The sequence below is a fragment of the Pinus tabuliformis genome, chromosome 9, assembly GCF_031772625.1.
Source record: "Pinus tabuliformis cultivar Carrire ecotype Pingquan chromosome 9, CPIR1, whole genome shotgun sequence".
In the NCBI taxonomy this organism is placed as follows: Eukaryota; Viridiplantae; Streptophyta; class Pinopsida; order Pinales; family Pinaceae; genus Pinus; species Pinus tabuliformis.
In genome coordinates, this window is record NC_142307.1 from 554877647 (window position 1) to 554949735 (window position 72089).

Below are 72089 nucleotides of genomic sequence, written 5' to 3' on the forward strand. Positions count from 1 at the left end.
TTCAAGGTCTCCGCGTACTCAATTGTGGATCTTTCTTCTAAACCCCCAAATAAGAACTAAAGACAGAAGATATCAATGATTCATCTATGAAATTTTTTCCTCTACTATATTACTTTCGACAAGGAACTATATGTCCGTATATACATTTCATTACTACAAGACCATGGTCCACATACCATGGATCCAAAAAAATAATGAAATAACACCCAATACTTGTTACAAAATCAGGGGCTTTGATCCGACCTAAATCCCATAAACATCACGTGCTAAATATAACTTTGTGAACTCCGCGTGCTTCACTCCTCAAAATGCGGAGCCTTTGAGAAAAAATACACAAAGTTGGGTTACACCCAAGAGGACCCAAACACTCACATGTGATTCATCCCAAGTCACTCAGCTATGACACCCTTGATCTTCACTGCAATACCATTGTAGACTGCGTTGTACTGTTGGACTGTTTCTGCTACTTGTTTCTCCTCTTGGCGCACCTCCTCTAGCAATGCCTCTGTAGTTGGACCAATAGTCTTCCACAGTATTTCTTTCTCTCTTTCCTTTAACTAGTTGAGCCTTGCATCCACTGCTTACGAAAGTACGAGGGCCTCATCCTACCATGACTGAGTCCTTTCTTATAAGATCTGCTCCTTCCGTTGAAGATCTTCTATCCATTTCTGGAGGTTCTTTCCTTCAGTAATACTGGCAAGCCTCTTGTTAGCTGAAGGGAACCATTTGTTGGCTCAAGGGGCTTGGTCCCAAGTTCGAAGTGTCCTGCGCACCAACAAAACCCTCAACCACCAACCCTTTCGGGAATAGCATGCAAGAATATCGTAGTCTCACCTAAAGCGGTTATGAGAGGTTGTAGAACCAAGTTTCTGTAGCCAGAGGGATATGTACGTTGTGGCGCCTGTGTGTTTACTTATGTCTTAGACCTATCTACAACTTCACATGCATAAATAACATCGCGTTGATGAGTTACTTCACAGCTTTACACTTATCGCATAAACATATCAGAAAATAGTATAACATGTAGTCTTTCGCATAATTCAGTAAAAAGCATGCATAACAATATGTATAAATACAAATATATAAACTTTTTCCTAAACTTCCTCTTCTTTTATTAAGATAGATCTTCAATACATACAACTTCTTCGACCTGCACACCCAGCTACAAGTGTTCTGCGCACTCAGCTACAGACTCTTCAAGGCCTCCGTGCACTCAGCTGCGGAGCCTTCTCCCAAAGCCCAGAATACAGACTAAAGACAAAAGATATCAATGATTCATCTATTATTTTTTTCCTCTATTGTGTTACTTTTCAGAAGGCACATTATGTCCTTATATACATTTCATTACTACAAGAACATGGTCCACATACAATGGATCCAACAAAACAATGAACTAACACCCCATACCCATTACAAAATGAGGGGCTTTGACCTACCACAAAGCCCCTAAACATCACGTGGTAAATATAACTTCGCAGACTCCGAGCACTTTGCTCCTCAAAATGCGGAACCTTTGACAAAACTAGACCAAGTTTGGTTGCGCCCAAAAAATCACATCGTCATTTCTAAAAGCTCTAAAGAAAAATATTGATCCAAAAAGATTTATATATCCTCATAGGGGGCCATACACATTCAACATAGTAACTGGTTGTCCCATGCTTTTACTAAATAAGACTGTGCATAACCCTACAATCACAGGAAATGAATTAGTTAGGACCATACTTGACTTCCAACCATTAATGATACCACCTAACAGTCCAAAGGAATCAATTGCATAGAAGTTCCATTCCTTTCAATTCTTACTTCATTCACTATTGAAGGACCCCGTGAGAATTATATTAGAAACTAATCCATTGGTTTTGCAACAGTTCTAGAAGTAGACTGTCTCTTTTTTCGTGATGTCTCACTATTGGTTTATTAGGCCGTCTAGACCAAATTGAGTTTTAGATGACCCACTTACAAAGGAATGACTCTTAGGGGAACATGTTACTATTTGTCCTGAAAGATCCACATCATCTCGCCCCATATAGTCTCCACCACCATGTGCTTCTCATCACCTACTTGCACTGTTGACTCGTTGGGCTACTATTTACATTCAATGTCATGGAAACGTTCTCTACAACATTTTGGTATTTCTCAAAGCCTGTAATCTCGCATTTAAGTACATGACACACATCCCAGAGCTTTGAGCTCTCATCCATGTATTCATCAAGCCATCTATCCCTAACTAGACGATGCATTTTCTACACCAGTTGGATGATTTCCCCATGCGGGGACCTTAACAGGGTAACAATCCGTTGAAGCCAATTCATTGACGTAAAATTAGGACCAAGAAAGCTAATACTATTTGCAAGAGTCTATTTCAAAGTCTTTGACTTACTAATCCCTACTACTTGATTTAAAGGCCTTTTAACATTTCTATTCTTTCTATAAATAAAGAGAATTCCTATTCTAATCACGACAAAAGAGAGCAACCTAAGTCTTATTGCTTCTACGCGCTCGCAAGGCCTCGAGACATTTGGCAAGTAAAGATAGAAACACAATGATCAAACCATTATTAATATTCCAATTACATTGTTTTCACCACAACGTGGACTAAGAAAATCTTGAACAAATTCAATTTATGAAAATAATGATGCTATCAATGCTTTCAACTGTTGTGGAAGTCCAACGAAGGATGTTTCTATCAACTCTTTCAACTATTGTGGAAGTCCAAGGAAGGCCTTAGGAGCTAAATAATGAAGTTATCCACTCTTCAACTGTTGCAGAAAGTCAAAGAAGGCGGTACCAACTTTTTAGAATTAAATATTTTATTCTGGAGTACAAGCAAAGCAATCTCACTTCATTTAATAATCTGTAGGATCGCGGTCTACAATTTCATTTCCTGTCATCCTCTTATTGAGGCTAGCCCGTTGCATCATACGAACCAATGCTTGCACCACTTCAGCCATTGGAGGACAAAATTCCGGTTCAGGCTACCACGCCAAGCAACGAATTTTCAGAACTTATGTTTGCTATGCCTATACTGTTCATTTTCTCCTTTTCTCTTGTAACTTACAAATACAAATTAGTATCTCCGACCTTTGTATGTAGTTTATAATTTATGCTTGAATTTAGATATTTTAGACAATACCTGAATGCAGAGGGCAATAATATCAGCAAAGCGCGAGAGAGATTTAGAAGGATAACTTCCTTCAAAGCTGGATCAACCATCTTTTCCAATGCATCAATATCATGAAGCTAAGGGGTGGCTCATCTTACTAATGATTGTTCTGACCTTGCTCTTGAACTGCAGAAGGAGAAACTTAATTAGAAGGGTATCTATTTTGGTACAACCCACAAGTTTCTCTCAAAATAAGAGAGTTACCTATCCAAGGGATACCGACTTGTCAAAAGCTCGAGCATTACCACTCCAAAACTATACACATCATTCTTCATTGTATAGATTCCTGGCATGACATATTTAGGAGCACCGTACCCAAATGAACCCAGCACCTGAGCCTGAAAACAAAACATCATTATAATTTTAGTCCTCTAGCTTTCAGTGTCCTCTCCGGTAAGGCTGACCCTCATGAAAAGGTTGAGAAGGGAAATTTTCATTTTATACCATCATGAATCACACCTGATGCTCAAAATTTGGATTGGGGCTAGCAATTCCACAGTCGGATAGACGAGGGTTGAAATCATCATTAAGCAAAATATTAGAGGACTTGAATTTTTTATGCACAATAGATGGAGAGTGGGAGTTGGAATTTAAGAGAGAGTTGAGCAATATATCAATAAATTATATTGGTTTTTTAATATATATATATATATATATAATTTTTAAAAATAATATTTATATTTTTTACACAATTTTTAAGAAAAATATTTATATATATATATGATGACCTCATGGTGTGGGAGAAGGAGAAGAATAATGGTGTGGGAGAAGGAGAAGAATAATGGTGTGTGAGAATAGAAGTTTTTTTTTCTCTTTTGATATTCCTTGCGATGTTCCTTCCTGTAGCGTGTTGTTTTGATTTCGATTTTGAATGAGGTGTCTCTATATAACTTTGCTTGAATAGCTAATCCCTGGAATCGCCCTGTTGAATGTGTTGACTTCTGTTTATTTGGATTGAAGCACTGGTTTGATTCGATGAAGCGTTAATCCCCAGAACACTTAGATTGGTGAGCAATCGCTGTTATACATTTTATATAATTTAATTGAACATGGAACGGAGCAACGTTTGCCACTGAAATACATTGATTAAACTAAAAGAAAAGATATTCGCGAATCTGCAAGTCGGGGCAAAGAATTGAGTGGCAGGCAAGGATCTGAACCCGAATAACATCTGAAATCCAACTTCGGACTTGAGTATGTGCATTCGTCGCCCAGCCGGGCCCAAAGAACCGGTGTGCGCATTTGGTAAGCACAAATCAACGGGATCCTCGACTTCTGGAGTAAGCGTGGAACCGACGCAATAATTAAATAAATTCTAATTATAAAAGGATTCTATAAAGAAGAAAGGGACCTCTACGCCAAACGAGAAAAAGGGATTTGTTAGTGGCTAGAAGAAAGGGTTCTATAAAGAAGAAAGGGACCTCTACGCCAAACGAGAAAAAGGGATTTGTTAGTGGCTAGAAGATGAATGGACAAAAAAATTGGACTTTTATTATTATATGGGATATATATATATATATATATATATTTTTGTGTATTAATTGGTATTGATAAAAATTATGTTGTTTATCTAAAATTTAATATTTAAAATTTAATTTTTTTTTGGTAAATTAATTGGTTGATTTGGCTATGGGAAATAGCCATGATGCTTACAAACGGATCGGTTTTGTTGGGGCCTCTCCAACTGATGGAAATTTTGATCATACAATAGATCAGCGAACTGATTTTTCAGAACTTGATATGGCTACAGGAGATCTCTCTCTCGCAAAATCTCAGCAACTCTTTGATCACAAATCATACAGCGACTTGAATGCTCACAGCATATACTATGTAACTTTTTGTTTTGCAATAGAAAGTTCCATTTTTCTTTGGGAAAAAAGAAAAAAAGAAAAAGAAAAATTATTTGGGTGAGATCTTATTATAAATTATTTAGTAATTTTCATTTTAGTTCTAATTTTTTGTTTTTCATTTTTCATTTTATTTCCTTTTCATTTAATCTTTTTATTATTTTCATTTTCATGAATTATAGTTTTTTTTGTTCATATTTTAAATTTAAGACTATTTATTATTATATTAAAAACATATTTTAATAAATTTAACGATATATATAAAACACACATATATATATTAAAATGTATGTATGTTAATATAAATAATACTAGTTAATTGAATTTCTTAATTTTTTGTGATGACATTCAACAATACAAAATTTTATTAATTGTTTTATTTTTGTGATGAAATCTTTATGTTTTTATTGTTTTTTTAGTTTAATTAAGCTATATTTAAGCTAAGTTGCAAGTATTAGCTACCATGTAACCCTTATTACATATTCGTTTAAAAAAAAACCCATAAATAAGGAAAATGGGTGGGGAGGACATTTAGCATAATTACATGTCTCTTAAACATTTCTTTTAGTTTTGAAATATATTTTCCTTGTTATAATTACTATATTCTTCAAACATGCAATTCCTCATGTTTTCATTCATGGACATATATATATATATATATATATATATATATATATATATGGGGTTTTACTCAATCAACCTTTGAGTAAAAAATACTAAAAAAATACCCTTAATTTGACTACATATTAGAAAATAACTCTAAAAATTTCATATTTAATCCCCTACCAATATGAACCTTATACACCTTCCTTATTTAAAAAACTTATATTTTCACTAGATGTTGTAAGTATCTATCTTTTCATTAATATTTTTTATACCCCTTTATATTTTTTCATTGACTTTGAGTTCCATTTTTTTATACTTATCAATATAAAAACCCTTTCCCCTATTATATGTTCAACATATGATATTGCTCCTGTAATATTTTCCTTAAATATTTTTTTCCATTTTAAAATATTTTTTTTTTCAGAAAGAAAAGCATTATATTTATATTAAGGCAATATATACATCATAATTCTGATGGGTCTCATGAAACAAGACCGCCACTGAGAGGTCATATATTTTAGGAGAAAACAACATTAGCATCTAGAAAAGGAAGAGCTGTCGCATCACATAGGAACATTTTGAAAACTTGAGGAAAAAGTCATCACCACCATTGACTCACTGTACTTCAAGAATGGGAAAAGAAACCCACAGCATTTCTGATTACAACCTTCAGGATCAAAAATATAAACTCAATACCCTCCAAGACATGCTGCAGTCATGAGATAGGAGGAAAGAGTGCTGAGACAGAAGACAGCACATATTTGAAGGAAATGTTTGAATCCTCAAAAAATTTTAAATCCCTCCATTTCCAAAGGCACCAGATTGTTGTGGGAAAGATTGGGCATTTGATAGCATCTTGTCTTCCCCACCAGGCAAAAGCTACATCAACAGAAGTGAAGTTAGGGTGCTTAAAAAAATCATACCAGATTTGTTGGGAAGCCATGCAATTGAAGAACATATGAAAGTTGTTTTTTAATTTAATTAAGAAAATGTTGTCAAATTTAATTTCCATTTAATTTGTATTTATAATATTGAACACTTATTTTTTTTTAATTGCGAAAACATTATGTTTTTCATATATATATATATATATCAAAGATTTCATCTCATACTATTCCGTCCAGCCAGTCTATCAGTGGGATGAATATGAATTTGAATAGATTAAGTTGGGCAGTTGAAGTTAAAATAAGTGTGGTGGGAATAGTGGCATACGGGCATCATTCTCTTACTATGCAGCCTCTTTGTTGGATCAAGAAATTACGAGCGCAACAACTGCAAGCCGTTGCTTTCAAATGGTGACGCTGATGATCATGTCTCTCGTTGTCGTTTTTTACTCTGTCTTAAGTCACGTGATTTGACTTCTTCCGTTGTTTTAGTTAGACCTATATATCTCAATAAATGCTACATCCGTTTTTAGCCATAGCTCTGTATTACCCTTTTCGCAGGTGCTTCTTAATTGCATATTATTATATTTATGAAAGTGTCACGAGTACGTTGCACACTGTAAATCCACATGCCGTTGTCTTTATTTCAAGATGTCGCTTATAATCTATCTTAATCACCAAGTTACATAAATTAAATCTCTAAAGAAAAAATTATAACATAATTTTTTTTTTAAATTTATACATGATCATATTGTTTTTAGTAAATTAGTTTAGGTTCATTTTAATTTGCAATTTTCTCAATTAATAATTTTGTTAAGGAAAAATTTCAATTTTACAATTTTGGCAAATAATATGTATTTTTAGATAAATAAAATTATGAAAAATAAGTTGTGCATGTACTAAATAAATTTTGGAGAAAAGAAAATCGTTGAGAATTAGAAAAGGGAAAAAAAATAAAGTGAACATAAATTGTTATGGAGGTTATAGAAAAGGAAATTGAACCACGAGAAGAATCAAACCATGGTATCAAAATATAGTGTGAGAGAAATCAAACTATGGTATAAGGAAGGGAAAACAACAATAAAAGGAAGGCTAGAACCTCATTTTGATCATTCTAATTTTGGGATTTCATTTCTAATTTGAAGAGTTTGCTTGCGCTCCTTAGCCAAGTCAACTAGTGTTGTTTAACACAAGGAATTTCCAAGCGAAAATTTTGTCCACCTCTACCTTCAGTGAATTGAGTCTCACCCTAGGAGAGAATTTGAGAGTTTATTGCATAATATTTACTTAGAAATTCATTATTTATGGGTGTAGAAGACAAACTTTAGAGGTTATTTGGAGCATCATCATTCTATTGCTAAACTCTCAAATTCTCTCCTAGGGTGTAGAAGACAAACTTTAGAGGTTATTTGGAGCATCATCGTTCTATTGCAGGTTTCTTATATTTGTAGGGGATTTTCTATTGGTTAGAGGAGGAGTTTGGCACCATTTTTCATAAATGTTCATGTACCTTTTAGTTGGGCCGAATTTTCTCTTATAGAGCATGTGCAAGGGTTGGATAACATAGTTTTTTTAATCATTTTTCAGCAATTTCTATTTGATTTGGTGTAAAATTATGTAGCTAGGAGATTTGCTCTATTTTGGGCATTATGGGCCACTTGGAATTAGCCCAAACGATTTATGGGTTTTGTTGGTTTTGGTGTCAGGAACATATATCTAATTTTATAGAATTTTCCAGGTAGTATTCGGGCCAAAATCATACATTCTTATAGTAGGGGTATTGTTAGTTAGGGGGTAGTTTCCAGCTTATTGTGGGTTTGACTTTGTCTTGGAGTTAAGCCAAACCTTTTCTGGTTTTTACTTGTTTATAAGAGAGGAGTCTATGGCTACAATCTCAGGTTTATCTCAGGTCTATCCAGGCATTATTGGGGTCAGAATTTCAATAGGTCTATCTAGGCATTATTGGGGTCAGAATTTCAATTTATTCTCTAGCAGTAGTAGGAGCAATATTATTTTCTCTATAATTTACACATTTTTGGGCTTTCTAGATCAGCTAGACCAAGTTGATATTGACATAAATTAGTTAAACATAGATCTTCAAATAGTTTATTTAAATCTTGTGTTGATTTTTTTTAAGTATAAGGTTTAAACATCTTACTCACACTATTTTTTAACTGTAATTAATTTATCTCTTTTTAAATTTTTTATGAAATTATACCACATCTTGTCAACATCAAAATATTTTATTTATTACTAAGAGTCTGTGAGTGAAATATTTTTACCCCATTGGATTGTAATATCAACAACAAATTGGGTGACCATAGTGAGATTATTGATGTTTTATAATACTTTTAATTGCATATTCATTTTTATTTTTGACTATAGCCAATATTACATTTTATTTAGAAAATATTTTATTTTTATTTTAAGAGGAACATGTGTCAACTCCACATTGAACACATATGGAATCATGCATCACCCCTATGCTGGATTGTAGAATACACCTTTAGACTCAATTTTTATTACTAAAACATATATGAAAAAAAGTCTCTTACACAGTTGGAGTTGGTAGTAATGTTAAAAAATATATACATATTATTATTATTATAATGCCAAAAAGACATAAGAAAAATAGAAACACAATATGATATTGGAACATATATTTGTGCATCTCATGTTTTATAATATTGTGTGTGTGTGTGTGTGTGTGTGTGTGTATATATATATATATATATATATATGATGTAATAAGATGCAAGTGATGTAGCTAGAATGCAAAGTTCACATAAGTGGAAAAATGGAAATTACATTTGCAACTATTTTTGCGTTTTGCATTGTTCAATTGTTTTGCATTCTCCAATTTTGCAAAAATGAAACAAACGCCAAAGATATTTTTCAAATGCTAAGAAAACATTACAAAAATTGAGTTTTGCAACAAATTTATAACGCAAAGTGGAAAAAATGAGACAAAAGAAACAACTATTTATCAAATGCTAAGAAAAATGCATAAGTTGAGATTTATAATGCATTTATAACACAAATTTATGATGTAAAAACACTATATTGTAAGTTGATATTTATAATGCATTTATAACCCAAAGTTATGATGTAAAAACACTATAGTGTAATAGTGTTATACTCCACCAACATTACAAAAATACAACCATCAAGAAATTTATCCCTTAGAAAACACTAATTACTTATTGAACCAATTTGAGCAGAGAAGATACTTCACAAAGTTGGACCACCAATCTAGTTATGACCAAATGTGAAATAAAAAGGGAAACCATGGAAGAGAACATTGAAAACATGATAGGTTTCATATGAACACACAATTTACCCTTTGGGATTATGTAATGCACTTGAACTTTTATATCTTTGATAAATTTTGTGTTGTATTCATTTTTAAACTATTGGAATTCTATGTGGAAGACATATTGATATTCAAGTCTACTTAGGAAGAGTCTCTCTCACATCTATGATAGATTCTACGAACACTCAAAATGAATACAATTGGATAATATTAAGAGGTGTGGGTTTTATAAGTAGTCCTTGGTTTAACTCAAACATATCATCAATGGAGGACAATTAAAGATAGAGTGAGTGAATATTGAATCCATGCATATGTGGTTGACTCTTGCTAGCAAAAGATAGGCAAGAAACATGGAAGTAACCAAATATTTCAAAGGGTTTCTTGTCTTGATTTTAATAATATATACACCACTTCATATCACAATTGTGGGAGGGGTAAGGGGGGAGTGCAAGAGATAATAGCAACGGTATTTTAAAGATTTGAAGGCAATAATAAATGAAACACTAATTTTATCCATGTTCAATTTATAACTTGGAGAGTCTAATTCCTTCTCTTGTTTCTTTATAGAAAACGGAGTTTATAGTAGTTACTCAAGGTGTGTTGCAATGGTAGAAGCCATGTCCTTGAGCCAGAGAATGAGATGCAAGAGGGGCAGAGGTGGCAATACTACTCACAGTTAGCAAGGATCTAGACTCTTTTCCCATCACTCGTTTTCCATCGGTTTCAATGCAGTTCTTCTAGAGACCAATAAAGAAATATGCAAGTTGGAGACTTAGAAAGGGATTGAACATCAATCTCATTCAGGTTTAGAGATTATGGAATATATGTCGACATGGGTTCCTATCCTTGGTCATACTAGGGGCAGGAAGAAGCAATAGTTAATTTGGTGGATCTATACTTTATGATGAAGACCCTCTTGGGCCTCGTTTTGAAAGTTAAGCAAGTAGAAAGATATCATGTCTTCTCCTCCCTGGAAGACATCAAAAGGATGATCAAGAATTGAAGGTTTTGTCTAGATAGGTTTGATTCTCAACTAAAACACATAAAAAATCATATCATTTTCAACTTGAACAATGGATAATTGATGGACCCCCCTGGTTCTAGTGCAAGGGTACCTCCAAATTTCTCCTTTGAAAATAACCAGTGAGAATGCAGGATGGTTTCAATGGCTAATTTTTTGGTTAATGTCTTTAGGCACGACAGTAAGAACTACGATGTTTTACCTTTGGCTTGTCGATGTTTGTTCATGGCATGTGACTATGAATATTGTGGCCTTTTCCTTGACTAGTTTTGGCAGAATTCTAATGTCTATTTACTTTGGGTAGTATTTTTTTTTAACATTATAGTTAATTTGTGGTTTATCATAGGCCTTCCTTCGCATATTTTTGGTAACCCATAAGGCATCGTTTGGATAGAAAGCCAAGGGCCCTTTTTCATTGTGGCATTTGTATTTGATGTATTAATAGTGGCATCATGGTGTTTGTATCTTGTGTTTTTGTAATGTATTGACTTTGATTTCATATAAGATATTTTCATGTCTGGTTAGGCTAAGAACACAATGGAATTGAGTGAACATATTGGTGTTGGCTTGGGCACATACTTTAGTTCATTTTTTATCTTCTGGTTTTTTCATTTTCGTCTTAGAATCTTGTCCCTCATTTGTAAAAGTTGGAGAAGAAATATCAAACCCATGAGCGCGCCTTTTGGAATATCTATATAAACATGTTTTCTTAGTAATATAAATGCTTTAATTAAAAAAAACGGTAACTTTAGTTGTGTATTTCACTTGAAAGGATAACTTAATTGTTAAGAGAAACCAATATTGTAAAACTTTTTAAAATTAATATTATTAATACTATAATAAATATTTATAAATATATATATTGGTATAATAAAAATTTCCAAATTTATTTAGAGATATGATTTTTGTGACATTAATAATAAGATATTTGTACATGCCATTATAGCTTCCCAACATACTATGTAAATGTTTAACCTTTATGCCTCTTAAAACTAACTTTCTCAAACCAAAGTATATTAAAAAAACTATGAAATGAAAGAGTTATTAACCAAAATTTTGTGAAACAGTCAAGAATCTATAACAAAAAATATCCAATAATGCGGATGAGTAATTTATAAGTATAAAAAAGAAGTAAAATATAAATAATGTTAAATATTGTGACACGACAAATGAATAATTTTTTAGCCTTTTCAAGGCATACTAAAACATCCAATAACTTGGTTGGTTGAATCTCTAGAAATTTGATAGAAATTGTAAATGCTCAATATTTTGAACTAAAAAAAAAGAGACACAATTCTACTCTACTAATCTGTAGAATAGAAATCACAATTCATAAAAACATGCATAGACATGAAAAAATAAAAACCACAAGTACACAGTGATTTCTAGGGGAACAAAAATGGGAAAAACCCCTCAAGCCTCTTTGCATTAATCAGTTGAATAGAGAAACTATTACAATTATTTGCTCCATCTCTGAGCACAACCTACAAAAGAATAATTGTTCTCTCTACTGAATGAGAGCCTCTAGCCGACACTTAGCCAATTTTCTGCTCCACCGACCTCTTATTTCCTTGCACAAAAATGAGCAAATTCGAGCTGCTAAACAATAAGGAAGACCCTATTTCCTAGTAAAATTCCCAAGGAATTGATCTCCTGACTACATGCAGCTATCGTACACTCAACTAGTATACAACTCATGTTACACTAGCCTTGTCTTCTCCACCTCAGCTGAGCAATTCAAATTCCATGCATGTATGAGCTAGTTTGTGCTAATTGATTAGTTAACTGGCATATCTCTAAGTTAGAATATTGTCCCACTGCACAACTGACCTTCAACTGACTCTATCAATAGTTAGAGTTGAGTTAACTAAATACAACTGAAAATTACTGAACTAGATTGCTAAAATTAGAAATCAACACATGCATGACTGAACTCCAAACCCCTAACTCAAAATTACTAAGCTAATTGAGTTATAAGAGTCATGTCACACTAGTTAACTTCCTCCAAGATGTCTTGTTGAAGTAGAAATTTGATTTACTCAATTTGACTAAGGCTAAAGTTAAATTGAGCCTTTCTTGCTACATTTTCTAACACTCCCCCTTAGTAAAAACGGATTTTTCACCACCCCTATCCTCCACCTGTGGAATTCGAATTTACCTCTTCACAATGCCTTTTTCAAGATGTCATAATCTTTCTCCTCAGTTGGAATGTACTGTAGCAACATAATTATCCTCTGTACATGGTCTCGCAAATGATGATATCTGATATCAATGTGCTTGGACCTGACATGAAATACCGAATTCTCTGAGAGCTTAATGCAACTCTGATTATCACAATATATCATTGTCGGATCCATCTCCTGACTGAAAATACCCACAAGCATTATCCTCATTTATATGGCCTCACATGTTGCTTGACTTGCATCCATGTATTCAACCTCTATTAAGCTAAGTGCCACAAACCTCTACTTCTTCTTGTACTAGGAAACAGCTGCAGACCCACCACTTAAGGTAACACCTCAAATACTTTTCCTGTCTAATGGAATCCCTACCTAATATGTATCGGTGAAGCCTTGAAGCTTCACTCCCTTTGTCCTCCTATACTGTAATCCATACTCTGTAGTGCCTCTAAGGTACCGTAAAACATTCTTTTATGCCTTCCAATACAGCTTGGTAGGCCTCACCATAGTTTGATTAGCCTTGTTTACTGCATAGTACATGTCGGGTCTTATGTTCACAAGATACATCAAAGACCCCACAAGTTGTTTATAAATGGTAGCATCGACCTCTTCAACTGAAGTAGTATTCTTCATCCTCCAATTTGTAGCTACAGGTGTGTCCATTGGCTTATGTTGTAGCGACTGCAGCACCCTCAAAAATTTTGGCCTGCATCCAAATTTTAGAGCCTTCCTTTGTTTTTCCCCTTGATGATTGCAAACAGTCGAGCTCATCCCGTGAGCTCTTGTCGATTTTTTACACCCTTTTTTCTTAATCGACCCCCATTCGTCTTTTGGCATTTTGATTGATATTTCATGCTTGCGATCTTGTTCTGGTGATTTTGAAGGTTTGTCTTTGTGTGCATGAGTTTTTTTTGCTTTGTGAACATCAGTTGTACTCACACACAAAGTTTCATGACTTTCGCGCAAGTGTCATCACGGTCATTCGAAGATCTATCTCAAGTGTCACACTTGTCACTCTTAACCATCGAGTCAGTCTCACTAAGCACATGCTTGTATTGTTGGTTTGAGGTGTCTTGTTGTAGAGTCATGCTAAGTGTGTAATCACAATGTCATGAATGCACAAGTTCACATGTTTTCACACTTAGTCAATTTTCCTGAAAATTTGTCAACTAGACAACCCTCCTTCAACTGGACGTCGATCTTAGTGACCTTGCTCTGCTACCCAGAACTGTGCAGAGCTTGAGTTCGTCCTCTAGGGCAACCTGCACTATGCAATCCTAGAAGTGATCCAACCGATTGTCTCCCAAAACTGCATAGAAGTTGTCCCAAAACCCGTTCTAATCTGCGCTTCCTGCAAGATCACCCATCAAACCTCCCTCTGATCAACTGGAAAAATTGACTTGAGTTGTGACCCAGGGCTGCACTGATCTCAAAAACTACGCAGAAATTTTCCAGCTTGCCTGCCTTGTACTGCCTGCAAAAATTGCACAAACATGTGGGACAAGCCTTTGTTACATGTTACTGTACTATCCCAGGAAATTGCACAGATCTAACAAGCAGGCCCCCTACTGGTGTGCTTTTCTCTCCCTCATAAAATTATGTAGTTTTGACTGTCACCTTCCCTGCTTCCCCCCTCTACACTCAGCCCAGAAACTGCTTGTTTATGTCCAAGAGCCCTCGCTGCCTGTCCCAGACTATCTCCTAGAATTGTGCAGTTTTGACTAGTAACTCCTATAGCCTAATCTTAACCTCCTCAAGAAAATTGCGCAGAAATATCTTCCAGTGCCTCCTACTACTCGCTTTTTCCTCCTCGGAGAAACTCTGTAGATCCCTAGATGGACCCCCGGATGACCTGCATAGTCTTCCCCTTGAAAAATGTGTAGAATTACCTAGCAGTTCCCCGACACCCTGCCTAGCCCTCCTCCCGGAAATGGCGCAATTTTCCTGTCAGTTGGGTCCTGCCATTTAGATGTCACTATTGTCTCGGATTGCACAAATATTCCTCCCAGTGACATCTACACAGTTTTTCCTGACAGTGCTCCAGAGCCTCGCATCCCGACTTGAGTTATGCTCTGCGCAGTTTCAGTACCTTGTCCCTCTCCCTATCACCTGCACTGAAACGAAAAACAATGCATCATGTTAGACTAGAATATTTTTGGATTTGATGTTGTCTCTTCATGAGTGATTGAAAGAAGAGGTACATTGATGAAACATGGCACAATGACGAACATGATGAAGAAGGAGTGCATGCTAGAAGACTTGCTCACAGTTGAACAAACACATGAAGCACATCAAGCTGCGAGCGAAAGGGACACATACACATGCACCATCAAGAAAATACCAATACCATAGAAGACCCTGCACAATTTTCCATGCGGAGGTGAAGACATTTACAAAGAGAGCATACCATCACTCAACAACATACCATCTCTACACAGACACCGCAGTCAGCTAGTACATGTCAACAGTGTCATGTCAGGTTGTGTCATGACTTGTCTCGACCACATCACTACTATGGGTCATACTTGTTGTAATCAAATGTAATGTAATGTGAAAGTCCAAGAGACGCACATATGAAGTTAAATATTCATGTAAGTTGAAAAGTCATAAGAAGTCAAACAGGCATGAGGGAAGTCGAAGAGTCACAAGGGTTAGTTATCCCCCCTTGGCTATATATACGCCCTCATTGTATGAACAAAGGATTTTTCACCTTGGCTCCTCCCACATAGCCTTGAGAGTCTGAATTCTGTTCTTTGAGGAGCAAGGAGTGGCTCCAATGTCCCACTACTGGGACTAGTGATGTATGGTGTACATATGTGTCTTGGAACTTTTACTTAATTCAGAAGCCTGTCTCAAGCGAGCACATTTTCTCGCATGTTTGTTATCCATTTGTAAGACTATTCTTTAAATGTGTGTAATGCATGTTTTCTTAATGTGTACTAAGATAGTTGAACTACTTCGGTTATTTTAGTTATTACATTGTTGAATATTTGCTTTATTGTTTATCATTATTGTCTCGTCTGTGTGGACTACTCCGCCAGACATTAGACAGAACATCTTTGTGTTTTCTTGGTTTTAACGACCGTCACACCCATGTGGACTACTCTGTTGGATGGTGTACGTGTTTTCCCTTGAACTTTGGTTTTCACTACTATCACATCCATTGTGGACTATTCGGCTAGGTGCTGAACAAACCCTTGTTGTTGTTCGCATGTGTTTCTTCCTGGGTTGGGACTATTCCCTCTCATCAAGAGGCTCACTTCACTTCCCCCTTTTGACAGTAAGAGAACCTAGACACAGAGTTACATCACGCACTCACCGTGCACACTCACCTCACTTTGTTGAAGTTACAAGCATAACACTCTCATGTGTTGAACAACAAGAGCTAAGGAAAATTTCTAAGATAATGGCAACCAGGCCATCGTACCAAATGGGACTTCTACACCAAACAGTTTGAGGTCGTACCAGGGAGATCCCTTAAATATTGGTGGGTCTAGCACCGTCAACATTTCTGGTGCTAGAAGGAGGTCCACCAGTAGTTTATGGTTGAATTTCTTCTCAACCCCATGTATCCATCATTTGGTCAAGGCAGTAACACAAACTCCCTCTCTCCCATGCGCAACTATGAATTTGGATACTCCTCAACTCCCAGACCCAAACAAGAAACTTCATATCATCACCTTCGCATTGTTCATCCCATCACTCGTCAATTTTCCAAAGTCGTTGGACTGATTCCAAGAGTACACATTCTTCCCTCTTCGCAGAGGAAGTAAAAGAATACACCCAGAGGAGTGGTAGTCTCATTTGTTGAAGAATTAATCCTCACGACTCTTGAAGAGATGGCAGAAGTTGTCGAGAATGAAGAGGAACCTCATGTGTTCTTGGAAGGAGAAGAATTTAACAACGTACTTTTTGGCTCAGGTTTCGGCGGAGGTGGAGACGAACCAACAAATTCGGAGGTTGAACTGTCTGATTCAAAGGAAGAGGAGGAGTATGAAGAAGAGGACAATATGGCTAATTAAAATCTGGAATGGATGACACAGGGCCCATTGGCACTCCTAGGTGTCTTGTACAAGATGCTAAGATACGCAGAGAAGATTTTAACGAAGTATGGCCCTGACAAAGCAGTGAAGGCAGAAGACCATCTAGGCACACTCTACCTAGATCTGTAGACATGTTAGGATATTCCGACACATAGGATATAGTTAAGTTCAACTTGGTCTAGTATAGAGTTAGGTTAGAGTTAGGTAAAGTGTGTTTCTTTACCGTTGTACATTTTGTAACTTACAATCCGACGGTCACGATATGTAGTGATCCGACGGTTCACTCTCACCTCGGTATTACCGACACTTGATCCGTGGCTTGACACCCGATTGGTCCATGAGTTCTATTTAAAGCGCATGGAGGGTCATTGTTCGGGTAATCCGTGCATGAGAGAAGCTTATGTAAATTTTCATTCTTTGATTAATAAATTGTCTGTACCCACGTTGGGACAGGCCGTGGACTGTTTCCCTCCTTGCACTCTGAGGGTTTTAACCACGTCAAAAATACTGGTGTATTGATTTGAGATCTGGTTGTGAGCGGTGTCCTCTTGGTATTCTTTCTGAGGAACTTACCCTGTAAATTCCTACATGGTATCGGAGCTATTTGAGGGCCGCGTCCGTTGGTGATCCAAATCTGAAGCCGGTAGAACTGCATGCGGCTGTCGTTTCCTAGATCTGTTGTTTCTGACTGCTTTCGGGCCGAGAGGACTGCTCTGTTGCGTTCGGAGCATCTGTTTCAGTGAGGAACCCCTTTCGTTTCACGCGAAAAGGTTTCCGGTAGCCCTAGCTACGTCATTTTTCAGATCGGGAGGTATACAGTGTTTTTTTTGCAGTTTACTGTCATTTTCTCTCTGCTTATTTCGGTTCCGGTTTATTTAGCCTTTTTTTTTTTTCCGGATCTATACCTTTCATTTCTGCGTATGCTCTTTGCCCTGCGACTCTGTGCGATCTGGGCAAATCAGAAACAGAAAGAAAGGATTTTTCTCATGCGTATGCTCTTTTCCCTGCACCTTAGTGTGATCTCGGAAAATCAGAAACATTGAGAAAAATATTTAGTTTTTCGGCTAAAAGCTAACTTTGAGATTTTTTTTAAAAATTTCTAGTTTTTTGGCTAAAGCTAACTTCGAGCCGTAAGGTTCGTTTTTCTTTGGATATTCGTGTTGGGTTTTGTGTTTTGTGTTTTGTAGGGGAAAAGAGTCTTCCCAAGGCAAGCACGCAAATCGAGGCCCCCCCCCCCCCCCCCCCTCTCTCTCTCTCTCTCTCTCTCTCTCTCTCTCTCTCAAATATTTTGTATAGATCAATTGGTTCAAAGACCTTTTAAGAGAGTAGAGGTCTTGGGTTCAAGTCTCCATTTTGTGGGGGCGGATTTTTTCATTCCCGCACATTCGCGCACTTTGCCGGCAACGTCAACAATTTTTTTTCAAAAAGCCATAACTTCTTCATCCGGAAGCCTTTTTCAGAGCCGTTTTTTTTAAAACCGCCTATTTTTTCGAGATCTATCCATTGGACCACTTACTTTCAGCATCTTCAGCTTCAGTTGTTTTTCAAAAAAATGGAAAGTCCATGCCAAGTCATTCTTGACAGCACTAACTACTTCCAATGGGTAGCCTACATGGGAGATTTACTTAGAAGTAAAGGTCTCTTCAGAATAGCCACAGACCAAGAGAAGAAACCCAAAGATGAAGACAAGGCCGAAAAATGGGAAAATCGACAAGATCAAGCACGTGGTTTGATAGGAATGTCTGTTTCTCCTGATCTTAGATTCCACATTGCAGAAATTGAAACTCCTCATGAAGCATTAGAAAAACTTGCTAAAGTTTTTGGGATTAAAAATGAAATTAGAGCCCATCAACTTGAGAATGAGTTGCTTACTTTGGATCCTAATAATTTTTCTTGCATTGAAGATTTCTTGTCCAAATTCAAGACCCTTAGATATCTCTTGGAAGGTGTTAAAGTTAAGAAAGAAGATGGTAACCTTATTTATTCCATCCTTACTAAGTTGGGACCAGCCTACTCTGTATTTGTTTCCACTTTCCATTCTACCAGGGAAGCTTTCATTTGTCAAGGCAAAGACTACAAGCCCCCTTCCTTTGACTCCTTTTGTGATTCCTTAATAAGAGAACAAGAAAAACTCTTACACCTTGGTCTTCTTAATCTTGGAAACTCTTCCTCGAAAGCGTTAGCCGCCCAGCAGCAACCAAATTCAAAGAATCCTAAGAAATCTTATCCTCAAAGGAATGGTCCTAAACCAACTCAGCCTCAAGATGAAAGATCATTTCAGCAATATGACAAGACCAATAAAAACAAATGGAAGAAGACTGACAGACATTGTAACTTTTGTAATCGAGATGGCCACTTAGAATCTAAATGCTTTAAGAAGATGGAAGCCTTGGAAGCCGCAATGAAGAAACATAACATCCATCTGGAGCCTACTTCAACTTCAACTTCCGGAACGGCACTTTCTGCATGTCATCGTCAATCATCTCAGTCTGGTTATGCATTAAATGTATCTTCTTCTTCTTCTCATTCTCATGAGTGGCTCATTGATTCTGGAGCCTCTTGTCACATGGCCAAAAACCAAGCCATGTTTTCTTCTTTAAATGATTGTAACACCAAAAATATATATGTTGGTGATGATAGATCTCTTAATGTTGTAGGGACTGGAACTGTTCATCTAGACAATGGTCAGTTCAATGATGTATTATGTGTTCCCAACTTATCCTGCAACCTTCTATCTGTCTATCAGATAACTCATTCAGGTGAAGGTAAAATTGTTGAATTTTCACCTCATGATGTTGTAATCAAGGATCTAAAAGATCCTAAACAGATTCTAGCTACTGGTCTTGCTGATGATTCCAAAAGGTTGTATAAGTTTCACAACTTTGGGTCATCCCATCTTCCCTCAGTGTTTGTTGCTCATAATGATGAAGTGAGCAAACTTTGGCATGAGCGGTTTGGTCACTTAAACTATCGCTCCCTTCAGCATCTATGTAAAGAAAATATGGTGACAGGTCTTCCTATGGTATCTTGCAAAGATGGTGTTTGTTCCGGATGTGTACTCGGAAAACATCATCGGGACAGTTTTGACAAACGTGCCTCTTGGCACGCCTCAGCCCCTTTACAGCTTGTGCACAGTGATTTATGTGGTCCTCTTCCTGTTGCTTCATTCTCTGGCTGCAAGTACTTCTTAACTTTCATTGATGATTTCTCTAGACGCACTTGGGTATACTTCTTAAAACTCAAGAGCGAAGTATTTAGCACTTTTTTGGCCTTCAAAGCATTTGTTGAAAAACAATCTGGACATCAAATTCTTAAGCTAAGAACTGATAATGGTGGAGAATATGTTAAAAACGCATTCATCAACTTTTGCACCGAAAATGGAATTCAAATGCAACATACTGTTCCATACACTCCACAACAAAATGGTGTAGCTGAAAGGAAAAATCGCACCTTAAAGGAAATGGCTAATTGTATGCTGCAATCTAAAGGACTCAGTCTTAGTTTTTGGGCCGAAGCAATTAATTGTGCAAATTATATAATCAATCGCACTCCTACTAAGGTTCTAGAGAATATCACTCCAGAAGAAGCTTGGAGTTCCATTAAACCAGATGTAAGTCACTTTCGTGTGTTTGGAAGTGAAGCATGGGCCCATATTCCAGATGAAAAGCATAAAGCTTTAGAACCTAAGAGTGAGAAATGTACTTTTGTTGGATATTCTGAAGATGTAAAAGGTTATAGACTTATTCCATTTAAGTCCAAAAATGTTATCATTAGAAGAGATGTAAAATTTGATGAAAATAAATCGGCCTGCGAGCCTAGTCCGGCGGATGTGCCACCTCTTCCTATCTCTTCTATCTTTGAAAACATTTCTTCTTCTGATGATGAAAGCGAGGATGATAATCCTCCCCCACCTTCTCAGGATCCTCAACTTCCAAGATGGGTCCGTGCTACTCGGGATGCAGCAGGTGATCTTGCCGGTGATCCTACAGATCAGCGACGTACACGTTCTCAGTTTGAAAGAGCCTCTTCTTTACTGGCTCAAGCTCCAGTAAATCATGATCCTGACACTTTTGCAGAAGCTTCAGGCCATCCACATTGGGAAGCAGCTATGAATGAAGAATATCATTCATTGATGACAAATGATACATGGGATCTTGTTCCTCTACCAAAGGGACGCAAACTTGTTAGATGCAAATGGGTTTACAGAACCAAGTATGGACCAGATGGGAAAGTTGATAAACATAAAGCTCGTCTAGTTGCTAAGGGCTTTTCACAGGTTGAAGGCATTGACTACACTGAAACCTTCTCTCCAGTTGCCAAAATGAACTCTATCCGCCTTGTTCTTTCCCTTGCTGCCTCTTTAAAATGGGAAGTACATCAAATGGATGTTAAATCTGCCTTCTTGCATGGGGACTTGCAGGAAGAAATCTATATGGAACAACCCATTGGCTTCATACAAACAGACTCCAGCCTCGTTTGTCGCCTTAAGAAATCCCTTTATGGCCTCAAACAAGCTCCTCGAGCTTGGTATGCCAAAATGGATAGCTTTCTTTTAGAATCTGGCTTTTCTAGGTGTCATTCTGACAATACTGTCTACACCAAGAAAGTGGGCAACTCTCTCATCATCCTTGTTCTTTATGTTGATGATCTTATTCTTACTGGTAGTGATCCCAACCTTATAAACCATGTGAAGTCCAGCCTTAAAAAGAAATTTGAAATGACAGGCTTAGGACACTTACACTATTTTCTCGGTCTTCAAGTCTTGCAATCCCAAGAGGGTATTGTCCTTTCCCAGTCCAAGTATGCTTGTGATATTCTTCGTCATTTTCACATGGAAGACTGTAAGCCAGCCCCTTCTCCCTTTCAGTCTGGAGTCAAACTTTCAGTCTCTTGTACTTCTCCTGAAGTTGATGCTACCTTATACCGTCAACTTGTCGGAAAACTCTTGTATTTAACCCATACTCGTCCTGATCTTTCCTTTGCTGTTGGCCTTGTTGCTCGTTTTATGCAAAACCCCCGTGAAAGTCATTGGAAAGCAGCTAAAAGAATACTTCGTTATGTTCGAGGTACAATACAGTTTGGGATTCATTACAGTGCCAAAGCAGCTCCTCTGTTAATTGGTTTCACTGATTCTGATTGGGCTGGTGACCTTGATGATCGGAAGTCTACTGCCGGTTATGTCTTCACTCTTGGTTCAGGACCTATTACATGGGCTTGTAAGAAACAGGCTGCCATTTCTCTTTCGTCAGCAGAAGCAGAGTATCGTGGTGCCGTGGAAGCTAGTAAGGAAGCCTTGTGGCTTCGTCAGATCCTATCAGAGTTTGGCTTTGAGCAGCAGCATCCAACCACACTTTGGTGTGATAATCAAAGTGCCATTCAGCTATGCAAAGATCCAGTCCAGCATCAGCGCAGCAAACACATTGAACTACACATGCACTTCATCAGAAAGCTCATTCATGACCATGTTCTTGAAGTGCAATATTGTCCAACGGATGATCAGGTTGCAGACATCTTCACAAAGGCTCTCACAGAGGCGAAGTTCACTAAACTTCGATATATGCTTGGAGTTCAGGAAGTTGTCACTAAGGGGGGATAGGCTCTAGTGCCTCCTTCCTTCTCCTATTGTGTCATATTTGTAAATCCTTCAATCCTATCCCAAGTTGTTCTTAAGGGGGGATGTTAGGATATTCCGACACATAGGATATAGTTAAGTTCAACTTGGTCTAGTATAGAGTTAGGTTAGAGTTAGGTAAAGTGTGTTTCTTTACCGTTGTACATTTTGTAACTTACAATCCGACGGTCACGATATGTAGTGATCCGACGGTTCACTCTCACCTCGGTATTACCGACACTTGATCCGTGGCTTGACACCCGATTGGTCCATGAGTTCTATTTAAAGCGCATGGAGGGTCATTGTTCGGGTAATCCGTGCATGAGAGAAGCTTATGTAAATTTTCATTCTTTGATTAATAAATTGTCTGTACCCACGTTGGGACAGGCCGTGGACTGTTTCCCTCCTTGCACTCTGAGGGTTTTAACCACGTCAAAAATACTGGTGTATTGATTTGAGATCTGGTTGTGAGCGGTGTCCTCTTGGTATTCTTTCTGAGGAACTTACCCTGTAAATTCCTACAAGACACTCGAGGTACGTTATGAAAATGCTTTATGTAGACTGTTTCCATGTACCTTAGATGGCATAGCAGTTGTATGGTACCACAACCTTCCTTTCAACTCCCTTCAGAACTCGCGGATGTTCAAGAGAATTTTCCTTGAGAAATTTGCTGATGACAAAACCCCCGCCATGTTGTTGAAATAATTAGGTAGTCTTAAGATGGAGCAGAAAGAAAAAGTGAAGGATTTTAACCAGAGGTTTAACCGTATTTTGAACAAGTTCACTGTAGACACTAAACCTCATGACTCCATCACAGTCAACTACTACACATCTGCACTGTCGACCAACATTGCGCAGTTCATCAAGCAAGCTACGAAACCAACACTTTTAGAAAATTGCCAAGAAGAAATTGATGTGGAGAAAGACCTGCACGTGATTGGAGTCATTGTAGATTATGAACCAACTAAGGACTCCAAAGACACGAGCAGGAGGTCTTAAACTGCTGTGAGTAAGGTAAAGAAAAAGAAACAAGTGAAATTGAGACCCTTACTCATCTCCTCAAGTCCTTGACAACTGAAGTAGCAGAACTCAAGCAACGGAGAACCGAGACAGCAGTGAACAACAGGCCTCCCAGAATTGTGCATAAGAAGAATGTGACATCAGGTAGCAGTAGTAGGTAGCTAGTTAAATCTATGCAGAGTTCTAATGTTGTGTTCCAAACAGACCAAATTGTGAAGGATAACTTTAGTAAGTTCCACGAAGCACGACATTTAGAGAATTCTTGTCTAGAATGGAACCGATTTGTGGACACCATGGCTTCTAGGATGAATGATCATTTTAAAGCCAATGAGCAGGTTCAGTCAAAATATGAAGATTATATTGTAAACATACAACAATATAATATTTTATTAATTATTTTATTTTTGTTATAAAATATTATATCTTTATTGTTTTTTAGTTTAATTAAATTATATTTAATCTAAATTGTAATCTTTTTTACATATTTAAAATAAAAAACCATAATTAGAGAAAATAGTTAACCAAAAAATTATACCGAATATTAACATATTACATATCTCTTCAACATTTTTTAGTTTTGAAATATTTTATCCCTGTTATAATTATTACTTTTAGTTCAAACATGTGATTAATAATGTTTTCATTCAGGGGCATATATGTTTTTTTAATTAATATTTGTTGAAGATACTAGATCTTAAGTTCATTAATATTTTTTGAAATAATATTTTTTAATTTTAAAATATTAGGTTGTTTTTAAAATTTGGTTTCCAAAGTTCTAATTTAAATATTACTAATTAAATTATTAAGTGGATAATAATAGTAATGATTTTCTTTTCAATTTAATTAAGAAAATATTATTAAATTTGATTTCCATTTAATTTTTATTTTTTATAAAAAATTTATTTTTTTTAATTGTGAATATATAACTTTTTAATAATTAATAATAATTATTTAAAATAAAGTTTTCCCCGTATATAATAGATGGAGATGGGTTGTATTGTTAAGGTATTTTATGATGTGAAGGTCTTCTGTTCTAAATTAGATTTACTAGAAAAAATCCAACCATGTTAAGTGTTGGTGTGGCCGAGGGGAGATGAGATCCTAGAGCTATGACTTAAATGCCTCTGAGTTGAGATTTATGAAGCCAAATTTTAAACATGTAATCATCTCAAGACTCACACAATTTAATAAACAAACAAAAAATCAAAATTAAAATAAAATTATAATTTAGTAAAAATTTATGATTATTTTTAATATTTTTGACAATATATAATGTATCATTGAAATTAGGTTAGTGTCTTAATGTTTATTAGAACAAAGTATTTAGATAAACTATGAGATTCTTTATGTAATTATGTTAACATTTTGAGAGTAATATATATATCTGTGTGTGAGAGAGAGATTATTTTCATTTTGGGACACTACATTGTTGTATGAGACTCTATATTGGTGATTTGACTACTAAATTACTAAGACATAAATACTATACACTTTGATTTTAACTCTATAACTTCTTAAAAAGAAATACATACTTTTAACCATTAACCCTCCTGAAACCGTATATATATATTTTTATAAATAAAAATATTAACATACTTCATCTATATATATAATCAATATTTTTAAATATAACATATTAACTTTATTAATATTTCTCTTTTTCATTTTCAAATATTTATACTAATCTTCAATATCATTTGGAAGAGACGGTGAGGTGAGCCATTTTCAAGCTTTGCGAGTAAAATATACGTCACATATACTTTTGACATAGTTAGCGACTAGCATTAATTGAATCCTTTTAGTGCAATGTTATCTTAATCGTATCACTAGGAAATAATAACCATAGAGAAAAATATTGTGAACTCTATTCATACGACGATTCCCTCCACAAGCTTTAAAATAAGCACAAACTCATACCATCTTTTAAACTAAATAAATGTGGCCGACAGGCCGTGTGCTTGTTTTTCAAACTTCTTATATAATCACAACCACAGCTTACGTGATCGCAAAGCAAATATTAAAGATAACTAAATATAAGTTTCTTAATTAACCAACTTATACCAAGAAAGCAAAGTGAACGAAATGTAGGTTTCTTTATTAGCATAGTTAAGTCAACTAGTACAAGGAATTTTTATGCGGAAATTTTACTTTTACTTTTGGTGAAATTCGAGTGTCACTTTAGGAGAGGATTTGAAAGTTTATTGTAAAATATTTATTTAGAACTTCATTATTTCTGAGCGTAGAAGACAAATTCTAGAAGTTATTTAAAGCATCATCGTTTTAATTCAAGTTTCAGGTATTTGTAGGAGATTTTCTACTGGTTAAAGAAGTTAGGCACCATTTTTCAGAAGTGTTCATGTATCTTTTTAGTTGAGCTGCAATTTCTCTTATAGAGCATGTGCAGGGGTTGGAAAACAAAGTTTTTCGTTAGTGTTTGGGGTTGATATTTGTTGGGAATTTTTAGTTGGGAGTAATAACTATTTGTTAGAGGATATTTGTGCACAATTTCCCAACGATTTGTAGGAGAGTTTTATCATTTCTCAGCAGTTTCTTTTTAGTTTGGTGCATAAATGTGTATTTGGGAGATTTTATCTATTCTGGGCATTATGGGTCACTTGGAATTAGCCAAAAAAATCTAGATTTTGTTCGTTGGGGTGTGAGGAGTCTATAGATAATTTTATAAAATTTTCCAAGTAGTATTGGGGCCAGAATCATACATTCTTATAGTAGGGTGTATTACTTGTTAGTGGGCAGTTTGCATCATATTGTGGGTTTGATTTTGGCTTGGAATTAGGCCAAACTTCTTCTGGATTTTTCTTGATTTTTCTAGCAACAATATTTTTTCTCGGTAATTTGCACATTTTGGGGCTTTTTGAGGCACCCAGAATTAGCCCAAGATTTTTCTGGGTTTGGTAGATTTGGGTGAGAGAAGCTTCTAGTTAGTTTTGCAAAATTTTTGGAACAAATTTGATGGTATAAATCACAGTTCATCTCCAGTAGCAACAACAACAATAGAATTTTTATGGGCAATGCATTGTGACTAATTGAGCCATTTCAATTAGAGTTTGCTTAGATCTTCCCCTAGGTATTGCATGCTTGCTTTAGCAACCCTGGGTTCTATCATTCCTTGTCATTTATGTACTTAGTTTTATGTATTAATAAAATGGCCGAGTGGTTTGGCTCAATTTCCTGTGTATTTTGATGTGCATGTTTGAAATTTTTTTATTGTCATTGCTTCCTTATGTCTCTGTGATTTGCTGTAAATTTTTATTTGGAACACTATAGTGATATAAGAACATGATTTTGGTCAACTGTAAGTGAGTTAGTAGTGGTATAAGAACATGATTTTGCCCCACTCTAAGGAAGCTAGCAAGATCATGGATGCTTAGGCATGCATACACAATGATTGGTTAAATTTGTTGATATTACAATGGTGCAAAAGAAGAGAGTACACAAAAAATCATTATAGAAATACTTAAAAACAATGAAGGAATGTTAACCCAATTGTATATCATTAAGAAAATAATACTCAATTTTCCTTATCCTTGTAACAAAAGCACTAAAACTTCAATGAATTTACCACAATACATATTTTTGATCATGTGAAACCATTACCACAAGATCTAAAAATACTAACTAGCTGGCAAGCAAGCAAACAAAACTATGTTGCATGAATTGAGCTCGTCAAAATTGATGCACATGGTCATTGTCGTGACATTTCTTTCACGGATGGTCACCGTAAAGGTTTTAAACCACTCGAGACATGTCATGTCACGCTACACATGCTCTGCCACTGCGTGTTGCAGCAGACCAAGAATTCAGCCGGACAATGTAGTCCCGGCCAGGTTCTGGAAATGGAAGCACGAAGGGAATGGATTTGGAATTTGCGAAATATAAGAAAGCGCAGTAACACCTGTAGTAATCGATGAACTTCCTTGTTCCTTTTTTTTGGTTAATATCTTTAAATATTATTTATAAAATCTATTTTAAATATGAAAATAGTTACATATTTTTAATATAAATTTTTTAATTTGAATTTTTTTTAATATAGAGTTTATAATCTTTTTGGTGTGAGTCTTACTCAACATAAAAAAAATATAGAGTTTATAATTATTATTATGGAAGCGGTAGATGATTATAAACGCTTTTTAATTTATCACGTTTTTATTTACCTCAATTCATATGGGTATATGGTAATTTTCATTTCTGCTTTGCTCATGTTCTATTACTTGGAAAGTTGGAATTGAAATTTAAAGGATACTGGCGGAAATATATATGTAAATTATTATTTAATAAAATAAATTTAAAAAATAATATTTATATTTAAGATTATTGTTTTAATATTTTATTTAAAATTGGTATTGATATATATTTTTTTATTAATGTTTTTCGTTATTATAGGTCAATACTATGTTAAATATAGAAATAATTATATATTTTTATGATATAATTTTATTTTTCATTTTTGAAATATTATGTTATTAAAGATATTTGATTTTGAAATAAGATTTCCATAATTTTAATTTAATTATTAATAATTATTATATAGATAGTGGAAATTTAAGTATTTCATTTTTTAATATAATTGAAAAAAAAATCATTTTTATAAGTGTTTTCTATCTATTTATCATATACCATTCTTATTATTTATTATGGCCTTACCATATTTTTCTTATTATATATTCTTTTTAAACTTATATATATTTTATTCATATATTAATTTTTTTATAATTAATAATAATAAAAATTTAGAATAAATTTTTAATATTTATTATTATTATTATTTAAATTTTAATAATGTGAAATCTATTATAAAATAAATGTTTCAAACTTATTATAAATTTTTAGTATTTACTAATTATTTTATTTACAATTAATATTAAAATAATTTTTTATTCATTAATTTACTTTTAAATATATTATTTTATCTATAATCAACATTCTAATAACTTTTTATTTATTAATTTGCTTTCAAATATATCATGAATAAACTTCGGGTCATGAATAAAATTACACATCAGCTTCAAGGTAAAAAGGCTCATTTATTGAATAAGATTTTTTACTTTGAATTGTTTATATATATATATAATTGGAAATGGATATTAAGCTGGGTGTGTATATATATATATATCCTTATCTTGAATTATAAATCTTTATTTTTAAAAATAAAATACACCATTATAAAGCATATTTAACAACCTTGTTTTTTAATAAAAAAACAAATTTCCCTTCATCATGCGAAACATTCTCATTTGTGGAAAGAATTTCAATTTCTTCAATATAATTTGGAAGAGACGGCGAGCTGAAGCATTTTCAAGCTTCGTGAGGTAAACGTAATGATATGTCCCTTTGACATAGTTAACGACGAGCAGTCATTGAATTTATTTTAGAACAATGTTATCTTAAACCATAACTAGAAAGAAAAATGAGTGAACTCGATTTATATCAATTTTAAATTATCACGATTACAATAGCAAATGTGGTTTATATTAATTATATGTATAATTATATTATTAAATGTAATTAATATAACAGGTAGACTCAAAATTATAATAGATTAAGGGCAGTCGAAGTTAAAATAAGTGTGAAGGGAATACTGGAAGGGTTTATAGGCATCATTCCCTTCTTCCTATGCAGCCACCTCGTTAGATCAACGAGTTACGAGCACAGCCACTACACGCCGTTGCTTTCAAATGGTGACGCTGATGATGATGGCTCTCGTGGTCGTTTTTCAAATAATCATGGATTCCTCCGCACTCTGTCTAAAGTCATGTGATTTGACTTATTCAGTTGTTTCAATTTGACCTGTATATCTCAATAAATGTTACATCCGTTTCATCCCCATCATAGCTCTGTATTGCCCATTTCGCCGCTGCTTATCAACTGCATATCGTACTATGTGTGAAATGGTGATGCGGAAACTGCGCACGGTAAATCCACACTGCTACCCTTGTTAGTCCCCGCCTAAGGCAGCGCAGCGACTATAGCGATCGATTCGATTCGATATTGAATTTATATTAATTTGTGTTGACCGATGTATTTAATTAATGTTGTGTAAAAATATTTTATTTTATTCCAAGTTTCATATGCTATGTTTTATTGTCGAGTTGTAGAATTTGTAGTCTGTAAACAGGTTTTATCCATACTTGTCTGGTTGAAGAATTTGCAATTGCAAATAGGTTTTATCCCAAGTATGGATTCACTTTGCAATTTGGCTATGTTAATTTTATCTAAAGTTTGGTTGTTTGCGCTGGGGCCTATGGGGTGGGAATGGTTCTTTTATTTCTCTTTCCGAATTTTATACAAAGTTTAGTACCTTTATCCAAAGTTTAATGCTCATGCAACCTGCCATCACTTTTAATGCTCATGGCCTCTGCTATCACTATTGGCCACTTGCCATATTTTTTTTATAGCAACTTCTCACCATCGGCCACTATTTCATTTTAGGGCCAACACATCTATTTTTCACACTATGTAACATTCCTCGTTTTATGTAACACTTTGTTGTTATTATTCGGACCTAAGCTAAGCCTAAATTGTAAGAGAAAAGCTAGGTCTAAGGTGTAACAATGAAAGTAAATATTTTATTATTAAATAAATAAAGATATTTTAATGGCTTGGAAAATGAGACACCAAGAGATGAAATTCTTGTCAAATGAAATCCCGCTGGTGAATGGGAATAAATAATTATTTCATGATAAGACTTCTAAATCAAATTCTAGATAAGCTTAATTAAATGTGAGGTAATATCCATTAAGTTTCTTAGCTGGAGAAAGATGCTAAGTTTAAGAAAAAATAAAAGCCTTTTAGGAGAGAAAGACAAGATTTTATTGGAAAACCTTGCGGGAGAGAAAGGTGAGCAAGAAAAACATAAAAGCCTTGTAGGAGAGAAATGCAAGTTTTTATGGGAAAAGCCTCGCACAAGAGAAATGCAAGATTTTCTGGGAAAAGCCTAGGCAAGTGGATAAAAAGGTCCACCAAAAGCAGGACGTCACTAAAGGAAACCATATCATGAAAAGGGCATTAAATACCCATTGAAGAGATCAACAAGAGACAGTTGATCCATGGCAAGAACTCTTAGCTCGGGGGTGAACTTGAGGAAGTCAGTTCTAGGTTGGGTGGTGGTGCTTTATTTTCCAAGTGACATTCTTTTAGCTACTCTAGTTCGGTTCAATTGCATGGGATGTTCTGTATGTTGGCTCCTTATTCTTTATGTTGTCTAATCTCTAAGCATATGAGTATAATTGTATGTGTTATCCTTATTTATAAGATAATTGAATACTTAAGCATGTGACAACTACTGAAGATAAATTTAATTGAAGTGAAATGATAGTGATTGGGGCATAGTAGGTGGTTGTTAATATTGGGTTAAGAAGGTATGTGACAAATAGTATCAAAGCTCTAGGTTCAAATATTGCGGCTAACCCACCTCTGTAGGATATGGAATGGTTTATAAACTGTGTTTCATAACAACTGATGAATTTGTGGTTGTAGGTCAACGTAGTCTCTATTACATCAGAACGTATATGAATCTAATATTTTGACATCCAAGGCATATGACATCAATGTATGTGCCTTACTCTTTTCAAGGAAGAGAAAATGTTTCTCACACTTTTTCAACAAATTATTCATTTACTTTCATTTAAACCTTCTCAATTTATGGAAATCGCCAGAAGGCTTATGTCTAATTTGAATGATGTAAGTAAGGTCTTGTCACTCGTGCATTTCTATTCACTTCGAATAAATAGTAATTTCTAAGAATGCCTCCACTCGAATCATAGTTAATGTCTTATTGTGTCCATGAAAAAGAATGACAGAGATATTATCACTAATAGAACTTCATTATTAACTAATATGAATTTCACTAGATATTTCGATCAAATATTTTGACTCCTCTCCTTACTACCGAGATGTTGTACATCATTATTGACAAATCTAAACAACTAGGTAGAAATCGAAGCTAGACGACATGGTGGCTTTTTTAATAAATATGCATTATGAATAAAGCGATAACTAGTTATTTTTTGTGATCCAATGTAATCAAGGTTTAATCATAATGTGCACATTGAGCATAAAAAAATAAAAAATAAGATAAGAGCGGGGAGACATGGAGGGAAAAATTAACGATCCTTTTATTCAGCAAAAGTTAATTTGAATGTTATATTTATCTGCTCATATCATGTAATCAACATTCAAATTTCCCAGGTAAGTATCTTACCAAGCAGGGTTCAACTTATCTCCCATGACTTGTTGATATTCTCTGCGGCACATTGGATGACTGGAATATTATATTATTTTTTGATTCATTGATTATCTTCATATATATGGCTTATATGGATCTTTGGCTTGCAACATGTTTACACGTCTCGCATTTTGTCCACTCCTTGTACCTCGCACTCTCCACGAACAGTAACTCATTCTATTCATCACAGTGGCTCACAATGCAATCCGTGGTTTGCATTTTCCATGTGGCATCACTGTGCTCAAAGAAATTACGATGAATCACACCTATCTCTAAGGTTTTTTTTAAAATATGTGACTCACTTTATGGTTTGTAATTGTCTTTAAGGTTTGCAATTGTATATTCGGTGTCTCATGTTATATATGCTACACATCATGGTTTGAATTGCATCCACGAAGGCTCGTGTTAACTATGATACACATTATTCACTATGATACGTATTGCATAAGATATATGTCAGTAATACCTTCGACTATGACAATAGGATTACGATAATGATATATGGAAATATTAGCTATGGTGTATTTATGACAACGTAAGCATGGTGAGTGACAAGATACCCGTTGAATATGAAGTTGAATATGAAGTTGTGATTTGCATGGAGTGCATTAATGCTTGTTTTGGTCATCCTGGTTGTCACGCCATAAAAGCATTCAATGGATATTTTTTATCCTTGTTTCATACCATAAACGTGTTTAGTTTGGATAATGGTTATCCAGTTTTGATCTGACAATGTAGGGTTAACTTTTCTTGACGCTGCACTGTAAATGTGCACATACACGCATTCATGTTTAGCATGATTGTTAACCAATTGACCGATTGGTAGCACGATTGGTAACCAATTGAACTATTGGTAGTTTTTTTTGTTGGTGTAAAAATATCCCATATCCATTCGATCTAAATTATTGACATCATGTTTTACCTTCTTTGGCAAGGAAACCGTGTACAATATATTTTTTGTTAAACAACTCATTCGAGTTCTTCTCTAGACGATTTCATTCAACATGGAGCAGAGATGGAATGTGATTTGCAAAAGTTGTGATAGAGAAGCTAATGGTTGCCTAAACCCACCTCTCTATGGAAGAGAAATAAACCAAAACATTCTTATATAAAGGAGTTCAATAATGAAGCTAAGAAGGATGGGGTATGATGAGAAATCCTCTCGGGGTGTGGTGCCCTGGTTGTCGAATTGCCTAGTTGGAGTTTAATGATATCCCATAATAGGTAATAAGGACTTGGAGCATTGGCCTCGAACCCATCAGTAGATACTGAGAAGAGTTCCCTGAGGGTAGTAAATGTTGGTCCACCATGATCATGCATGCACGGGAAGGCCAACATAACTCATAGCCTAGGTTGGTCAACCATTTGTAAGGTTCTGAGAGACCTCAGTTGACGAGAAAGGTCAGACCATTCCGTCAGCGTGAAATTGAAAGTGTTATTGTATCAAGGAGTTCCTTCTTAAAAAATATTTTGTTTTTACTTTGTTTGGAGACGTTTGAGACACATTGGTGAAGTTCGACTTTTTGTTTAAAATTGGTAAAATTTGTTTTATAGAGCGCAATGCCAAAAAAGGGGATAGTTTTCAATGAAAATGTGCCCATTGAATCTGAGTAAGACTACATGGAGGTGATGTGTTTCATCAGATCCATTGGTTTTGATTTCCTATAGTTCTGCACTCCCATGCTTCCTATTCATATTTTAAAAACAATGCATACGTATGTCTTATCATTCAATTTCTTTTTCTCCCATGGAGTTGATCATGATGTGGAATTGCTTCCGGTTTATAGACGAAATACATGGTGTGGTCCATTCTTATTTATATAGTTGAACTTAAAACATTTTTCTGCTTGCTAAGGTAAAAATACTACCAATCCCAAATTTTATTGCAATTAATATGTGAAATTGTTGCATTAGCAAGTTAGAATATCATAAGGATGAATTTGTTCAACTCTGACATACGTGGTAAGACGCTCTCTGCAATAAATAACAGTACATGTCGAAAAAATCATAGCTATATATATATATATATATATATATGCCACAATTAATGGCAAATACCTATTGGTAGTTTTAGGTGCACAATTACTCAATTATTGTATGTATTTTTTAGGACTGCGCTGTACATATTTTATTTTGTACACATTAATGTGTGAGAAACATCAAAGCATGTATAACCTGGTATGCCATGGTTTGCTGCAATACTTAATTACAATTTATTTGATGGCAATGATGTTGTTTTCAGATTATTCTGTATAATTATCTTAAGCAATCATTACGTAAAAACAAGATTAAATGATGTATGGGCACTTTGTGTATAAACTAACTACACTGAAGTGTGTGTACAGTTTTATATGAGTTATTTTTTTATGCATAAATCATCTCACAAGAACATGAATACCTTCTCCTTTGGGTTGTTAATTTACATTATGCTTGAAGGATGTATGTTTAGTCTTCTCATTGCATACGATGAGTGGATATTATCTCAAACTCTTGATGTGATTATATGCATGTGCTTACATATGTATGACACGCATGTATAGATCATTTGTGTTGTTATAATGAGTTCCATTTTTATGATTACATGCATGGATGACTAAAAATTCCCACTAATTACCATGATTTAAAATTGGTTTAATTTGAGATGGTTATAGTTGAGCTTGATGAATGAACAGATTTGCAACAATTGTAAGGTATGATTATTGAAAGGATGGATGATGAATTTTAGTGTTGTGGTCATCGTGGCTTATAAATATGAAAGCAAGTGTTGAAAGGAGTAATGGGGGATAAGGAAATTTTGAATCATATGACTTTGCTCATATTAAAATTAAATTATGATTTGTACATTGTTTATCGAAGGACATAGCTTAACAAAATTCAACCAATGTTGATAAAGATAATCTATCCAAGGACATAACTCAATGAAATTAATTTTATACTTATAGAGTTTTCAAGAAAAGATGAGATATGAAGGGAAGAAATGTTGAACTCTTATGAGGTAATTGGCAAACAAAAGTAGATAAAATATACAAGTGTCTTTCCATAGATCATGGCCAACATGAGGAAAGATAAAAAAATAAAAGTATATAGGTGGAATCTATATAGATCGTATGAAATAAGTTCATGACATTCTATCAACATTAGTATTGATGGTTAATTAATTAGTTTTCAACTTAGAACAGATTTAGAAGATTTTCCTTCTTTGTATCTATTCATGAAGTTTCACATAAAATATCGTTAAGCTCGTGAAAGACGGGTCTCTGTATGTGGTAGGAGACTATATATTTTTATACTTGTATTTCAATTCAATGTTTTTGTGTTGATTGGTGCATCTATATGTAATGATGTAGTTCATATTTGGATGTGGTTTTTTCACTGGTTGAACCGTTTAATTCACCCTTAGTGGGAAAAATTCTCCAAATATACATTACTGAAGGGAACAAAACCTTACCGGGTCATTATTTATATATGCGGTAGCAACATGCCTATTTAGTTTGACATGCATAGTTTGGAAAGTACATGTTTCTTTCTGCATAAAGAAATATCCCAATAAATGTAATTGGGATATGCAAGAGGCGCAAATTATATTTCCATTCTAGACTGAATTGGGGTCAGAATTGTAAAGAGTGTGCATACATGCAACACAGCTCACTATATGCATGTCAAAACATCATACATTAATAAATTTATGACTTTAATAAGTAGGTTAATGGGAATGGCACCCAAAAGTACATCTAGTGTAAATACATAATGGGAGTGTAAAAGCATCTCTTAGTACTCTCGATTAATAGCATAAAGACAATATTAAATACAAGATCAAGGGCACATTCTTAAATTCACTCAAATTCCAATTTGTCAACTCAAGGTTTGCAACCTCAAACTCCAAAACCTGGATGTGCATATCAATCCAAATATAGATGGGGTTTTGTTAGTAATATCTCACAAATAGGGACCTTTCAAATCCGCAGCAAGAAGAAGATGCTTTTAGTAGAATGATTGTAGATTGTACAAATGTACTTCTTCGGGGAATTGATAATATTGAAATGATTTGTATGATTCTACTATATATAAACAAAGTATATGTGCATTATGAAAACATAAATGACAATCAAATTAGACATGGTGGTGCTTCATGCATTGGAAATAGAAATAAAGCAATTCAGAGTAACCTAATAACTAATAAGAATTGTACACTAGACTCGAAACATGACTTATCTGAATTAATTACCATTTTTTTGGTAAAACAAAAGACTTCACATTAATACAGCTTATGATGATTTAAGGATCTTATGCTAGTAGTAAAATAATGCATCCGTCAAATAAGGTGTGACATATAAAATGTTCAAGACGATGAAGAGAGAGGATAATAAACCATGCAATACCTCGATGTTACAACAATAGGATGCTTCAACCATATCATATGGCTAAGTGGTATTGGTAATAGAGATTTTTTTAAGATAATGTGTTTCGATAAAATGATATCTAGCAATACATTCAAATTAATTCACAAGCGTACGATCTAGGATGCATATTTTTGTACCAGTTTTTCCTACCAAGCAACCTCAGAGAAGTCTGCCTGTCATATTGCATGGATAGTGTTGTCTGGTTTTAAATATGACAACATATCAATTATTGCATAAACTACTCTGGAATTTATTTTAAGGAATTTAATAATTGATTGGATTTCCAAGAAATTAATTATATTCTACCAAGTAATGATTTAATGTTAAGTTGGGGTATCAACATGTTAATGACCTAGGTTCACACCTTGGAACACATAGTACCTAAAAACTTAGTGGGTGTGGAATTGAGAGCAGTGTAACCCTCATTCATGACTCATGTATAGGAAGTGTAGGTACTTGCATATTGATTATTCGATTGGTTTCGGATATACACTAAATTATTCATGGTCAACAAAGTGTTGGGAGAAGTGGTAAAAAGAGCAAACGAGAAATTATATGGCACAACTAGATTATGAGTGGTGTACTTTGGAGTACCAAACAATTATTTTCTTGGCTAAAGACAAAGTTAAGGTTGTTATTAAACTTCAAATATAATATTGAAGGCCATGCTAGATTAGCTATCAAAAGCTTGCTTTATGATTTGGCGGAGGTCATATTTCGTTGTTATTAATACTTTGTCTAGTGACAGATTCAATCCAAAAACTCAAATATTTGGTATTATAAAGTTGTATTATGCATGATTACCTCTATGTTATCATTTCGCAGAAATTTTCTTGCAACCACAAGATACATGAAAAGGATTAGCTAAATAAAAGATCTTGAATACTCTAACATAAAATTATTCAGTTATGCTCTGGTTTCAGAAGTGGAACATGTCCATGGATTCCTTATTCCCCAACAACAAACTGAGCATGGTTTGATTGGACTTGCCAAAAGATAATGTGAATAAATAAAGGAATTTTTGGCATTAGCTTGATGTTATGTTAATTATACTAACATGGTTTGAAAACATGTGGATAAGGTACATGTCATGCATGTGATGTTATGGACATTTGATATGGTTTACACATTGTACAGGTGGTATTGTGTACATGTGGTACATATGGTAGTAGTGTGGATGCAGGTATTGCATGATGTTGGTTAACATGTATAGTTGTATGTGTGTGATGCACACTATGTGTATGTGCATGGTTGAGGAGAAGGAACTGGGTGGTTGTCTAGTGTGGAAACAGATCAAGAGTGCATGCAAAATAAAGACATCAGTATAAGCTAAGGATTGATTAAAGGATAAATATTCGTATTTTATTTTAGTTTTAGTATGCATGTGATTTATGATTATGGTCTATGATAATTACATGAGGTCTTTGATTAAGTTATGATGGTTACATGAGATTTATGATTTTGATGGTTATGTTTTGAGCTAACCTGATGTGATATTTTTATACATGTGGATTGGTCAAATGTGCTAGTTTGACTTGTTGTGACTAATGTATGGACACTGTAGGAAGCAATTGTTCTGCAAGAACACAAATTCATTGGAAGAACGTGCATTTCTTCATATTATTTAAATACAATGAAAATGAGGAATCATAGTTAAATGGCAGGTAGCATTAACCCACAGTTACTCAAATAGTAGTATTATTATATAAAGTTATGATATTAAATGTGGTAAACAGAATTGAGTTTTTGCATCTCAAGTCTCTCACAAAATTGATTGAAACAAATGTTACAGGTAGCAATGGAAGGATATTTTCTAGTAAAACTCCTTTGTAGCCAATATATCGAAAAATCAAATTCATATGGCCAGGCCATGGGAACTTGTAAATTCAAAAACAACTACATGTGACTGAGGAAATAAATTGTAAGATGTGGTAATACACCGAGGACAATGTAAATTTAAGGGGGGAAGTATGTAACACCCCTCTGTTGTATGTAACACTTTTTTGCTATCATGTTGGACCTAAGCTAAGCCTAAATTGTAACAGAAAAGCTAGCTCTGAGGTGTAACAATGAAAGTAAATACTCTATTATTAGATAAATAAAGATAATTAAATCGCTTTGGAAAACGAGACACCAAGAGATGAGATTATTGCCAAATAAAATCCCTTTGGTGAATGGGAATGGATAATTCTTTCATGATAAGACTTCTAGATAAAATTCTAGATAAGCTTAATGGAATAAGAGATAAATATCCATTAAGTTTTTTAGTTGGATAAAGATGCTAAGTTTAAGAAAAAAAATAAAAGCCTTGCAGGAGAGAAAGGCAAGCCTTTATGGGACAATCCTCACAGGAGATAAAGGCAAGAAAGAAAAATATAAAATCCTTGCAGGAGAGAAATGCAAGATTTTATGGAAAAAGCCTCGTGGGAGAGAAAGACGAGCTTTTCTGGGAAACGTCTAGGCAAGTAGATAAAAAGATTCTCAAAAAGTGGGACGACGTTAAAGGAAACAATATCATGAAAGAGGCCATTAAATACCCATTGAAGAGATCAACAAGAGGCAGATGATCCATGGAAAGAACTCTTGGCTCGGGGGTGAGCTGGAGGAATTCAGTTGTAGGTTGGGTGGCGGTGCTTGATTTTCCAAGTGACATTCTTTTAGCTACTCTGGTTCGATTCAATTGAATGGGATGTTATGTATGTTAGCTTCTTACTCTTTATGTTGTCGAATATCTAAGCATATGGGTATAATTGCATGTGTTATCCTTGTTTATAGGATGATTAAATACTTATGCATGTGACAACTACTGACGATAAATTTAATCAAAGTAAAATGATAGTGATTGGAGCATAGTAGGTGGTTGTTAATATTGGGTCAAGGAGGCATGTGATATACTGCTACTTCATTCCATTTGCAACATTTCACCACCAACAGAGAGGTTATTCGGTTTTGTTCTTCCGACCACAAAAAAGTGTTGTGAGGACAAGAAATTATCCTGAGAAAAATATAGGCCATGTTCTTCCTGCCACGGGAACTCATCCTGTGACAAAGACATGAAATAATCATCTTACAACATGTAGAAAAGACGTATGTTACAATGTTTTTCTATTTGTTTGAATGTTTTTTTATTTTTCTATTAACAAGCTTGGAATATCAACAAACTTATCAACAAGCTTGACACCTTGGAATATCAACAAACTTATCAACAAGCTTGACACCATTTCAAATGTTATAATGTTTTTCTATTGGTTTGAATGCTTTTTTTATTTTTCTATTAACAAGCTTGGAATATCAACAAGCTTGGCACCATCCCAACTTGAAAGCAGTTATATTAATTGAATAAGTATGTAGTTACTAGTTTACTAACCTGCAAGTATTGCAATTCGAACATCCACGGAACGATGCGAGAGAACTTTCATCTAAAGTGCCCATTTGACCAAGAAACTTTTGTTCTTCACTTTTCTCTAAAAACTCAGATGGCAGCATGGCAGAATGACCATGAATGGACTAATAACCCACATAAAAGGATACTTAAGCTAGTAAACCCGATGCTAACTCTAAGAGTTCCTGATCAGTTATAATAGCCATGCTTCCGAAGAAAATATAGATAACTGAATTGGGCTCTGGGCAGGGATAATTTTTTTTATCACTTCCAGATTATGCCTGTAAAACAAAAGGGCCTATTATATACAAGGTCAGAATTCTTTCTTGGAGTGCATCGAGTATAGGACAATCAAGCTCATCAAACGTATTAGGTAATATTAAATCAACTTCCAGAGCAGCTTGCCCTTCACCTATAATAAACTCCAAGATGTCTTTGTGTTGTGTCTCGATTCAGTGGGTAAATCTTTGACATGCAATGGGGGCATTCCAGGAAGACAGGTGATTAGTTGTTCCACGAATCCATGTGTTCAACACTACACATCATCTGCAACATTAAATAACATAAGAAAGAAAGTTGATTTTGTCATGACAAATGCATAGAGAATTCGTACAAGAAATCAGTGGGAGAGGAAGTTACTATACCTTTGTCGGGAATATGAATGAATCGAAACAGAAGAGGGGCGAAGAAATAAGCACAGAAGCTGGAAGCACTGTGAATATAGAAGGATACTCTCGGAATCCCCAGCTTCCTCGCATTTTTCAGTGGAAACGGGACAATCCAGTCTAAGATAATTATGCCGTAAGGCGTTCCCCTTTGAAATGAACTCCCCCAGATATCTCCCTGTCATAATCTTAACCGTTAAATCTATTGTTAGACGATTCAACAATTCTCAGCCATCCAAAGAAAACATTAAAAAACAGTTATTAGTTAAAAATTTAATTAAACCCAGCCCAGCCCGTCCGTCTACCTAGCTCCATTCGCCCAACCCGTCGGGTTTCCTCTGCAACCCCTCCCGAGCACACACCTCTCCCGCAAGCATTGCTGGCTCACCCACGCAGGTACGGTGCATATTCCCGGCTGGCTGTGCGTTCTTCGTTTTTAGTTTGTGGGCTGATGTTCATGGCTTTTCACTGCAAGAAAAAGGCCCATATTCTGAATTTTCTGGCTCACATTATTTGGTTCACCTCTTCTTGGCAAATGGAGTTTAAGATCTATTCATGAAAGGCATTGGGGTGAGTTTTCTTCACAGACATCTTGTTTGTAGGTTGTTGAAAGGGTTTATCCCCTCCAGCAGTGTTGCTTGGAGTTATGCCTTACTGGGGATGGCACTGCGACACGACTTGTGAAGGACATATGGTGGCTCAAGCTTCTGTGATGATATTGGTTGCAGGCAACTTGAAGGGCTTGGCATCTTGTTGGTTGGGCCATGAAGCCCTTTGATTGCAGTTGCTTTTGTGCGAAGGGCTTTCTGCTGACAGTTTGCCTGCTGGTACACATCTTGCAGTTGGTGAAGTGTTGGCTGCTAGCCCTTACCATCCCATGTCATGGCTGCCTAGCAGTGGCCTGTTATGGGAACTACTGCTGTTTAGGATTTCATGGTTTTCGATGCTGTCATGTTTGTCAGTGCTTTGGGGAGTGATCTTCCCCAAACTCCCTTTTGGCAATTCGTGGGGGATTCTTTTTTGGTTCTTTGTCTGTCTGGCCCTGCTCTGTTTATCACAGGGACGTGTTGGTTTTTAGGTTTCTAGGTTTCATTCTTGGACTTAAATTTTCTGCTTTTGATCTGTGTACGTGGTGAAAGTCAATATACTCTCCATTTTTTTGTCATATGCTCCCTTTACCAATATTTTTTTCAATAGAATTATACAACATATTTCTAAAAAAAAAAAAAAAAAAAAAAAATGAAAAAAATAAATGGGAAGTAGAGTAAGAAAGGAGAATACCAGGCCACATAGGATTGTTGAAATATTGCAAATTAATCATAGAACAGTCAGACATGATTTTCCTTTCTTGTACAACTATTACAATCTGGGTGGAGTAATATCCACTGTTCTGAATGTGTAACTTTTTCCGATACAAGAATTGAACACATTAATTTCAGGACACCAAAACAGATCATTGCAGTGTTTCTGCAGGGTAACCATACAAATGAATTGTTAGTAGATCACAATGACCATTGTTTCATATCCTTTGCCACAGAGTAATTGTACAAATAAAATGAAAATATCAATATAAGGAGAGGATGGTGGAAGAATGGGTATACTTCTAACTAGCAATTGCTGCTACTTTCTGTCTTATATGAACTAATGCTAGGCTTGGGTATAGTTAATCATCTCATAATTTTGTTTGCAGATCACATGCAGCTAGTTGGTAAAAGTGCTTCACAAGACCAGAGGGTGTATCACAGATTCCGGCAGAGGAGGCAGGATTGGAGAATGGAGTCCCATGGGAGCAGACATTCTTTGGTGTCTCGGAACAGTTGAGTGGGTTTTGCAGCATGCACATGGAGTTTTGATGAATTCCAATTCCGAGGTGTGTGTACTGAATATATTCTGAACTGGTTTGGAAGTAGCATAATGATGGGCTACTGATAAAACTAGAATATCATGTACCTAATCAAAATTGTAATTTATGTGGAACTTTTGGTTATGAAGTTCCCATGTATTGAGATGTCCTATTTTTTCTTTTTGCTGTAAAGGATTTTATAACTAGATATAAATATTTATTGGTCTAGGGCATTTGTGACGCTTGTAGTCAAGATTGATAAGGCCAGTTCTGATTCTATTTTAATCACATAAAAATCTTATGCAGTCTACTTCTTTCCAGCGGGTTCAACTGGGAGATAAATGTGTGGTAGAATATAAAGTAATAGGTGTATCGAACACTGTGGAGACATAATTGTAGCAAATGTGAATGTGCCTCTTGGGACTTAAAACTCTGCATATGTGAGTAAGTTATGGTAGTGGAATGTATGCTAAAGGACTTTATAGTGACTTGAAGAAATGCTGGTAAGCGAAGTTACTGGATTGGAAATAGACCAGTAATCATGGCGTTTTAGACTTGCATATTCGCATGTCAGTACAACCTTCTTAATGGATGTTCGTTTTTAATGCTGATTATAATCTAGGCTCTAGCCTATCAGATGACCTGTCTATTGTTCAGAGAAAGGACAAACTTTGAGCACTCATAATCAGCAACAAGTCTATCCAAATATGTGTATCTCTGGTCCAATTATTTGTACCTCTAGATTGTGATTGAACATTTTATATCTCTAGGTCATTATTGAATGCTTGCTCTGATAAAATCGATAGACAAATCTATGGCTAGGATTATATGCAGGCTACCGCTTTCCTATACCTGCAGCCTTCTTTACAGAGTTAGTTTCTCATTTTAGTTGCAGGCGTACATTATTCAGACAATTCAGCAAAGGAGCTAAATTAGGATTGTCCATAGCCTGGCTAAATGCTACTTTGCACATGTAGTTGTATGAAGTTATACCTGAAATAGCATTTTGTCTTTTTAATTGCGACTTATCAGTGCTTGTTAAGCTTTATGTCAAGTCATAACAAATTTGAGTGGGATGGCAAAATTGTGAATCTTCAAGTAGCTCTTGATCTACTTTAAGGAGTTTATAAAACTTATTAGAGCTCCATTAAAGAAAATTGTTGAAGGTCTTTCACCCATATAGATTGGCAGATGTGAAGTGGCCCAACTAGTGGTAAAACAAGGTTATCTTTGCATTTATGATTTATTTAAGTTGGCTTCTTTCTTAGCACAATGGAAATGTAGCAAAGATTAATATCCACTGGGGTTCATGATTCCATGAATAAATAATCCCAATGTGGATGTCTTTTATTGCAAAGTGTTCATTGCTTGTTTTTATAGTCAAGAAGATTTTTGATTAAAAAAATCCTTCCCAGATTTCAAGTTTCAACAATAAAAGTTAAAACATGTTGCTTTTTACTTGATCCTAACACATCATTTGGATTAATAATTAGATGCTCCTCCCATTTGTTATCTACAGAGTATAAAAAATTCTTCGGATAAGTAATATATTGTTGTACTTCTCAAAATATGAATTCTAACAGGATTCGTGAGCTTGTAGCAAAAAGAAGAAATCCATAATAGAGTTTGTTGGACCTTAGGAACACTAATAAGTCAAAAACATAAAGTGTAGGCCCACAATGGAGCTCTCAACTTGCAAAATAGATTGCATAGCAGAGTTGCAAGACTGATCAACACTTACAGAACCCGTAGGCCCCTCGACAAATTATGTAGGCATACATCAGAACCTGTAGGCTTGGAATGGTGCCCAGTAGTAATTATAAGGTCCTGTAAGTACTCAATAAAGTATATATTGCAACAGAGCCCACTAGCTTGCTAAAGAGTTTGTTGGACTGCTATTAGACCTTGAACGAAAGATGCCTTCCCAAGCATGTGCATTCATTCAAAATGTCTTTCTTCTGAGGCACTTTGTTCCAGTGTTTTTCTGCTCATTTAAAGGTTTAATGTGCTAAATTGTTAGAATTTAGCAAAAAAAAGGGACCAATGATTCATAGGTTGTTTCAATGATCTACTAACAATTTATTTGTATGGTTACCCTGCAGAAACACTGCAATGATCTGTTTTGGTGTCCTGAAATTAATGTGTTCAATTCTTGTATCGGAAAAAGTTACACATTCAGAACAGTGGATATTACTCCACCCAGATTGTAATAGTTGTACAAGAAAGGAAAAGCATGTCTGACAGTTCTATGATTAATGCAACCCAAATTTTCTAAACTCTAGCCTTAAACGCTGTCAACAATTTTATTCTTGAGTACATGTAAACTACTGCGGATGGGATTTAGTCTTAATCACCAAATTAAAAAGGCTGAGAGAATCTAAATTGCCAGCTAAGAGCACAGAATTTCGATACCTTCAAATGTAGTTTTCGGAGAAACAGCATAAGAATTCAGATTTGCTTATAAGGAGATCATTTATCTTAAATATTATGTCCATGGTCATGTAAAATAAGACCTTGTATGCCAAAATTTATTTTGAGATTGCCATGTTTTGTAACTACATGGAATAAATCGAGGATTTACAGGCATTGGCAATATGGGGATGCCACATACAACATTGATAAGAAACTGGCACAGAGGTTAATTTACCTTACGCCGGGGGGCGCACAGCCAGCCGGGAATATGCACCCTGGGCGGACCTACGTGGGTGAGCCAGCAACACTTGCGGGAGCGGTTTGTGCTCGAGAGGGGTTGCAGAGGTTGCAGAGGAAACTCGACGGATTGCGTGAATGGAGCAAATGGCTCTTTGGCGCGAATGCTCGTTTGAAAATCTTGCCCAGCACAGCCGGTGCCAGCTCGGAGGTAGTGGGTCACCCATTCTCGGAAAACTTATGATGTGATGGGCCATCCTCCTGCCGGAGAAACGATGGATGCGGGATGGAAATGCATGGCATGTATGTATGGTGAGGCCGCTATCGGTGCATTAAATGCCCAATAGCAGGCTGGTTAGCTCTAGCCGTCTGTCTACCTAGCCAGTCCGTCCAGTGTTGCACGAGGTTTTTCTGCAAGAGAAAGGCCAGGAGGATGGGGAGGGCCGCGTAGGGCGGATTTTTCTGCAGGAGGAGGAGCGCCAGGCCAGGTTTCTTACTTTTGCTTCTGTTCTGTAATCCTGTTCAAGCATGTTCGAAACGAGTTTGGTAATTAAATGACTATGCATAGCTATGTACATTATATCTTAGAAAAACAGTAAATATTAAAGTATCTCATGTCCCTGTAAAATGTTTCCATTTAAAAACGCAATCTGAAGGTTTTGGTTTGGAAATATTTCAGCACTGCTTCCATGTAATCGCCATCGACCGTAATCACTCGGAATATTTGTGAATTCAAATTGAGGCGGGAGCATTAACCCCCTGAGCTTTGTCCTCTCAGTCTAACCCCTAGGGCCCAAAAGTCTGCTCTTGTTGAGTCACAAGCAGCTTTGAGATAATAATGACTCGTATGCTTCGAGATCTCCTTTTCTCTGGCAGAAGCTCGTCTTCTTTTTTATGCCAATGTTTGCATGCTTAGATGGTTGATTAAAGCTGGCTCCAATTTGAATATACATGAATTGAAAATCCTAATTAATGACTAGAGTCATGGACGAAGATTTTCTGAAGACAAAGCATTATTGAGGAAAGCATTATGTGGGAAAGCATTATTGAAGTTTCTCTTGATTATAGCCATACTCAAGTCATTGTTTGTCTGATTTGGTGAATATATAGTATTTGGGTAAATCTCTAGTAAATGGGCTTCCACTTCATTTGTGGACTTCTTGGTTCTATATTAGACCATGTGAAAGGAGGTAGAACACCATGTAATTCTTACTTCCCAATGTCAATAATGGACATACAAGTCCCATCATCAAACATTTATCTCAGATTCAGAAAGAGCATGGTGATATGTTGCTAATATAGATTAAAGTGGAAGTGAGAAAGAACTAGAAGTTGGGGCAAATTTATGACCGTTTGAGATGGAGCTGCTATATAAGAGTTGCAGGCAAATTATATCTTATTATTTTGAGCTCATCTTCTTCTGTATTCTGCATTGCTTTGAATTGGCTTCTGCTTGTTATTTTTTGGCTTTCATTGTGCATTTTCTTTGTCGATTTTTCTTTTACCAGCTGGTGTTTGTTGAATTTTCTTTTATTTTTTTCCCTTTTCTGGATTGGTTGATTTTATTTTGTTTGGTTCGATGCGGAGCAGAAGAGATGAAACGCATGATTTCAGATTTCTGTGAAGGGTAATTACCTGAGCAGGTATGCTTCTTGTTTAATTCCAAACCAGTATATTATATAGGTGTACAGAATTTAGAATGCCCTCTGGTAGATAATGGTTTGGAATCTTAAGATGACTCAGAGGGTTGTTTGATGATTTTTTTTTTCTATTGCAGGGTTTTAAGTACTCAGACACAACTCATTGGGATTTCAACAAGAAAGTAATTCGAGGGAAACTCACTGACGCTTTAAATTCATTTAAAGGTTCACTCGCTTACCTAGGTTTTGACCTGTTAAGGATATTTTTATTTTAAAGATTGAAATAAGATCTGATTGAACTGCCTTCCGAGAAGAGTTGTCCCTGAATACAAAACGAGGGAAGAAAATTACATTCGTACGTCTTGTTTTCAGCAGGTACGGTGCATTTGATGGGTTACTCACTTATCTAGGTTTTGACCGGTTAAGTGTATTTTTATTTTAAAGTTGAAATGAGATGTGATTGATTGGATTGCCTTCTAAGGAAGAAAATTACATTCCTACGTTTGGTTTTCAGCAGGTACAGTTCCTTAGTAATTGTATATATGTTAATGCTGCATTGAGATATTGGGGCTGTGAAATTCAAGCTAGAGCTCACGTATATGGTACATTCTACCCAGCTTCCCCTTCCTATAGAATCTAGATCAATCAATATATCAAATGATGATACGCTTTTCCTATAGTGACTGCAAGTGTCTCTTTTCTGTCAATGGATTCTACAATAAACTAGGACATTAACTTGAAATATTTGAATGTAGATGCAAAAAATTTGCTTACAATGAACAATGACAGTGATTGTGTTTAGGTCTGATCCTTCTATTCCTCCTCTATTGCAATATTAGCCAATAGGTCTGCTACCATATTTCCTTATCTCTTTACATACTGGACGCTGACCTCCTTAAACTTTCTAACTGCTTCCCTTGGCCAAGTGAGTTGTACTTCTGAATGCAATGCAAGATTTTTGTTTTGGTTTAAATTTTTAAAACAAATTGTAACATTTCACTAGAACATGGTCACATGCAAACCCAGATGCATCCTCTAAATTCACGAAGTACCAGGGCCTTTGTGAAGGTACTTTGGACCACTACCAGATGAGTTTCCTTGACTGTGATGGAATTTTATCTTTTACAAGCTATTCCTGTCTGGAAAACACTTGCAATTCACAATAATTAGGAATTCTATACAAAAGATCATGGGAAGGTTGGAATCACATTCTCCACACTGCATTATTCATTGTCTGAATAGGCTTAGGAATACAAAATACCATTGCATTGCTCTTGCACTACTTAAGGTCCTCTTTCCATTTCTCATCCGATTTCCTTCAAGAATGTTGTACAGACAGTGTGACTCATCCATTAGTGGAGACTTCATTAAAGTAGGCACTCGAAATCCGTGTTTTTGATAACTAGATATGGATAGATAAAGAATAAAGTAGGCCATCTAGCATGAGAACTATACTGCAATTGCAATTGCCCTGCTGGCAACAATGCATGAAAATTTATAAGCCCCTATTGATGGCCTGATTAAAAAGCAAATAAATCTGGAACATAGATGCAGATGGAACAGAGTCAACATGTTAATCGCAATAAAGATAGAAGCCCCCTTATATATCATAACTGCGTGCAAGGGGAGAGAAAAATCCCAATGTCCAATGCGCTGAAAGACAAAAGGATCTAAACTATGTTCCTGTTTGTTATAACAAGTTAGCTTGCCAATTGCAGTGATGGAAACAGCCACATTGCTAACTGCCAATTGCAGTGATGGAAACAGGTACATTGCTAACTCTTGGTTTGCTTAACCTGCTCCAAAAGATCATCCATGGTGATCCATGCCAAACCATGCTATGACTCCCCATATCTCTGGGACTACAATAGATGGCTAGGTGTCATATTTCATCCAATTTCACCCCTTTGTTTCTAGCAATTTCTTTGATTGACAAACGTACCTCATAAATAATTCAAAAAGTCAATTATATTGCATCATGGTCCATTGCACAAAGCTTTAATGTTGTCATTAATTCATCATTTTTGTCATCTTTGGAAGCAGAAAATAGGAATCATAAAAAGTACAAAGATATTCTTGAGAGTTTTCTGACTAATTGTTCATAAAATCTCTACTTCAGATAATGTATGCAGCTGGAACGCAGGATATTCTAGACAGATACTTCAAGGGAGAATATTTTCCTTCGCAGAATTATATTGTGAAGGAAAGAAAGCTGGCCAGTCAATACCTATAAACAATTCATGTTGGATGCTAAAGCAGATGATTCATCTTGTTGAAGGCTGCTTTATCTGGAATAACAAGCAAGAGCCAGAGAAGAGCTCGCTTCTCTCAAATAAAACAATGCATCAAATATTGGACTCTCAAATACATTCCTGAGACCAATGATGGTTCAAAGCATTATGTAGGAATGAATGATAAAATATTAGCATGAAGCTCATTCCATCTTATTGATTTTATAGGTTAGTAGTTTTGAAATAAACAAAATCTAAGATAGAGTGAAGTCAGTGCTTTAGTCCTTTGTGGCTATTGATGCATGAAGTTGGCTCACAAATATTTCCCTTCACAGAATTATATTGTGAAGGAAGGAAATTTGTCCAGTCAATACCTATAAACAATTCATGTTGGATGCTAAAGCAGATGATTCATCCTGTTGAACGCTGCTTCATATGGAATAACAAGCAAGAGCCAGAGCAGAGCTCGCTTTGATATAGTCTCTTCAATACGACATTATTTTTAATATAAATGGTTTGCCAGGATTTTATCCTAATAAGTACCACATCACTGTTATCCTAATAAGTATTTTTTTGACTCATATAATCTTATTTGTAATATAAATGGTTTGCTTGTCTTTAATGGCAGAGTGTTTGAGAGCCCATCCATTTGCGGAAATCTCAATGGGATAAAATTTAAATTATATGGGGGGGCATCCATGAAAGAAATCATTACTTGTCCTTTAATGACAGGGAGTATACAATCTCATCCATTACATAAAGTTTATGGGGGAGCTGGATGTTTCAGTTAGATCTGAATATAAGTTCTTTTACATATGGTGTGAAAAATTGATTTACTTCTATTTTTGTTTTCTGTGTTTCAACTTTTTCACACACTATCCTTTTGTCTTCCAATTCTGATTTACAACCTATTACATCCAAGTACAAGTATTCACAATAATTAGGAATTCTATACAAAAGATCATTGGGAAGGTTGGAATCACATTCTCCACACTGCATTATTCATTGTCTGAATAGGCTTAGGAATACAAAATACCATTGCATTGCTCTTGCACTACTTAAGGTCCTCTTTCCATTTCTCATCCGATTTCCTTCAAGAATGTTGTACAGACAGTGTGACTCATACACTGGTGGAGACTTCATTAAAGTAGGCACTCGAAATCCGTGTTTTTGATAACTAGATATGGATAGATAAAGAAGAAAGTAGGCCATATAGCATGAGAACTATACTGCAATAGCAATTGTCCTGCTGGCAACAATGCATGAAAATTTATAAGCTCCTATTGATGGCCTGATTAAAAAGCAAATAAATCTGGAACATAGATGCAGATGGAACAGAGTCAACATGTTAATCGCAATAAAGATAAGAGCCCCCTTATATATCATAACTGCGTGCAAGGGGAGAGAAAAATCCCAATGTCCAATGCGCTGAAACACAGACTTAGAGGCTTTGGCCATTTGCAGTAAGGCCCATTCTGTGGCATGGTACGAGGCTTGTAGGAAAGTCTGTTGTTTTTATTTCTATTAAGGGAATCAATAACTGAGTGGATTCATACTCGCTAGGCATGGGTTTGAGTCCATTAGGCTGCCACTATAAACCCTAGGTCCCATGGAGAGGCCCAGCCACACAGAATAGTTAAGTCTGTGAATTCAAAATGAGGCGGGAGCATTAACCCCCTGAGCCTTGTCCTCTCAGTCTAACCCTTGGGGCCCAGAAGTCTGCTATTGTAAACAATGATCTGCTTGTTATAATCTAAACAAGTATTTTTTTTACAAAATATTTTTTCAATCACCAGATCTCTTTGATTTTTAATGTGGTATATGATGCATTTTCAACAGCGAAAAAAATGGTGTAGCCAATTCGAGAAAGTAGATAACCCTTCATTATTGTCTTACTGTGCACAAGTTCTACTGTTTTAACTAAATGATTACATCGTTATACCTGTTGGTGTAAAAGCCAAGGTTGTATCATATCACTTGATAAGATGTTCGAGGTAGCCAGTTGGAGGAAATGGATGGCTCTTGAAGGCTTTTTTACTGTGGACCAATGCTGTTGTTTTAAATTGAAACATTACACCGTTTACTTATTGGTGCAAGGCTGCATCAGATTTATCTGTTTTTTTTTAGTGAGCATCATATTGGAACTCAGAAAAAATTATATATGCGTTAAACAAATTAGGTACATATAACCAAATGTATAAGAAAATGGAAATGAAATCCATGGTAGACTCTCCTCCAAAAGTTCTCTGTTTTGGTGCTGTTAAATCCAAAGTGCTTATTGATGGTCAAGAAAGGCATATTTAAGCAAAGAATAGGGCAGTTTTATAGAATCTTCCAAAAACTCTATGCTTTGAACCAACTCTATCAAATACAGATATGCTACCTGAACACTTAGAAACAAACATCAAAAGTTGTCTTCTATAATATATGCATAGTGCCTAGTCCTCTCAAAGTTGTATCATATTTCAAGGAACCTATTTGGGAAACCCTGTCCTTGATCAAAATCATTAGATCTACCTGATTAACATGTGAAATACAAAGCTTTTTCAGGTTTGGAAATGCATGTACTATTCTTTTTAGCTCATTATCTAACTCATAAACCATTTCAGAATCTGTTCGAATGCAATCAATAATGTCTATGACAGATTTGGACATCTCAATATGATGAAGTTGTATCATGTTCTTTTGACAATAAAAATCGGATGAAATAGTATTTGAGAATTGAGATCGCTATACAAAGAATTTTGCATGCTACTTGTTTCTTTTGCTAAAGGATCTCCACATCTTACAAAACTTCTTTTCACATTCAAGTAAAATGACAAATCACTGGATACAAACATAGAGTTGAACAATAAAGAGACTTTTTTAGTTCTTGACTGAAGTGCATTTTGCAGATTATCCTGTGTTTTCATGTCAATGTTGTCAGGTACCCCACCCAGAACAATTTCAAACTTGAACCTTGGAATATCTGATATACCAACACTTTCGGAGAGCTCTGGACCATTCTTTTCAGGTTGATTATCCCAGTGCTTATCAAAATACTCCATTATATTCAAAATAGTTGAAGTCACTTTCAAAGAAGGATCTGTAAAATTAATCAATTTGCAGTTGTCTTCATCTTGTATATTTTTCCGAAGAGAAAAACAACTATGATTGTTGCAGTCCCCTCCCTGTGAGTGATGGAAATCCAAATAAATCCATTCGCTTGCAGATGTAGAATGCTCCTTTTGTTGATGGAGAACCATTTTTGTAACAGATAAGGCTATAAGTTATTTTTTAGCATCATAAAACACGGGAGTTGGTAATGACTTGTAGGTGTTGTCAGTTAAGGTTAGCTTAGGTACAACTACTAGTTCATCAAAATATCCATGTGATATTAATTTGGACTCATCTGATTTTTCCATAGTAACATCTATTGTTTCCATCAATTCTTAGAAGATTTCAAATGTTCCTAAACGTACATAGCATGCATTATCTTATCTTGTGAAGATAAGAAAAAAAGCTCGTGTACATGATTGGCAGACCAAAACTGGAAAATAGAAAACAAAATAAACATATGACCATATGACCATATTACCATATTCTCGAGTTGAATTTCAATAACAGAAATGTATAATTTGGCACCCAACACAGCGTATGCTATTAAGAAGAGTACTTGCATAATTGAACCAGGATTGGTCTGGAGAAAAGGCAACCAGTGCCGACATGGAAACTTTTAGGCAATGCTGCATGAAAATATGGAATGAATTTTGAAATAAGCTGGAAAGTGTTATGAACTCCGAGTTCCACCAACTCAAGTAAGTATTCAAGAAGGAACTCTAACCAGAGGCACATGTAGCATATTAAACATACAAAGAACTCGGCCCAAAACCTAGGCCTTGATCTTTCTCGTTATCATAACTTCAACCTTGAGTAACCATACCTAAAACACATTTTTAGCTAGCAGAAGAAGGTGAATATCAGCAGAACTTGAACTACTCCCCCGAAATGTCACTGCAAAAGTTGCCTATGTGCTACTACACCATTTGGCATTAACCCAATGGAATGCTGGAGGTACCAATTCACACCTTGATATCAAACCGGTAAATATGCCCATCATCAAAAGGGCAGGTAGCTCATTGGTAGAGCAGGTCCTGCATTAAATTCCTAGCCAACCCAATTTTCACCAGAATGAGTTTGTAGACAATGCAATAGAAGCACATAAGACAAAGAACACTCTGCATTAAGGCCACACTCACAAAACTACTCACATCAACCACAAAAATAGCTAACAACCACTTTAGACCACAACAACTGCAATGAGGCCAGTTCATCCCCTTACAAATTACTGAAATTCGATGCTCCATCTACCTTCAAAACTAACAAAAATTATATTCCCACTCCCACTTATAGTCGCTTTAATGAAGTGAAGGAAAAATGTCGCTCTTTTTTATCAGAGGCTTCAGCTCTGCCTTCCGATCCAAACCTAAGATATATCATTCAAAATGAGCTTTCTTTTGTAAACGAGGATTGGAAGCAAGACAAGGGTTTTGCTCCTGTTATGCCATTTATTAATTCCAATAACACTCTCCCCCAAAAATTCTTGTGTGTAGAGTCATTGGGTTTACTATGGTAATGCCTGTAACATTTTGCAGTCTTTTCTTTGTTGGCCTATGGTTTAGTGGTTAAGTAGTTGAGACACGACATCACCCTGTTAATGACCCAAAGTCAAATTTAGATCAGAGCCTTAAATTATAAGTTGATTGAATTTTATGAGATTTATATGCAATATTAATTCAATAATTAATAAAAATTAGTGTGAGGCACCCTAAATCAACTTCTGTTTATACAGCGTTAGAATTTCATTTCTGCTACATATTTGCATCTCATTTAGATTTGCCCATTCCCATGTAGTGATTGTTCCTCAAATTATGCCTTACGGCGTTTCTTTTGCAACATTTGGTGCAAATGCTAGTACATATAACTGGAGGAACGTTTGTTTATCAATATTTCAACTTGTCAATCAGCTTGTCAAAATGCAGAGGGGAATTATCTGCGAAGGACCAACATAGCTCAGCTAGTTTGGAGGTCTAGCCATACTCAGGAGGTAGGCCATCCAAAAGAGTTTTAAATTTGAAGTCAAACAGACAATGGTTGGCTTTCGTGGACATGCAAGTGTAATCCATGCATGGTGGTGGGTTCTGTTTGCTTTTGTGGGCGTGAACATGTAATGTGGTCATTGTCATATTGGCACATTCGAACAACAATAAAGATACAAGTATACTTTAGTGGCCCAAATAGTATGGTAAAAATACAAATATACGCTGATAGATTGTGTTGATGGTCTTTATTTTTTTAATGCGCTATAATATTTAAATAATCTTGTTTTGGAATTTAAATAGGTTAATGTTTTTTATTTTTCTAATGTGCTATAATATTTAAATAAAGTTGTTTTGTAGTGGTCCAATCTTCACTATTCATGTAAAACATTACCGAGTAGTTTTGTATAAGAAATGTAATGAGCCGATCCATACATTGCTTCGAAGTCCTAGCTCTATGGTATAACTATGGAATACTTCGCGATAACAAAGCGAATTGGATTCCTCCTCAACAAGTTTATCTTGATATGTAAATCGTTAAAGTTTAATCATTAAGTATGTTTAATTTATTTATATATAATATATAAATATGTGGTTAAGAAAGAATGAAATTATGCTATTATATATATTGGAAAAAAAATAATGATATTATAGTTTATAAATTAAATTAACATTTAATTTATTATTACTAATTATATGGGGAGATGTTTATTAGAAATCTAAATAATGTATAATCTTGTTTTTATTAATAAAATATTAATATTACATTAAAATATATAACATATAAAAAATGGTTATAAATTAAAATTTATTTATCATATAATACATAAAAATAAAAATAAAATTGTATTTTTTACTATTTATTAAAAGTGGAACATTTTATTATATTTTTCTTTAAAAATGATACAATTTGTTTGTCTTTTCACATAATATATTAATATTAAATAGTATTATTTGTTTGGATTAAAATATATTGAAATTATTAATTTTGATTAAGAGTGGGCTTAATGGTTAAGAGTATGTGTTTCCTCTTAAGAGGTTACAGAATCAAAACCAAAGGGGGGAAGAGTATATATGCCTTCGTATACTTCGCAGTCGCAATCAAATCGCTGGGTAGATCCATTGTCCCACAAACAAGGAGGTCTCACATAACAATTTGGTGTCTGGCTGGGTAGATCCATTGTCCCACAAACAAGGAGGTCTCACATAACAATTTGGTGTCTGACTTGACCGTGACCTTAAAATTAGAGAATAATAATAATTATTATAAGATATATTATTATTAAATATGTGTAAATTAATTTTTATTTAAATTTTATTTTGATTAAAGTTATTATTTAAGGAATAGGAAATAAAGATTTTAATATATTTTTGTTGCTTAGCTAGCATTACATTAAAATTGAGCATGTACTTTACATAAATAATCTCAATCATTCTTCTTACTATTACTATCAGTCGTCGTCGTCGTCGTCGTCGTCGTCATCATCATCATCATCATCATCATCATCATCATCATCATCATCATCATCATCATCATCATCATCATCATCATCATCATCATCATCATCATCATCATCATCATCATCATCATCATCATCATCTTATATTTTTAATAATAATAATAATAATATTATATTATTAAAATTAATATCATTATTAATATGAGTTATTCTACATTTTTTATATTTTATATACTAGCACAACCATATTTACCAATGTAGTTGATATAAGCATAAATTTGCCAATATTAATAATAATATTAATATTAATAAAATTATAATATATTAATAAAATTATTATTATTAATATGAGTTATTTCACATTTTCCATATTTTATATATTAGCACAACCATATTTACTAATGTGGTTGATATAGGTTCGATAGGCATATATGAAATACATTTACAAGCACATTTACCAATATGGTTGATATAAGCGTGTATATCCACCACCCACCACATTAATAACTATTAAGTATATTTTGTTACAAGTTAACTGTTACTAATTATTAATAACAATATAAATAATAATAACCATAGTATTTTATATTTATATAATTATACTTATTATGCTAATATTACTTTGTATATTAATATAATATTAGTTGTTACATAAAATTTTGTTAATATATTGATAGTTATATTTAAAACTTTAATATTACCTATATATAACATAATAATTAATAATATATATTTATTGTCACCATTATGCTATGGTTAATAATTATTATATATTTATAAATACAATTACAATATATTTATTTGGAGTATATTAATAATATTAACTATATTATTCTTGATGATGACATAATATAGTATTTTATTATTATTGATAATAAGTATATATCTCTTATCAATATCGTTAATATTTTTTATACCCAAAAAATTAAATTAAAAATACATGAGATTAATAAACCTGAATTTTCATTTTAAACCCAAGGGATTATTTATATTATAAATCTAACGAATTAGTAAACCCAAGGGATAAATATTATAAACCCAATGACTAATATAAAAAATAGAAGGGATTAATAAACCCTAATAATTAATATTTTAAGGTAAGGGATAAATAAACCCTACAAGATTAAATTATAAACTCAAGGGAATAATAAAGCGAGGGTTTAATATTATAAACCCAAGAATTTATTATTATAAACCCAAGCCATAAATAACATAAACCTAAGGGCTCAACAAACCAAATGGATCAATATTAAAAACACAAGGAATTAATAAACTGAGGAATAAATATTTTTAACCCAAAGGATTGAGAAACCTAGATGTCTATTAATATTATAAACTCCCGGGATCAATAAACCCCAGGGATTGTTAATATTGTAAACCCAACAAATTAATCAATCCAAGGGATAAACATTATAAGCCTAACACATTATTATTAAACCCTAGGACTAATTTTTAGCCCTTACTATTGGGGTTTAATAAACCCAATGGATTAATATTACCAACCCAAATAATTATAAAACTTAAGGGAATAATGTTATAAACCCATTGGATCAACAAACTCAAGGGATTATTTATATTATAAAAATAAGAGATCAATAATAAATTCAAGTGATTATTAATATTATAAACCCAAGCCATTAATATTATAAATAAGAATGATTAATGAACCCAAGCAATTAATAAACCCAAGGTATCAATAAACCCAACAAACTAATATTAAAAACCCAAATGACTAGTAAACTCTAGGAATTAATATTTTAAACTCCAAGGATTAATAAAATCAAGTGTTTAATATTATAAACCCAAGGAATTAATAAACCTAAGTGATCAAAAAGCACAAGGGATTAATATTAAAAACACAATGGATTAATAAATCCTAGGAATTAATATTTTAAACCCAAAGGATTGATAAACCCGCATAAATATTAATATTATAAACCCAAGGAATGAATAAGCCCTAAGGATTGTTGATATTATAAACCGAACAAGTTAATAAACCTTAGGGATAGACATTATAAACCTTAGGGATTAATAATAAATTGTACGACTAATGTTTAACCCTTAATATTGGGATTTAATAAAGTTAAGGGATTAATATTATAAACCCAAAGTATTAATACTACAAACCCAGAAAAGGAAAACATAAACGTAGTAATATTTGATTTCGAACCGGGAGCGATCCGGCGGAACAGCGTTCTAGGGTTTCTGCAGAGTCTGTAATGGCAGATTCTCACAGACCTTTGCAATCCTGCCTACAACGTCAGCAATACGATCATCCATATACGACAGGAAAGTCACGAGTATCATGAATCCCCCCAGGGGGAGGACGCAGAGCCTCCCCCCAATGAAAATGAAAATCGGCAAAAGAATGAGGAAGATGCCAAACTAGAGGAACAAAATGAAGAAAGCACGGATATGAACTCACAACAAGCCAAAACAGATGACAAAGAGCAACCCAAAGTCACTTCAACCACCTACAAGCTAGTGGCGCTGAACGTTCGAAGATAGAACTCCCAAGTCACCGAATCAATGCTCAGATACAGTACATGAGGGACCATGCCCTGATAGGCAAGTTTATAGGACTATGGCCAACAGAGAAAGCACTGCATGGCTGGATAGTAGCTAAATGGAAATTGAAAGGACACATCACCCTGCAGCTGGGACCTAAAGGGTTCTTCACGGCCATCTTTAACTGCTTAGAGGACCGGAACAGGGTCCTAGATGGAGAGCCGTATTTTTTCAACGCAGCCAGCCTGTATCTGAGGGACTGGGTCAAGCACTTCAACCCTGATAAATAAGACCTCAGCTGGGCTCCAGTCTAGATATGTCTCTACTCTCTCCCCCTGGAATACTGGGACGAAGCTTCTCTACAAGACATTGGGAATTCTCTTGGAAAATTTATCAAAGTTGCAGAGGAAACAAAACTCCGAAGATACACCTCCTATGCCCAAATTTGTGTCTATATGCACCTCAGCAAGGCACTTCCGGATGCGGTAAGTCTATACCATGATGATGTTGAATGGGTTCAGTTAATTGACTATGAACATATTTTGTTTATATGTAGAAGATGACATGCCCTGGGCCACTTATTTAGGGATTGTCCTTTAAATCAGAAACCCTCAAATCCATCTGCACCCGATAAGCCTGATTTAGATGGCTTCACTAAAGTCACAAATCATAGGAAAAGCCACAAGAAACCGGCTTCAAATCCTAAGATGCCTCAAGCCAGCTCTTCCAAGCCCTCTACGAGCAATAGCTTTGAAGCGTTGGCCCAACAAGATGACCTTAACTCTGAAAACCCTGCTTCCTCAGAGAGGGAGCCAGAGAAGGACAAACAATTTGCCCATGTAGACTCCAAGAAAATCCAAGAAGATCCCCTGCCTAAAGATCCTTTACCCTCTGCCCAGCACAAAGTCCCAGCTTGGAATATTCAAGGAATGGAGGTAGACAACATGCAGCCTGATTCCAGAATAGCAACAGAAACAACTGAAGGATTAAATGAATCTCAGCACATGGAAGAGGAACCAGAAAGCATAGATATTGGGGACCTAGACATTCTAGGCCTTGAGCAGGCATGCAAAACAAAAAATTATGACAAAATCCCAGAAAGACAACTAGAGAATCTGGAAGTGATCCTCTCACGAGCACAAAGGCAAAAATCCCTAGGCATTCAGACTGGCGGCCTCTGGGATGGGAGACATATAACCAAAGATAACAAAAAGCGTGGAAGGAAAACAAATCTCCAACGAACAATCCGCATCGGGGAAATGCTAGTGGAGTCAGGCAGATACTCCATGCTTACAAAGTACTACAACTCCCTCCCCAACATTACTCAATGAAGCTAATATCATGGAATATCAGAGGGCTCAATGGCCCTGGGAAAGGAAGACTGATTAAAAATATGATACTGCAAGAGAGGCCACAAATCCTATTCTTGCAAGAAACCAAATGCAATTCAACCTCTTTGGAAAGAATTACAGCAAAAGCTTGGCCAGGATGTCTCACAGCTGCAGTGGATGCCTCTGGGGCCTCAGGAGGCCTAGCAATCATTTTGGACGCTCATACCATTATGCTCAATAAAATCCATGCTAATGAGCATTTTATTCAAGCCACTTTTCACATCACAGGGACCAATATACATGGGCATCTAACCAATGTGTATTTTTTCCCTAGGAGGCTATGCACAAGATAGAAATTTTGAATACCCTTTCGGCAATCAATACTGAAAGATCGCATCCATTATGGATCACTGGGGGCGACTTCAATATGATAACCAAGCTGGAATAAAAAAGGGGAGGCAGGAACAGACTAGATAAGGAAGGTAATAATCTAAAAGAATTCATTCAAAAAAACTGGCTCATCGACATGCCATTCAATAATGGTATTTATACCTGGAATATTAAAAGAGCAAGTTTGCATCAGATTGCCTCTCGTCTGGACAGATTCTTACTATCAAACAACGCAATCCATATAGGAGGAGACTTCTCAGCTTCAATTTTGCCGCTCTCAAGGTCAGATCACTGGCCAATCTCTCTTCAATGGTCTCGTCCTGGCAATACAACCCGAAAGCCATTTCGCTTTGAGGCTTTTTGGATGTCACATCTGGATTTCAATAACCTAATAAGCTCATAATGGAACAATTTTTCTCCTCCAAATGGCACAAAAATGTTTCAATTTCAGCAGAAGCTTAAACACCTCAAGAGTAAGATCAAACAATGGAACCATTCTTCTTTTGGCAACATTTTCCAGGCTCAAATTGCCCTCGATCAAGATATGAAACGACTGCAGCAAAGGATTATTACAGAAGGCAGATCAGATGACCTGTTAGAACAGGAAAAGTATCTTGAGTCTCAGATTTTAGAGAGGGCAAAACAGGAAGAAATGCTCTGGAGGCAAAAATCGAGAATAAGATGGCTTAAGGAAGGAGAAAAAAACACAATTTTTTCACAGGACTACCATCCAACGAAGAATGAATAACAACATCACTCATATTCAAAATGAGCAGGGGGTAAAGGTGGAAACACATGAAGAAATCGAAAGCGAACTTCTAAACTACTTCAAGCAAGCTCATCATGAGCCACAAATAGACAGGTCGCAAGCCATAGAAAAAATTACCAGGAACATTCCAAAAGTTATTACAGAGGAGCACAACCAACTCCTCCTCAAGCCGATCAACTTACAGGAGGTGGAAATTGCAGTTCGTCAATTGAAAGATGGGAAGGCGCCTGGCCCTGACGGTTTCACCTCCAATTTTTTCCACAATTTCTGGGAGCTGATTAAAATGGAAGTCTGGCAGGTAGTTGAGGAATCGAGAACTTTGAGATGGATGCTTCCAGCCATGAATGCTACATTCATCGCCCTTATTCCCAAGGAATCTCAACCCAATACCCCTGACAAATATAGGCCTATTGCCCTGTGCAACGTAATCTACAAGATTGTCTCCAAAATCATTACTTCAAGACTCAAATCACTACTCCCTCTTCTCATTTCGCCTGAGCAATCTAGATACGTGGAAGGAAAGCATATTACGGATGGCATCATCCTTACTCATGAAATCATCCACTCCCTGAAGCACTCCAAAAAGTCAGGTATGCTCCTTAAAATAGATCTTTCAAAAGCATTTGATAGCTTAAGCTCGTTGTATATTCAAGAACTCTAATTGCTTTTGGTTTCACTCTCCCCTGGGTAAGATGGGTCATGAGTCTCATTTCCTCCTCATTCTTTTATGTTTTGATCAATGGTATTCCCTCCTGCCCCTTTCATCCTTATCGAGGAATTAGACAGTGAGACCCTCTCTCTCCCTTCCTCGTCGTTATTATGGCAGAAGGTCTGGGCTGCAGCATTAAAAGAGCTCAGCAATCACAACATCTAAGAGGATTTTCCTTTCATAACACCACTGCCTTCACCCACCAGCAGTTTGTAGATGACAACATGCTTTTTGGTCATCCTTTAGTCTAGGAAGCTCGTCAGCTCAAAACGTTACTGATGGATTTTTCGGAAGCTTCAAGTGCTAGTATCAATAAAGCCAAATCCCAAATCTTCTTTTTTCATACCCCTACTAGTACCCAAGCTTCCATAGCCCACATTCTTGGATTCTCTATTGCTATCCTCCCTTCCAAATATCTAGGAGCACCCATGACTGACTTGGCCTTGAAGCACTCTTCTTAGAAGATTATTTTAGAAAATCTGGAGGTTCACCTTGCCTCTTGGACTCATAGGGCCCTCAATATGGCAAGTCATCTAGTCTTAATTAAAGTTGTCCTTCAATCAATGCTGTTGTACCTCTTTTCGATCCTGGCTGCTCCTAAATGGGTTCTTAAAGAAATTAAACATATCCAGCGATCTTTCTTGTGGGGCAATTCAGGTCAAATTCGCAAATGGGCTCTGGTCAAATGGGACACAATGTGCCTTCCAAAATGTGCTAGTGGAACTGGATTGAGGGATCCTTATCATAGTAATGAGGTCATGGGTGCTCGCATCTGGTGGAAATGGCTTACTGCACCATTCACCCCCTGGGAAACCCTATGGACAGCAAAATATGCGAGTAATCGCCCAACATAATAATTAATACGAATGTCAGAAGCTAGTCCGGGCTCTCTAATTTAGAAAGCGGTAAAGCAACACAGAAGCCTAATTCAACAACACAGTTTCTGGAAAGTTAAGGACAGAAATACAGCTCGGTTGTGGGAAGATTCCTGGCAGCAGCAGCCCAAGTTAAAGGACCTAATCTCACCTCTTCAACTTTTGGAGCAGGATGTGCAGACATATGACAAAGTCAAGCGTTTCTGGAATCCTTCTACAACACAGGGAAACAAGCAATGGCTTAGCGCAGACCACATCTTAAGACATGGAACGGAACAAGCTCAACAGATTCTTGATACAGAACTAATGAAGAGGAAAATACAACATTCAGATGAAAGGGATATTCTTAGATGGGGCTACGAAGAAAAAGGTACCTTCACTACTCGGGAGGCTTATAACATCATTATCAAAGAACATATGGTCAAAGATCCTCTCTGGAACAAAGTCTGGGACCCAACTATTTGGCCGAAAGTTTCAACCTTTCTATGGCTTTTATGTCAAAACAAAATCCTCACATGGGACAATCTCAGGAAAAGAAACTATCACGGGCCCTCCCTGTGCCCCAACTGCAAGCAAGAAGAGGAATCCACTAAGCATCTTATGCACTCTTGTCAGCTTGCTTGCAAGCTTCGAGAAAATTCAGTTTTTAATGCCAAAAGGAAGGACGGATCCAAGGAGACATCATAGCCACTGTTCGCAATTGGGATCGGAACCCATTTCAAAGCAAGATTTTAAATTTCTTATGGAAGCTTATTCTGGGCTTTCTCATGTGGACAATATGGAAGGAGAGAAACCGGAGAATCTTCAAGGATCACTCCTTGCCCTTGGAAAATCTATGGAACATGATCTGTCAAAATATCAAGGAAACCTTACTTCTCCAAACCTGGCATGAGGAGGACTTTCCTTCTCTCCCCCAAGAACAAAATATTTGGGCAAACTGGAACCTTCAGTGGAATCAAGAATTAATAATCAAAGGAACAACTCCACCAAAGGGCAGGACACCTGAAAAGTGGCTTCCTCCTCCCAATCATATGTTCCAGCTAAACTTTGATGGGGCCTTGAAAGGAAATCCAGGCAAAGCAGGATTTGGAGGGATATTCAGAGATCATAAGGGCGCTCCCCTTCTAACATTTTTAGGTTCAAATGGATGGGACACCAACAACTCGGCCGAATTAGAAGGACTATGGCAGGGTCTTATTCTAGCTCAAAAAAAGGGATACTTTCCGCTTATTATAGAAGGCGACTCTCAGATCCTCATAAATATGGTCAACAAAATTATGCAAGGCACACCTTCAAGCAAAGTGAGTAACAGCTGGAGAATGGCGAAGCGACTTGAACTCATTGAAATCTGGCTCTCTTCTCATAGAGCGATCACTCTCAAGCACATATGTCGGGAAGGAAATAAAGTGGCTGATTTACTGGCTAATATCGGAGTAGAAAGTGGAATGGATCTACATACAGGTTCACTCTCTATGCTGGCCACTGAAATACAATCAATGGAATACCAAAATCTGGTGAAGAATGAAATGAAACAGGGAGGAGAAGAGCACCCAGATGCGGGTGAAATTCAAGGTTATTAATGGCATTTCAGAGGAGCGACGGCGCTCGGCCCAGCCAGCTGCTGGCCAACGCTCTTTTCCATGCCTAGTTATGGCACCTGCAGACTCACCTAAGGCGAGAGCAGGTCCGCCTGCAGGACATCTTTAATGATCACTCTGGCCGAGATAAGGATGTTGTTCGTTTAAACATGGCACATATGCCCATCAATCCCTCTGTCTGCCCTCCCTCCTTCAGCATTTGCCCACTCCAAGCAGGAAACCCCTGCAGTAGAATTGTTACAGGAAATCGTTGTTGGCTTCTTTGTTGTCTTGACTTTGGAAATGGGTTTCATTACTCCCATTCCCAGCTCTGCCCTTTGAACCCTATTCAGGAGCCCTCTGTGCATTCTCTGCTTCCCATCCAAGCACCCAATTCTCCTGAGCTTCTCCTCCGCCGCATTACCATGGTTCGTCACCGCATGAGGAGTCGCCATGGAGGTAACCGAGATGGTCGCGCTCGCTCTCAGGCAGCGCAAAGCATGGATCAGCCACCACCACCTGCCTCTCTGCCTTCATCTCAGGCCAATTCTCCCCCTCCTAGCCCGCCCCGCAGACACTATCCACACAATGCCTTCCAGTCAACTCATTTCAAATTCCAGAGAAACCTGAACCGGCCCATTATCACTGCTAATATAACCATCATTTTCTCTGAAGAAGAAGAACAACACAGTGCTCCGGCACGTAACTCGGCAGAGCAACCTCAGGACATTCGCAGAATTGTTGGTAGTCATGGCTCTGAGCAGCTCCCGGCGGAAGAAGGCAGAGCAGCAAGGCGTGGCAGACAGCATGAGGAAGGTGATACTGCAGGCGACACTCGGCAACCAGGTGGCAGCTCTCATGGAGCCACAATTTCGATGGCTATTGCTGGCAGCTCGAGCGGCACCCTTCAGGCGACGGAACCTCCAGGTGGCAGGGCGGATGGTGACGTGGCGAAGGAAGGCGAGATATGGTATGGGAACGCTTGCCCCTTCATCGAGGAGTCACCGGACCAGGACATCCCAATGTGATGCCACATGGACTCCCACGTGCCATCTCAGAGTTTTGTTGCTGACTGGTTAGGTTCTGTCGTTTGTGGTTTTGTGGTTCTGTTTGTGGTTTTGTGGTTCTGTCGTTTGAGGTTATGTTGCTGACATGTTTAGCAATTCTGTCAAATGGTGTTGTCTCAAGTTCTCATTCTAGTTTTGACGTTGTATTCCTGATCTTCTGCATGGTTTTTTGCAAAGTGTAACTAGTTTTCCCAAATATGGGACAGTTTTGATAACCAGAAGGAACTCAGGTGTTCTCAGCTGAGGCTACAACCTCGTTGTGATTATATTTTTCTTTCCTTTTAATAGAATTAGTTTTACAGAGAAAAAAAATATATTATGAACCCAAAGAATTAGAAAACTCAAGGAATTCATTTTATAAACCCAATGGATTAACAAAGCTAGGGAATTAATAATATTATAAACACAAGGGATCAATAAGCCCAAGGGATTATTAATATTATAAACCCAACATATCAATATTATAAACAAAAATTATTAATAAACCCATGTGATTAATAAACTCAAGGAATGAATAAACCCAACAAACTAATATTAAAAACCCAAGGGATTAATAAACCCTAAGAATTAATATTTTAAACTTAAGGGATTAATAAACCCAAAGGATTATTAATATTATAAACCCAAGGAACTAATCAACCCCAGGGTTTCATAATATAAACCCAAGAATTAGTAAACCTAAGGGATAAATATTAAAAACTTAAGGGATCAAGAAGCCCAATGGATCAATTTAAAAAACACAAGATATTAAAAAAGCCTAGGAATTAATACTTTAAACCCAAAGGATTGGTAAACTCATATGATTATAATATTATAAACCTAAATGATCAATAAACCTTAGGGATTTTTAAGGGATAAACATTATAAACCTAATAGATTAATATTAAACCCTAATATTTAACCCTTAATAATAGGGTCTAATAAACCCAACCGATTATTAATATTAAAAACTCAAGGGATTAATATTACAAACCCAAAGAACTAGAAAACTAAAGGGATTAATATTAAACCCTAGGACTAATATTTAACCCTTATATTGGGGTTTAATAAACCCAAGAGATTATTATGAACCCAAGGAATTAATATTATAAATATAAATGATTAATAGACCCAAGAAAATAATAAATCCAAGGAAAACCCAACAAACTAATATTAGAAACCCAAGTGATTAATAATGCCTAGGAATTAATATTTTAAACTCAAGAGATTAAATGATAAACCAAAGGAATTATTAATATCACAAACTTAAGGAATAAATAAACGCAAACATTTAATATTATAAACCCAAGAAATTAGCAAACCCAATGGAAAAATATTATAAACCTAAGGGATCAAAAACTGTTCAATTATGTCAATGAGCCTCTCCTGGTAGCCAATAATGTTGTTGTTTCCCTACTAGGAACCCCGAGACCTAAGGTCTAGTTGGCTCTAGAACTCCCCCATCAAGGATTGTGTCTTGCCAAACTCATATGAAAAATGCAGGTCTACTATACATGGTAGTCTTAATAGAGGACTTTACCTAGTTTATCTTAGCATCCACTCTCTATTGTAGGCAAGAAATAAAGACCTAAAACACATATCCTCCACAAAAATTGAATTATCCCATGGAGATGGGTTCCAAATCAACCAACCCAATAGACTCAATTTAAAAAGAAAGAAAGTCAGTCAAACGATCCAACCTAGATGTAAAATCCCACACCTCCCTTCTACTAAGTGTGAAGTTTTCATTTCCACCTAAAATCATTTTGGCTCAAGGGGCTTGGACCCAGGTTTAAATTGTACTGTACACCACCAAAACCCTCAACCATTGGCCCTTTCAACAATGGTCTGTAAGCAGATCGCAGTCCCACCCGAATCGATTATGGGAGGTTGTAGAATCATGTTTCTGCAGCCAGAGGGATATGCGCATTGTGGCACTCATGTGTTTACCTATGTCTTAGACCTTTCTACAACTTCACATGCATAAATAACTTCGTGTTGATGATTTACTTCACAGATTTGCACTTATCGCATAAGCATATTAGAAAATAGTATAACTTCTTCTTCTTTTATTAAGATAAATCTTCAATACATACAACTTCTTCGACCTGCACACCCAGCTGCAGGTGGTCTACGCACTCCATTGCCAACTCTTCAAGGTCCCCGCGTACTCAACTGTGGAGCTTTCTTCTAAATCCCAAAATAAGAACTAAAGATAGAATATATCAATGATTCATCTATGAAATTTTCTTCCTCTACTGTATTATTTTCGACAAGGAACTATATGTCCATATATACATTTCATTACTATAAGACCATGGTCCACATACCATGGATCCAAAAAAATAGTGAAATAACACCCACTACTTGTTACAAAATCAAGGGCTTTGACCCGCCCTAAAGCCCATAAACATCGCGTGCTAAATATATCTTCGCGAACTCCGCGCGCTTTGCTCCTCAAAATGTGGAGCCTTTGAGCAAAAATACACAAAGTTGGGTTACACCCAAAAGGACCCAATCACTCACATGTGACTCGTCCCAAGTCACTCAACTATGAAACCCTTGATTTTCACTGCAATACCATTGTAGACTTCGTTGTACTACTGGACTGTTTCTTCTACTTGTTTCTCCTCTTAGCGCACCTCCTCCAGCAATGCCTCTGTAGTTGGAGCAACAACCTTCTGCAGTATTTCTTTCTCCCTTTCCTTTAACTAGTTGAGCCTTGCATCCACTGCTTACGAAAGTAGGAGGGCCTCATCCTGCCATGACTGAGTCCTTTCTTGTAAGATCTGCTCCTTCCTTTGAAGATCTTCTATCCATTTCTGGAGGTTATTTCCTTCAGTAATACTGGCAAGCCTCTTGTTAGCTGAAGGGAACCATTTGTTGGCTCAAGGGGATTGGTCCCATGTTCGAAGTGTCCTGCGCACCAACAAAACCCTCAACCATCGGCCCTTTCAGGAACAGCCTGCAAGAATATCGTAGTCTCACCTGAAGCGGTTATGAGAGGTTGTAGAACTAGGTTTCTATAGCCAGAGGGATATGCGTGTTGTGGCACCCATGTGTTTACTTATGTCTTAGACCTATCTACAACTTCACATGTATAAATAACTTCGTTACTTCACAGCTTTGCACTTATCACATAAACATATTAGAAAATAGTAGAACATGTAGTCTTTCGCATAATTCAGTAAAAAGAATGCGTAACGATATGTATAAATACAGATACATAAACTTTTTCCTAAAATTATTCTTCTTTTATTAAGATAGATCTTCAATGCATACAACATCTTCGACCTGCACACCTAGCTACAGGTGGTCTGTGCATTCAACTGCAGACTCTTCAAGGCCTCCATGCACTCAGCTGTGGAGCCTTCTCCTAAAGCCCAGAATACAGACTAAAGATGGAAGATATTAATGATTCATCTATTATTTTTTTCCTCTATTGTATTACTTTTGGGAAGGCACATTATGTCCTTATATACATTTCATTACTACAAGACCATGGTCCACATACAATGGATCCAAAAAAACAATGAACTAACACCCAATACCCATTACAAAATGAGGGGCTTTGACATGCCCCAAAGCCCCTAAACATCGCGTGGTAAATATATCTTCGTAGACTCTGAGCACTCTGCTCCTCAAAATGTGAAACCTTTGACAAAAATGGACCAAGTTTGGTTGCGCCTAAAAAATCACATCGCCATTTCTAGAAACTCTAAAGAAAAATATTGATCCCAAAATATCTATTTATCCTCATAGGGTCCATACACATTCAACATAATAACTGGTTGTCCCATGCTTTTGCTAAATAAAACTGTGCATAACCCTACAATCATAGGAAATGAATTAGTTAGGACCATACTTGTCTTCCAACCATTAATGATACCACCTAACAGTCCAAAGGAATCAATTACATAGAATTTCCATTCCTTTCAATTCTTACTTCATTCATTATTGAAGGACCCCATGAGAATTATATCAGAAACTAATCCATTGGTTTTGCAACAGTTCTAGAAGTAGATTGTGTCTCTTTTCGTGATGTCTCACTATTGGTTTATTAGACCGTCTGGACCAAATTGAGTTTTAGATGACCCACTTACAAAGGAATGGCTCTTAGGGGAACATGTTACTATTTTCATCCAGAGAGATCCACATCATCTCGCCCCATATGGTCTCCATCACTCTGATGTGCTTCTTATCACCTACCTACACTATTGACTTGTTGGGCTACTATTTGCATTCAATGTCATGGAAACGTTCTCTACAACATTCTGGTATTTCTCAAGGCCTGTAATCTCGCATTTAAGTACATGACACACATCCAAAAGCTTTGAGCTCTCATCCATGTATTCATCAAGCCATCTATCCCTAACTGGACGATGCATTTTCTACACCAGTTGGATGATTTCCCTGTGCGGGGACCTTGACAAGGTAACAATTTGTTGAAGCCAATCCATTGACATGAAATTAGGACCAAGAAAGCTAATACTATTTATAAGAGTCTATTTCAAAGTCTTTGACTTACTAATCCCTACTACTTGATTTAAATGCCTTTTAAAATTTCTATTCTTTCTATAAATAAAGAGAATTCCTATTCTAATCATGACAAGAGAGCAACCTAAGTCTTATTGCTTCTACGCGCTCGCAAGGCCTCGAGACATTTGGCAAATAAAGATAGAAACACAATGATCAATCCATTATTAATATTTTATTAATATTCCAATTACATTGTTTTCACCACAACGTGGACTAAGAAAATCTTGAACAAATTCAATTTATGAAAATAATGATGCTATCAATGCTTTCAACTGTTGTGGAAGTCCAACGAAGGATGTTTCTATCAACTCTTTCAACTATTGTGGAAGTCCAAGGAAGGCCTTAGGAGCTAAATAATGAAGTTATCCACTCTTCAACTGTTGCAGAAAGTCAAAGAAGGCGGTACCAACTTTTTAGAATTAAATCTTTTATTCTGGAGTACAAGCAAAGCAATCTCACTTCATTTAATAATCTGTAGGATCGCGGTCTACAATTTCATTTCCTGTCATCCTCTTATTGAGGCTAGCCCGTTGCATCATACGAACCAATGCTTGCACCACTTCAGCCATTGGAGGACAAAATTCCGGTTCAGGCTACCACGCCAAGCAACGAATTTTCAGAACTTATGTTTGCTATGCCTATACTGTTCATTTTCTCCTTTTCTCTTGTAACTTACAAATACAAATTAGTATCTCCGACCTTTGGATGTAGTTTATAATTTATGCTTGAATTTAGATATTTTAGACAATACCTGAATGCAGAGGGCAATAATATCAGCAAAGCGCGAGAGAGATTTAGAAGGATAACTTCCCTTCAAAGCTGGATCAACCATCTTTTCCAATGCATCAATATCATGAAGCTAAGGGGTGGCTCATCTTACTAATGATTATTCTGACCTTGCTCTTGAACTGCAGAAGGAGAAACTTAATTAGAAGGGTATCTATTTTGGTACAACCCACAAGTTTCTCTCAAAATAAGAGAGTTACCCATCCAAGGGATTCCGACCCTTCAAAAGCTCGAGCATTACCACTCCAAAACCATACACATCACTATTCATTGTATAGATTCATGGCATGACATATTTAGGAGCACCGTACCCAAATGAACCCAGCACCTGAGCCTGAAAACAAAACATCATTATAATTTTAGTCCTCTAGCTTTCAGTGTCCTCTCCGGTAAGGCTGACCCTCATGAAAAGGTTGACGAGGGAAATTTTCATTTTATACCATCATGAATCACACCTGATACTCAAAATTTGGATTGAGGCTAGCAATTCCACTGTCGGATAGACGAGGGTTGAAAGCATCATTAAGCAAAATATTAGAGGACTTGAATTGGAGTGGGAGTTGGAATTTAAGAGAGAGTTGAGCAATATATCAATAAATTATATTGATTTTTTATTATATATATATATATATATAATTTTTAAAAATAATATTTATATTTTTTACATAATTTTTAAGAAAAATATTTATATATATTTATGATCACCTCATGGTGTGGGAGAAGGAGAAGAGTAATGGTGTGTGAGAATAGAAGTTTTTTTTTCTCCTTTGATATTCCTTGCGATGTTCCTTCCTGTAGCGTGTTGTTTTGATTTCGATTTTGAATGAGGTGTCTCTATATAACTTTGCTTGAATAGCTAATCCCTGGACTCGCCCTGTTGAATGCGTTGACTTCTGTTTATTTGGATTGAAGCACAGGTTTGATTCGATGAAGCGTTAATCCCCAGAACACTTAGATTGGTGAGCAATCGCTGTTATACATTTTATATAATTTAATTGAACATGGAACGGAGCAACGTTTGCCACTGAAATACATTGATTAAACTAAAAGAAAAGATATTCGCGAATCTGCAAGTCGGGGCAAAGAATTGAGTGGCAGGCAAGGATCTGAACCCGAATAACATCTGAAATCCAACGTCGGACTTGAGCATGTGCAGTCGTCGGCCAACCGGGGCCCAAACAACGGGTGTGCGCATTTGGTAAGCACAAATCAACGGGATCCTCGACTTATGGAGTAAGCGTGGAACCGACGCAATAATTAAATAAATTCTAATTATAAAAGGGTTTTACAAAGAAGTAAGAGACCTCTACGCCAAACGAGAAAAACGGATTTGTTAGTGGCTAGGAGCTAAATAGAAAAAAAAATGGATCTTTATTATTATATGGGATTATATATATATATATATATATTAATTGGTATTGATAAAAAATTATGTTGTTTATCTATAATTTAGTATTAAAAATTTAATTTTTATTAATTTTTTTTTAATTAATTGGTTGATTTGGCTATGGGAAATAGCCACGATGCTTATGATTGGATCGGTTCTGTTGGGGTCTCTTTAAGTGATGGAAAGTTCGATCACACAACTCATCGAACTTGAAATGGCTGCAGGAGATCTTTCTATGGCAAATGATACAGTGACTTGAATGCTCACAGTATATATATACGATGTAACTTTTTGTTTTGCAATAGAAAATTAGAGCTTTTCTCGAAAAAAATAAAAAATAATAATAATAATAATAATAATAATAATAATTAATTGGTTGGTTGAGATCTTATTATAAATTATTTAGTAATTTTCATTTTATTTCTAATTTTTTGTTTTTCGTTTTATTTCCTTTTCATTTAATTTTTTTATTATTTTCATTTTCATGAATTATAGGTTTTTTTTGTTCATATTTTAAATTTAAGACTATTTATTATTATATTAAAAACATATTTTAATAAATTTAATTATATATAAAACACACAAATATATATTAAAATGTATGTATGTTAATATAAATAATACTAGTTAATTGAATTTCTTAATTTTAATTTTTTGTGATGACATTCAACAATACAAAATTTTATTAATTGTTTTATTTTTGTGATGAAATTTTTATGTTTTTTTTGTTTTTTTTGTTTAATTAAGCTATATTTAAGCTAAGTTGCAAGTATTAGCTACCATGTAACCCTTATTACATATTTGTTTAAAAAAAAATCCCATAAATAAGGAAAATGGATAGAGAGGACATTTAACATAATTACATATCTCTTAAACATTTCTTTTAGTTTTGAA

General features: G+C 35.7%; 1 long non-coding RNA gene and 2 pseudogenes across 1 annotated transcript; 1 reads left to right on the top strand and 2 right to left on the bottom strand.

Moving 5' to 3' along the window:
* Window positions 1-2846: 2846 nt before the first annotated feature.
* Window positions 2847-40784, bottom strand: LOC149149716 (protein STRUBBELIG-RECEPTOR FAMILY 8-like; annotated as a pseudogene).
* Window positions 40785-41734: 950 nt separating this feature from the next.
* LOC149149717 (uncharacterized) lies at window positions 41735-42527 on the top strand. Its single transcript, XR_016262629.1, has 2 exons — window positions 41735-41972; window positions 42068-42527. It is a non-coding gene; the product is annotated as an uncharacterized LOC149149717 (long non-coding RNA).
* Window positions 42528-69486: 26959 nt separating this feature from the next.
* LOC149149718 (protein STRUBBELIG-RECEPTOR FAMILY 8-like) overlaps window positions 69487-72089 on the bottom strand; it is a 10174-nt pseudogene continuing 7571 nt past the window's right edge.